Genomic DNA, 72089 nt, shown 5'->3' on the forward strand with positions numbered 1-72089 from the left:
ATGATTTGCAGGTGGGACCTGGAAAAGAGCTTTCCAGGAGAGGCTTCAGCAAGTGTGCAGGCATTGCTGGTAGGGAATAGGAAGCTGGCAAACGTCTGTGAACAGAGAAATGATATGGTGAGAGTTGTGGTCAGGGGAGAGTAATCTGCAGGAAGTATGTGTAGTGTATGGGAGGGTGGAAAGACGAGTTGCAGGAGGGGACATCCTGCAGGTCCCTGGAACTGTGGAGCTGGAGCTTGGAAACAGGTCAGGGGTGGTGATAAAGGTCTGGGAATCTGGGAGTAATCATCTTCCTTTTAGTATTCAAGCTGGAGAAGCCCCAAGGAGAGCAGAGGACCAGGGTAGGTCCTGGATGCCGGAGGCCGGTGGCATTGGAGTGGACAACTAAACTAAACATCCCGCCCAACTCTGGTACCTGAAAAGATCACCCAGCACAAGGTAAGGCCCATGGGGAAGCAGGAAGCCAAGGTGTTGAGAACCGTTCATAATAGTGCTTTCCAGGGCACGTTAGGGCTGAAATAGAAGCAGGGATTAAATAAAATATATTTAAACTTGAGTGTATTTAGACCTTTTTCAATAGCCATCTTTCTTGGCCTAAAGAAACTCGAAAGGGAGCCCCAGCTTTAAATACATTATCATGGCCTATGTTCTTTTTAAAAGGGTGTTTCAAGTTACTTTGTTTTCCTGAAAGCTGTGGCGGCTATCTCTGTCTCATACCTTTTAGGCAGCACACGGGCAGGAATCTGGAGAGCCCAATGATGTTATTATTTCAAGTTCACCCTGTGTTTACCGGCTCTAAAGGTAGGGAAAGGTCTGGGTGTCCATGGGAGGCCGCACCAGCGAGGAACTTGGCACAATTCTCCAGGTGGCAGGGAGAGCGGGCAAAGCAAAGAAAGCCTGAGTATGAATAGCGCCCCCGTGGGAAGCAAGAGTTAAGGCTGCCACGACCCGGCTTTTCTCGTAGATCCAGGAAAGCTGGGTTACTGGGGCTGGCGACACCCCTGCTGGGAGCTAGAGGTGCTTGAAGGAGTCTGGTCCTCTCTGCGTTCCTAGTTTCCCCTGCTCTCCTCCTCCGGGCCCAATCGCTCAGGAGCAATCTCTTCTCACCGCAATTCCTGGGTCTAGCAGTGGGCCTTGTGTCGGGGTCTTGACGGGGCTGACGCTGGAGAGCCCATCGCTGGAAGCAGAAGAGCCCTGGCAATCCTGCGAAGCCGCCGGAGCGCGTCTCGGCGGGGCGCCCCCTGCTTTCCTGGCCGCCTTGTGACCGGCACCTGGTGGGTTGCCTGCGGAGGGAGAGCCAAGAGGGGAAGCAGGTGGGTGTGGAACCTGGTCGAGGCAGCAGGGAGCATCGGGAGTGCAGGAGGAGAGGGAAGCGCAGTCGAGGTGTGGGCGGTGCCTGCCGCAGCTGCGCCCTGAGCTGGGGGGCGCTGTCCCGGTCCAGAGCACAGCTCCCGCGCAGCCTGGCCAAGCCCAGGCATACGCTGCGGTGCCCAGGCGGCCGCACAGCCCCTCCACACAGGCCCACCGCCCACTTCGAGAGCCACGAGCTCCCAGGAAGGGGAGAAGGAGAAGAAAGCATTGGCTACTTCAGCCCGTGGATGCCCTGAGCACAGGAGGAGGCGGAGCGCTAGGTGGGGTGGCGGCCGGAGAGTGTGCACGCAGGGCCGGCGCCCCCGAGCGCCACGCCTAGCCTCCTGTGCCCAGCCTCTCCCCGCCTCCACCACAGCCACACACCTACCAAGCACCCACCGCCCTCCGCCCCCGCCGGCCGCTCTCTCATCTGGGGGCAGCGCTAGAGAGCGGTAACTCCGGGCTGGCACACCGAGCTCAGCCACGCTCGATTTTTCCCGGTTCGATCCCAATGCTCTCTTGCTGGGCAGCGGTGGCAGTGGCAGCAGGGGGAGGGGGACCATCCTGGGGAAGAGGGTGAAGATCGATGAAGATTATCGTTCTTCTTAAGGGTTCATTAGCTGACTCCCGCTGCCTCTCCTTTGAGCCTTCGTAGTGGATACTGTGAACCAGAGTCAGGGATGTAAAGGGAGGAGGGAAGACGCCGGCAGCTCCAGCCAGCCTGGGAGACCCTCCTCTCCGTGGAGGGGAGGGGGATTTCCAGCAACACATCATTGGTGAAGGGGATCGTCGCAGGGCGAGGAGCCCCCGAGGGAGCGGGGAATCCCACAGCCCTTTGTGGTGCCCGTACCCGCGCCTGTGCCGCCTGCTGAGCGGGTCTGAGGGAGCTAGGTAAGTGGAAAGGGGGTGGGGGTGCCATTACTGCTTCCCAGAGGGGTCTTCCTTTAATAATGAATCATCGCGGGCAGCCTAGCCAGAAATGAGTTGCCAAAGGAATTGGAAACTGCTGTATGGTGCCCAGTGGACTTGCACACAAAGCTCACTTAGCCCTGAGAAGTGTGTTAATGTAAGGCTCTGTCCCCGAGAGGAAGGCGCTCAAGGGTTAGCCCCTGAGAAGCTTCAGAGCAGTCTGCTTAGGAAAGGATGGGAAATGTTATTTCTAGATGAGCTCTGTTGCCTTCTGTTCATTTGTTGGTAAATGCCACACTCACATGCACACACTTGTGGGACCGGATTTAGGGAGTGCGATGTCTCTGATTTACGAACAGCCCTCAGAACACAGTTATGCGTGCATTTGATTCTTCAAGCGATGCACCGTCTGCATTCTGTAGCAGGGCTCCTGGGAGAGAGACAGAGTCTCTAAGGAAAGAGCCCATGGCTGTTTCCAGCACACTGGGCTATGGGACTAGGGAATACAGTCCCGAATGGCACCAACCATTTGCCTCATCATTTGCTTCCAGTGCTTAATGACCATTTTCAAAATAATGTACTGCCATCCATTTTCTCAAGTTATGAGCACTTTATGTATTCATTCATAAAAATAGTGTGCAATATGCACAAACATGCCATTTATACATCCTCTGTGACTACACAAGTATTACAATAATAGATACAAGATTACACTGGAAAATTTTGGGTGTACAGATGTACCCTGGGTTAATTTTATGCAGGTTCAACATGACTTCTAATCAAGTTATTCAAAAATGTCAGTATCTTAAATAGCATTTCACATTTCTGTTTTTGCAGTGATTGGTTTTTGGATTTTGCTGTGCATATGATTTTTTAGTCTCAGCTCAAAGGAAAAGTAAGAATTTGTTGTTGTTTTAAAATATGTAGTATTGTGTGGGGCAGAAGTCTCATGGTATTTTTACTAATAAACATCAATGGAGATATTACATTTCACAAGACAAGAGATAGGTAAATTCCAGTTAAGATCTAAAATCTAACTTGTCAGTACTGAGAAACTTAAAGGAAAGATTTTGAAAAAGAGGGTAACATTTAAAAGAATTATATAAAATAAAGTTTTACTTTACCTCACTTTTTAGAAAGGTGTGTGTATGTGTTTGTGTGTGTATCTACAAATATAAAGTTGTCTAAAGCTCACTTGTAATATGTGAATAAGATCTATAGACATCTAGACTAAAGAGTTCTTGGTTCTTAAATTAACCAAAACTTAAACAGTTCAGTAATTTGGCACATTGTGCATGTGTAATGTCTTGATTGCTACTAGAGGAGATGATGTTTAATGTAGGGCATGTAAAATGTGATTACTTGTGTGGGTCCATGGGTTTTCTGAAAATTTGAGGGTCCAATGCATAACTAACTTTTCCCACACTAAATTAAAATTATCCTCTCCACCTAAAAGAGTTAATATGCCTTCCCAAAGTAAATACTATGATCCTCTCTCTCTAACTGTCAGGATTAGACCAATTGTTCATCACCAACAGAATTCTGTATAATGTCCTCTTTTGCCTTTCTTGGCTCCCTTCAGACTCTTGGAGAAAGGAGTCACTTGGCAGTTGTCTTTGATTCTTCTTCCTTTTCACCATCACCTTTCCCTCTTGTTAGTGTTCCCAAATCTCCCTTAAACATACACTGACTCCAGAAGATAACTTCCTTGCGTGTCACTTTGAGAATGTTAGTGTCTCTTTTCTTTTTCTCCTGTTTTTCTAGAATCAATCGAAACATCACTTGAAATAATTTCCAATTTCACAGTTCTCCAAATCCTACAGTTCACCTTTTTAAGAATAGTGTACTGAATATTTAGAAAGGATTAGTGAAAATTATTATCTACCCAATCCTTTCTGTTTGGCTCTTAAAGTTTCATTCTGGATGCCTTGGAGCAACTGTGAACATGAACTCACCCTTCTAATTTCTAGTATGGTAACAAAAGTGAGACTGCTAGAAAAGCGAAATGACAGGTTATGCCTTCAGGCACATTTTTTAGCCACTTAAAAGAATACCTCTACAGTTTTTTTGCATACCTGCTTGTGTATCTGTGGAAAATCTTGGTTGAACATTGAAAGATTTTTTTTCTTGAATTTATATCTGGCATTTTGAAGTGGTATTTTAGAGAGATTGGCATACATGCATATATATTATAAAAGTAGACCAAATTACTGGTAAAATTTAGGAAACCTACAAGATATATTTCATTCTGACCTCATATATTTTTTTCTACATGAATTATAAGGAATTAATTAGTTCCTTGAATTCTGCTATCCTTTAGAGACTAATTCCTAGGGAACATCCTTAAGGTTCACAGGACAACTTCTCATGTACATTTGATGGTAAATATATAAGGTTGAGACATTCTATTTACCTCAGAATGAAATATTATTTGAGCTTCACTTTGTCAGGAGGATTTTGCATACAATCACGATGCCTCTGTTTTCATAAGGGCTTCAGAGAAGTGGAGAGTACACATGCTTTGTATGCAATTTCTTTTTTAAGTTTAGAATATTTTTAAGGTGGGAATTTTTGGCTTTGTTATTCTTGAAATAATAAAATCAACTTTATGTAGCAACATAGTTTTCAATTTTTTAGTCTTTTACTACAAATATCTTTGTAATCTAGATCTGTGGCCCATTTTTGTTCATTGCTTATTTCCTACTTGTGCTTCTTTACTGCAAGCCCAGGCTGTTAAGCAGGTCAAGTGTGCAAGGCCAGGGGCCCCTTGGTAAGCCAAACCCTACTGTATTGTCTCTAAGGGAAGAGTGCCTGTTCCTGTAGGTTAAGCTGTACCTATCTATACTGTCTGATTTAATGTCATATATCCACTCATTCATAAATTCATTTATTACTCATTAGTATGTAAAAGAGAAGATGGCTTGATTACACTGTAACAAATGCAAAACAGGTAGAAGACATAGTTCCTGTCCCACAAGGATTTTTTACATTATAGAGAGTAAAACTTGAATAACTATTTAAAGAATCACATACATAGTTCAAAATCTGAGATCTCTTGCATATGGAAGTGCATTTAACAATGTCATACTTCATAAGTTAATTAAGGCAGATTCATGAAGAGGATCATGGAAATTCACCACAGTCTATGCATTGGGGCATTATTATAAAACAATAATAATGATAACTTATTAAAATTTAAATTAAAACATTATAAGTATTTGTTATATTTTAATATATTTATGTAAATAAGATTAATTAATTATTATTATTATTGCCAGGAGATGTTTTAAGTGTTTTACAAATATCAAATATTTTAATTCTCACAACCACTCTATGAGGCATCTATCACTAATAGTCTTTATTACATAGATATGAAGAGTGAAGTACAAAGACTTTTTTTGTCTAAAGTCACATAGGAAATAGATGGTACAGTCAAGCTTGAACTCACACTCAGGTATTCTGGCTCCACTTCACCATTATGATATTAAGAAGTATTAATAAGTGTGATCCCAGGCAGAATAAGAAAAGATGTGTGCAGTTTTTATATTTATTTGGAGCTATATCTTCCCATTAAAAGATACCGTAGTTATTATTACAGGGGATACTTGGAAAAGATCAAAAGTAAGGGACTTCATTTTAAATAGGAGCTAACCCCTACACTTTCAACATGAATTTTAAATAAGAAGGTAGTTTAGTTAGAGGCTGATTTTTAAAAGATAGGTGAGCTTTTATCAGAATGCTAAAGTCTTAGTAAGTACTACCCTTATAGAGACCACAGAGAATAAGGATGGCTGAGACTGATTAGTTTCTAATGATAGTTGATTTTATTTTCATTTTATTTTTATTTTTCCATTTTTTGTTATTCTATTACAGTTATCCCAGTTTCCCCCCCTTTGCCCTCCTACACTCATCCCCCTGCCCCCTGCTCCCCCAGTCATTCTCACACTGTGGCCCATGTCCATGAGTCATTCATACATGATCTTTGTCTAGTCCCTTCTCCTTTCCACCATTATCCACCTTCACTGGTCACTTTCAGTCTGTTTCTTGTTTCCATGCCTGTGGTTCTATTTGGTTCATTAGTTTATTTTGTTCATTAGATTCCTCTTATAGATGAGATCATATGGTATTTGTCTTTTACCGACTGGCTTATTTCTCTTAGCATAATATTCTGCAGTTCCATACATGCTGTTGCAAATGGTAGAAGTTCCTTCTTCTTTCTGCTGCATAGTATTCCACTGTGTAAGTGTACCACAGTTTTTTGATCCACTCATCCACTGATGGGCACATAGGCTGTTTCCAGCACTTGGCTATTGTAAATAGCGCTGCTATGAACATAGGGGTGCATAGGTTCTTTTGAATTGGTGATTCAGGATTCTTTGGGTATATTCCCAGCAATGGAATCGCTGGGTCAAAAGGCAATTTCATTTTTAGTTTTTTAAGGAAATTCCATACTGTTTTCCACTGTGGCTGCACCAATCCTCTCCAGCACTTGTTCGTTGATTTATTAATGATGGCCATTCTGACCAGCATGAGGTTAAATTAAAAAAAATTTTTTTGAGACTTACTTTCAATAGAGGATAGTATTAAAAAAACTTTTAAAATTTATTATTTTTAGAATTATATCCTCATATACAAAAATAAAATTATTAGTTTTGCAATATAATTTTCTTTTACCCATGTCCTCATTTTTTCCTCTGTAAAAATGTATCCCCAATACATTAACAGAAATTGGAATAGTCACTTAACAGATTTACTTTCTAATGTATTTTCTAAAATGCATTTATTTTATTAAGTGACAAATAACTATAACAAAGTCATGGAAGCATAAATCAAATAATTATTGAGATTTTCATCAAGAAGCCAAGTTCTTTGTAAAGGGCCACTATTTTTTTTATTCTCATGTGAAAAATACCATCTGGATTAAATTTAAAAGATAAAATGTCCAAATAGTACCTGCAGGATGCTTTATAATCAAATATTTAGATACAGTCTCACAGTAGATGACTTTTTTTTTTTCACAGACACTAATAGATCTCATAGGCTCAGTCACATTGTATAGAAAGTTCTCAACCTACAATTGGCTTGCAGCATAAAAGCTGATGTTAAAGGCTTGTTTTCTTGGAACTTGTAATACATTTATAGAAACAGTATTTTAAAAGATGTTTAGATCACCAGACCAATCCAAAAATGCCCTTTTAATCAATAATATACCCAGTACTATTAGTACTATTTCAGTACTATTAGTACTGAAAACACAAACATTATTTTTAGCAATATTCCTGGGGAATAATTTGATTTAAATGATACTTATTACCTGCTTCTTCTATGCTGGGTACAGAGGTGACCACAGTACTGTCTGGGTCCACAAGGAGAAGAGGAAATTGAGAGAGTTTAGACATAACTGACTCTGACATTAGGTAGAATGGAAAAAGCTTTATAATATTGGTACAGGCAAAATGTTGAATAATTGATTCAGAGTTCTATCATGACAGGCAGGGTCTGCATATCTCTTCAAGTTTTTTATTTATTATTTCATCCTCAAGGTACCTACTTCACTCCTTCTCTGTGTCAAACCCTTAGCTAGATGTCTGGGACATAATTCTGAGTAAGACATCATGCACTCACAGCCTACACACATAGACACATAAATCATAACAAGATGTTGTAAATGCTATTGGAGAAGCAGAAAAACAATTCAATTGAGTAGTTGCCTAACAGCAACAGCACATGAGAAAAAAATTGGTTTCTTTGAGTTCCTAGGTATATTCAGTCATAATTCTCTACTCAGTCAGACCCAATGACTCCTTTTTATAAGCAGTATTTGGTAATATCCCTTTTACTTTTCGGAAATGACTTTTGTAGATAATATAACCTATGTAAATATGTAATGTTTTGAAGATTAATATAAATTTTCTCTATCTGTAATAAAGAAAGAAAGGAGAGCAGCTTATGAAAACTATAGGCATATCAATATGTGTACATTTGACTATAGCTGCACTAAAAGAAGTAATAAAGTAGTCAGATGCTTGCTACTAAATATGTGTAAATTTGGATTTAAGAGAAACTATTTAACTGAATATTGGAGACACTTTTGTATATTTGGCATTCTGTTACAAAAACAAAGTAAATACATTTGTTGAGTGTGAGTGTGTTGTGTTAATGAATCAGTTATCATGAGCAGTTTTATAGTTGACTTTCCAAAATGGTGAGCAAATCTTGGTGAACCTCTAAGTATGGTAGTTATATTCCTAGAAAATTCGTATGTACAACAGGGTTAGGATCGAGTCACAGATAATAATAAGCTTTTCATTTACATATTTGTTTGATGAGAAGTGTAAAAATTGGGAGGACACAGAATTTCTACCCACATTGTAGAGTTTCTTGCATTCCTGGGCCTTCCCTTCCAAACACTTAACAATTTTAGAAAACTCACTCATTGATTATGGTTATATCCTCCCATTGGAGGAAGCCAATCTAATTCTAATGCATAATTGGGCTATTTTGAAAGAGCAGAACTCTTAAGTTTTTAGTAAGGACACAGATTTAGAGGCTGACTAAATAATAAAATAAACAGCAACAAAATTAAACCACGTAGATCGCTAAACATCAGAAATATCCTAATAGTAGGCCTAATATGTGAGGCTGGCTAATCTGATTATAGCTATTAAAGAGTTTTATTTTCCATGTGGGAGTGACAGATGAGACTTCACAGATGAAGTGATACCTAAGATAATTTTTAAGAGGGTAGTGCATATTCTCCAGGCTAAAAATGAGGCAGAGGGATGGTATCCTAGGCAGAGGGAACAGCATCTGCAAAGCAGTGTCATACAATACAAAGGCTTGGTGGGTAGTTAGGGAAGTGAAGGTAGATCAGACTGAAGAAGGTTGGGGATGAAATGTGAAACATGATGTATGCAATACTGAGTAATTTGGAGTTTATCCTGTAAGCTGTGTGTGTGTAGGGGGATCAACTGGATATGGCCTCTTTTTGTCCAGAAACCTTTATACTAAAGGACAGGTTATTGCCCTCCTATCATACAATGATGACCAGATATAGAATAATTGCATTCAAAATTCCCATTTGGAAAAGGGAATAATGAAGACAGAGCAGTTGTTGGCCCATAACATGGAAAAAATCCGGACTTCCGGGCAAGATGGAGGCTTAGACGGACACGCTCGGTCTCCCTCTACAACTAGAGAGGAATACAACTACTTCAAAACAAAAGATAACTAGAAATTCCAGAAAATAAAACTACACGGAAGCCCAACGTATGACGTTATAAACCAGCGGTGCCCTTTGGGCAGGTAGGAAGAGCGAAAGTGGGTGGTGCTGTTTGCGGTCGCACCAGGGACAGCGGCAGGGAGAACAACCCAGCAGCAGGGAGAACAATCCCGGCTGCAGTCGAACCCCCAGCAGCTTGCAACCCCAATGCTGGGGAAAGCAGCCACCACATCGCCTTGAACAGTGAGGCCCAGAGGGCGGGAGGACGGATCCGAGTCTCCTAGCGGAATAACTGTGTGAATCCATCTTGGACCCCCGCCCCCACACAAAGCGCCACAGCACTGCGAAATAGGTTGCGGATAGGCGCCGGTCGCTGGGTTGTGACGACAAAGCACCACTGCGCAGCGAGAAAGGTTGCGGGAACGGCGCTGGTCCCTGGGTTGTGACGACAAAGGGCCACAGCGCAGCGAAAAAGGTTGCGGATTGCTGCCGGTCACTGGGTCGTGACAAGTATACAGGCACTGCCCCCTATAGCCGGCCCAAGAAAACAAAAACGCATCTGTCAAGATGAGGCAGACAACTATAGAAATCCCTGTGGCGCAGCTCACCAGGCAACAGATGAAGAATCTGACAGATGAACAAATAAGAAACCTGTCAGAGGCTCAGTTCAGGGCCATTGTTATCAGGTGGCTTACAGAATTAACAAAAGATCTGGAAAAAGATGAGAAAGAATCGAAAAACACTCATAATGAAAGGAACAAAACCACATATGAGACAGATGGTGAGGAAAAAAAATCCAGAGTTCATATCAACAAACCAGAACATAGAGAAGGAACAAACAGTCAACCAGTGCAGAGAGAGGAAATGGGAAGCAAGGATGAGAGGATCAGAAACCTCTGGGACAACTATAAAAGGTCCAACATAAGAATCATTGGTTTGCGAGAGGGTGAAGAAGATGAACTAGAAATTGAAAAATTAAGTGAAAATATAATAAAGCAGAACTTCCCAAACTTGGGGAAGGAAATAGACTTACAGGTCCAAGAAGCACAGAGAGTTCCAAAAAAACTGGACCCAGGGAGAACCACTCCAAGACACATTATAATCAAAATGTCAAAAGTTAAAGAGAGAATCTTAAAAGCAGCAAGAGAGAAGAAAAGAATCATGTACAAACGGGTCCCAATTAGACTGTCAGCTGACTTCTCAAGGGAGACCCTGCAGGCAAGAAGGGACTGGCAAGAAATATTCAAAGTAATGAAAAGCAAAAACCTACAACCACGAATACTCTATCCAGCGAAGCTGTCATTCAGAATAGAAGGGCAGAGAAAGTGTTTCCAGGGCAAAATAAAACTGAAAGAGTTCATTAGATCCAAACCACTGTTATATGAGATGTTAAAGGGACTGGTTTAGAAAAAGGAGGATCAAAACTATGAAATCTAAAATGAAAACTGCATCACAAGAAACAACAACAGAAGCTAGGGAATTGAAACAAAGGCAAACTAAACAGGCAACGAGAGTGGAAAAAGAATTTAGGTATGGGGAACATATTGGGGGGAGGTCAACAGGGAGGGGGAACGGGGAGAGGGAGGGAGATGATATAGGAATTAGGGATCATGGTAGGAGGGAATGGAATAGACAGAGAGAGGTTGAGAAGAACTATATGTACAACTAATGGACATGGTCTAAAAGGGGTGGACAACTGGAGGGAGGGGGGCCACCGGGTGGAGGGGAGCAGAGGGAAGGGAAATTGGGACAAATGTAACATTATAATCAATAAAACACATTAAAAAGAAAAAGAAAAGAAAAAATCCTACGAGACATTGCTAAAGATCTTTTGCTCTGATAGTGTGGGATATTTTTTATTAGACTCTGGTTTTGCTGTCTTGGAAGAACCCCTTTGTTCATTGTTCTTGATAGACTTGGCCCCCATCTGGGAGCTTCTTTCTTGTCCATTACTCTCCATGGCCACATCCCAAGTGGGTATTGGGAAGTACCTCCTTTGTGGGAGTTATATAACTTTCCCAGCCCACTTCTTGCTGGTCCAAGTTTGGATGCCTAAAGGTTGTTTATAGTCACTGTTCTCTCCCCCCACTTAAGCTAAGCTCCCAATTTCTTTGAAAATACAATTCCCTCAAAAATTTTTGTAGGTTTCTTATCTATTTGCTGTCAGTTATACTACTCACTACTATTCTTAATTCTTGGGCCTGCTTCATTTCTTTGCTTATGTCTCAACCACCCGTGTCTCAAGTTGTTATTTTGTGATTGTCTGAAACAACAGGCTTGCATAGTAGGGTAACTTCGTTAATCAGATTTTTGCACAAGGTGGAGTCACTTGATCTAACTGGGAAGTCTTAATGAACATCTGCTATTCAAAGCTTTTTGAAATGTTATTCCTTACCATTAGAGACTCTTAAGCAGTGAATTGTTCCAGCTTTATAGTCTTACCTTTCTAGTTTCACTATTCATCCTTATTTCTGTTCTCAAAGTAGCAAACTCTTTCCTGAGCTCCATCCATTATCTTGTAATACCTTGATTTAGGCAGTGATGAGCAACCATCACACACTAGGGTTCTGGCTCTTGCCAGCCATTTCCCCTAGAGCTATAGCTCTGACCTTTAAGTTATTGCTGTTTTTCCAAGGCATAATAGGGTTCCAGGTCTCTGGTCTTTTACATCTGTTTCCTTGCCAATGGCCAACACTGCATATTTAGATTTTTGTAAAGTCAGCACCCAGTTCAAGGTATCAATTTCAGAATAAGTTAGGATGATGATAGCTGCTGTAATAAACTAAACATATGGCTTAGAATATTTCTCACTCACATAACAATCAGATGGAGAGAGAGAAGGAGAGGTATGTGTAGAGAGAAAGGGAATGAAAAGACACAGCTACTTAACATCTTGGCTCAGAAGTGATGACAGCAACACTTCTGCATATATTTCATTGATGAAAACTAGTCAAATGCCCAACATAGATGCAGGTTGGAGGGGGTTGGTACTGGGAGATGTCATCCTTGGTTTAAGGATGAAGCATACATGTAGATAGATATTCAGCCATCCCTGTTGCAGTCATCTTCCTCTAGAATATATTAGGGAAAAAAATGTTTGGATTCCATTTACTGGCTGGTTTATCTGGGCTGTGATGGCATCTACCTGCCTCAGTCCTGTCTTCTCTTTGGATCTCCACCAGACTTCCCGGACTGCTACACGTCTGCTTCATTCTTTGAGAATCACTAGTAGCTTTTGATTGTAACAGACTCTGGCTAAGTGCTCTGGGATAAAGGATGATAATTATACCATAGGCCAGAAACTAATTCTAATTGAGTGTTAGATGTCACTGTTCCTAGAAATAAATTTTCCATTTTTCACTGTAATGGTTTGCTCACTGGCTCAAATGTCCTTGGGGGTCCAGGCATACGCTAGGCTCCTCTCTTTCTCTAGATTCTTCTTCACATCCCTTCAACTAGGATTTTCTCTCTATTCTTTTCAAGGTGCCAATGGACTTGGTATACAAGCACACAAGGGAACTTGCGAATAATAGCCAAACAGTCCATTATGTTCTTTTCCGAAACAAAACAGCAGTTATTTTGCTAAGAGCACCTAATGCTTTCTCATATGTAGTCCAAGTGGCTAGAAATTGTAGCCAGTTTTTTTTAAATTAAAAAAAAATACATGCAAATATTTGTTAAGCATTTTCATATGTAAAGCACTCTTCTTGGTCACCAGGTTAAACAGAATTGGTCTTGACCCTCACAGGACTTACAATATCTCTGAAAGCAAATGTAGAAACTCAGTGGCCAAGTGCAGTGAGTCAGCCCTAGGCCCAGACAATCGATGATTTTTTTGAACTATTTGGAAAGGAAAGGTCATGGACAAAGTCAAGGCTGCTAGAAGTGACAGAGTAAGGGGCAGCATGTGGGCTGTGGTGTGCTAAATTGGGGGTGTTGGGGCATTATGCTTCTGGTCACCTGGGGCTTTTTTTTTTTTTTTTCAGACTTCAGGACTCAAGCCATTTGGGTTATTTTCCCACTTTCTCCTTTTATTTTCTAACAGTGGGTACTCAGCGATGTCAGGAAAAGCTGGTCCTAAGTGGAGATCAGCCAGGTAGGCAAATGTGGCATCTTGGTAGAATGGAGATGGGGCAGATGGTAGTTTAAGGAGGTGGAGGCAGGAAGTTAGATCTTAGGAGTATTGGATGGAAATCCTGGCTAAATATGAGCAAGGAAGTCTGGGATCAGGCAGTATTTGGGGATTTAGACAGAAAGGGGCAGGTGGCACAGGCAGAATTAGGATGATCCAGCTTCATAAGCTGAAATGCTGTGTTTTTTTGGAACTTAGAGTTTTGGAAGGTATCTATCCTCAGTAGTTAGCAAGATCCAGAGCAGTTTAGACACAGGTGTCTGTTTTAAGGAATCCTGCATGATGGTAACATTATCAACACAAGAATTCAGGCATGGGGGACAGACCCCTTCCCTGTGCAAGCACCAAACTACCAACACTACTTTCTGGACTTCCACAAATGCTTACTAACTGGACTCTTAGCTGCTGTTCTTGTTCTTTTAGTCCATTTGCCTTTTTCTTTTTTTTTAATAAAAGGCAGATCAGATCATGTTCCTTATCTACCCTGAAATGACTTCTCACTTTTCTTAGAATAAGGCCTAAATCTTTACCTTGAGGGTTACCATATTTCTTTTTATTTTCCAAAGCATCACTAGTGTAAGTTTTTCATAACAGGCTCTTGTCAGTCTGGTCCTGCCCATCTCAGGAACACTTGCCCTTCATTTTCTGCTATGATTTCTGGCTTTCTCTTAGGTACCTAAGGTTCACTTGCCATTAGGCCTCTGCACACACACAATTGATTGAGATACACTCTCTTCCCAGTTTTACCTACTTAACTTAATCATGTCTCTGATGTCAGGTCAATGGTCACTTACTCAAAGAAGCCTTCTTAGGCATGTCGAATAGGGTGGGTCTCTCCATTATTCTCATCCCTTTTAGCACCCTGCATTCTCCCTTGCAGCACTTAACCCCAATTCTAACTTTAAATTGTAATTACTTATTTACTATCATTTTCCTATGTTAGAATGTGAGCTCAGTAAAGGCAGGGACTGTCCTTCTTACTCACTACTCTACCCACAGCATATCCACAACTTGATGCACATAGCTGATGTTCATTGTGGAATCAGTGAGTGAAGGAATGGAGCTGGGAACTGTCAGGTTCTAGGTCATAACGCAGCACCTGCAGTGCAGTTACCAAGAACAGCTGCTGGGGTGGGGCAGAGGAAGACCAGAGCAGGTTTCCCCAATGCTGGAGTGCCAGGCCATGGCCCTGAACTATTTATACTCACACACTCTTTGCATCCCTCTTGACAAGGGCCAGGGTGGTTCTAGATTCTGTGATGAAGCAGAGTTTATAAATGGAGGCCCAGGGGCTACCACTGGTCAGAATGGAAGAAGCTGGTGGAATGATATACAGACAAAGCATAACATGGTGCATCCAGTAGAATTTTTCTCCCATATCCCTGTTTCAGAATAGAATCCAGCCTCCCAACTTCACAGAAAGGTTGTCTAGACCCATGCTTTCCAATAGAACTTAATGTAATGATGACAACTTTCTGTGTATGTGCTTCCCAATGCAGTAGTCACTAGCATCATAAGCTGTTGGACTTGTGATACTGAGGAATTAAATTTTAAATTTGATTCAAATTTAAATAGCCATCTGTGGCTAGTGAGTTGCAATACCAGAGAGTGCAGGCCTGGGCTATTATTAGCATGAATTACTTTAGGAGGCCATGTGTTTCAAAAGCAGTATGGTGTAAACTCTACAAGTGTCCATTTACAACCAGTGTTTGCCTCCAGTTAACCATACATAAGCATGTAAGCCATCTCTGGAGTCCAAGGCCTATTTTGACTCTGATGAGTATCTATCTCCCAGGAACATCCAAGTGAAGAGATCTGTATGTACTGTGTCTTGTTTCTATCCATAGGAATTATTCTTTATTGAAGGCATTTCTTTCTTTATGAGAATTGTATAAAATGTAAAATATTATACAAATGTAGAACATTATCTTTGCAAGTATTTGTGTAATGTGACCTTAAATGCTTTCCCATGCCCACTTTTCCCAAACAGGATTTTTTTTTCTTTCTTTTCTTTTTTTTTTGTCCTCTCTCCTCTTCTCTCTCACCTTCTTCCTCTATTCTTGTTTCTTTTCTAACCTCTAAAATGCCATGAGCCCAACACTGTGTCCTTTAACAAGTTCCCATTTTTATTCATATTGATTTTTTGGTGCTTATTTACAAAAGCTGTTTTATCAGAGCAGACCATTAATAAAAACAAAAAAGAAATCTCTGAAATGATGATAGCTCTTGACCTGCCAACTGATACATTTTTGAAAATTTATCAGATATAATAATTTCAATATTTGTGTAAACAATGTAAAGTGAGGTATTATACTGTTTTTTAAATAGTTATCACTAAGAAAACATTATAGTTGCTTTTAAACCTTTGAAAGTTCCCCCACGTCTGGACCTCCTAAATTACTTGTCCTGCTTTTCACAAATGAAAGCCTTTCTATCCAGTAAGATAATACCAGAATGAGAAAGTGGTGTTTAGAAGGCAAAATTCTGAATTATAGCATTAAAGTAACATTTGAAAGAATATGGTTCATCTTTAGTCTTTTTCTCTGGTCTGTATAGTTTAGAACAAATGTGTCTCGGGGCTTTCATGCTAAATGTCTCCAGTTCATAAAAATCACAATTATTAATCAGACTATCATTAAATTTTAATTTACTTTTGAGATGAATGTCACTTTAAATTTGGAATCCTAGTTTTTTCTAAATCTAAGGAGAGTATTTTCATTAGGCTTTGTAGAAAGAGTGCACATAGAAAGCTTAGAAACTATTAAGAAGCTACTTTTTAACCTTGGCTTTGGCTTCATTCAAGCCCAGCAAAATACATAGTTTGTAATCAATATACAGCTGAAGCAGAGCATTATAGTGGGATTTTTTTGCCAATTTATTTAAACTTAAATGTTCCTTGTAGCTAGTGGGTGACACATTGGACAATGCAACTCTAAACTCTTTAGACATTATTTATGCAACTAATACATTAAAACATAAATTTATCATGTTGAAGTTTAAGAGACAAATACATCGATTATGAAAATACTTAATCAGGTTCTAAATATTTATAAAAATTAAATGCTTACATATTGTATTTGAAAATGAGCTTTGTATATCTTAAAATCAGGGAAAAGACATAAAAAATTACCAAAGTTATTATGACTTATTTTTATACTTATTATTAAATGCATTACAGAGGTATTTATTATGTGAATTTAAGTTTATGGCTTTATTAACATTGTTGTTGCTGTTGTTGTTATTATTATTATTATATTTTCATTACTAGCTTAGAATTTTATCTTGAACTTCCGTAGGGTATAGGTTCTGAATTATCAAACCACTGCTTTTTAAATTGAGATACTGAATTATTAGCTTTTGGAGTCTGGTTGTAATTTTTAAACTTAAGATGACATGCTCTGGCCTGGGTCAGTTTTAATTGAAATAAGCCTGCTATGTGAACGGGGCTTTCTAAGCTCACTATATACCTTTTTATATTGGCTTTAGTTTTTGGGACTTGTGTTTCTCTGAATGGTATGTTCTTTGAGGTCCCTTTAGATTACATTATATACATTGTCCTGAAATTGATGGATTTTGACCTCCTTTACAAGCATTGTTAGAAAATTTTACATAATATTTATCAACACCTTGTTTTACTTTATAAGGCCATTGACGTTTCCTCTCCCAGGAGAAAAAGGACAAAGCCTGTATAAAAACATCTCCCTTTTAGTATTTTTGACCAGTCCATCACCATGGAACCCAGCTACTCTGTACATGATCAGCGAGGCTGATTAACTTTGGCTTATCTTTCCACCTAATTATTGGATATGACCACTAGTGATGAATCTTTCCTGTTTTGGAATAGTTGCTGCCACTAATGGGACTGATTGACTTACTCCAATTTCTTGTATCCACTCTACTTACACTGGTTAAGAACAATACATTTGCATATGTTATATATTTAATAGAACAAAACACTCACATATATTAACATTTCTCTCCATATTAAAATTAATACAAAACAATTCTATTTTGTTAGGATCACTTTGCTTCTGTAGTTTTATGTAAAATTTCTCTGTTTAAAATAACATGATGGATATTTAATCGCTCAATTTATACTAATTGACTAGCTCTTCTTTGCTATTGGATATTCAAGTAGCTGCAAGTTGGCAATGAGAGTAAGCTGTCCCTTTAGTCCTCTCAATGTAATAATATATGTTGAAAGTGTCCTTACTTTTTTTTAATTATAATTTACTCAGGATTAGTTCCCTTGTTCTTTTTGATGCAAAGGGGTATGCATGAATATTGATGATGAGCAAACACTTTGAGTTGAGTTACTTATAATGACAGATATACAGGTAAAAAAAATCAAATGTTCAAACAGAGTGGACAACTTGACGTAAGTTATTTGTGTATATATATGTGTATGCACACACACACACACACACACACACACACACAAATACCCTTCTTAAATTGTTAAAAATTATAGGTCATACCTCTCCGGAGTTGGGTTTTGGTGAGTTCCTTATAAAGTATTTTTAAAATTCTCAGACAGAGTTGGAGACAGATCAGAATGTCTTGGGTTCTGATTTAGGACTGATTCTTTCCCCCTAGGAGACTGCTCTGAGGCCATAACTGAGGGTAGGAATTAAGTCAGCCCTCACTCAGAACAACCTCAATCAGTTTAGAAACCCAAGGGATTATCAAACCACTCCATAGTTAGAAGGGAAAAAAATATGGTGTCACAGGGACAGTCCAAGTCTGGGGTTACTCTGAGCTCATACAATCTGTGTGTCTGCCATGATTGTTCTGTAATTTAAGAAATTTTCAAAATAACTGGTATGCCTATGACTGAATTTTAGTATGAAATTTAAGTAAATCAGTAGATAGTCTTGGAATCTTAGAAATCATGGAAATCAGCTACTTCAATCTCCTTATTTTCTTAGATATTAAGTTATTGTGGCATCATAATACATAGTGAGCAATTTGCTAACATGTTTAAGAGTTAGAAGAAAAATAAGCAACAATGTACTTTAATTAGATTTAAAAGTTTTCTGATTAAAGTGTTTTTGGGCTGCTAGAGTTAAAGCTTTCCATATGATATTTCAAGCCACTTTAATTCAAATAAAAGTCAGATGAACATAACCAGTGTACTATATTCATAAAAAACACATTTTGAAATTTTGCTACACAGTGAAAGCTAAGGGTGAACATTCATTATCATTACCATCTTACATCTAATAAGACAAATTTAACATAATAATCTAAAATTATAAGACTGTTATCCCTCATCTATGCAGCCATATTTTATAGGAATTTTATAAGATTTGGAGTATTGTGTTTGATATGTAGTAAGTGCCCAATAAATATTTGTGAACAAATTAACGAAACAATTTATTTAATTCATTAGTTAAGACCTCAAAGAGATTTTAACATTCCAAATGGTGGCAAAGGCTGTAGCTCTTGTAAATGAAGATTATATTTACAAAGCTCTCAAATTAAGGCGTCTGCATCATTTACTGGTATTTTATACTTCTCTCTTCTTTTACATGAGGTAGAATGCTTTACTTAGGTACACAAATCCAAAAATCTCTATAATATTCTTTGTGGTATTTCTATAGGTTCCTTGAGAGTAAGGGCAACTTTACCCAATTTTGTATCCTCTGCCTCAATGTACCGTATAATCATAGCCTAGTAATGCATTGTTTCAGAAGGAAGGGAGGGAATGAGAAAGGAATAATGACTATAAATCAGTAGGTGTTATTTATAGTTCATGATCTTTTTCCATTCTGGCCGTTATTGGAATAGTAGAAGCTACAGACTGTGGTGCAGTCAGGAATCATTAATAATTAGGTTCAACTCTTCAGTATTTATAAGTTTCATTGTGTTTGAGATATAGGTGTCCCCTCACTCTCTGAAAGTAGAGCCTTCCTATGAAACCTTTTGTCATTTGAAATGGTGTGAAGTGAAAGAAAAATCACCTTAAGACACAACTTGCTAACAAATGCACAAAATAAATGAGATAAAGGACAGCTGCTCACAGACACTTCAGAGCTCCAGCAGCTTGTGAAGCACAGTTTCAAAAAGCAGGAGATATCTGTAGTTTGATTGCTCTTGCTTCACACTTTTTACCTCTTACATCGTTTTAATTTTATATTTATTTATTTATGTATTTTTTAATTAAATTTAATTTTATTGTTTTTCTATTACAGTTGTCCCATTTTCCCCCCATGTCTTCCCCACATCCAGCCCACTCCTTCTCCCACAGTCATTCCCCACCTCGTTGTCCAAGTCCATGGGTTATTTATAGTAGTTATTTTACTAGAACCTTCCCCTATTTACCCCTTCTCTCCCCACCTCCCATTAACTGTTTTTCTGTTCCTTGTTCAATTTTGTCAATTTGTTTGTGTTGTTCATTAGTCTTCCGTATTAGGTGATATCATATGGTATTTTTCTTTCATTGCCTGGTTTATTTCACTAAGCATAATTCTCTCTAGTTCCATCCATGTTGTCGCAAATGGTAGGAGTTCCTTCTTTCTTTCTTCTGCATAGTATTCCATTGTGTAAATGTACCACAGTTTTTTAATCCATTCATTTACAGATGGGCACTTAGGCTGTTTCCAGCACTTGGCTATTGTAAACAGCGCTGCTATGAACATGGGGGCGCATAGGTTCTTTGGAACTGGGGTTTCAGGATTCTTCAGGTATAGTCCTAACAGTGGAATCGCTGGTTCAAAAGGCAGTTCCATTTTTAGTTTCTTGAGGTAATTCCATACTGTTTTCCATAGTGGCTGCACCAGTCTGCATTCCCACCAACAGTGCACTGGGGTTCTTATTTCTCCACATCCTCACCAGCACTTGTTGTTTCTTAATTTGTTGATAATGGCCATTCTGACTGGTGTAAAGTGGTATCTCATTGTGGTTTTTATTTGCATCTCTCTGATGGCTAGTGATGTGGAGCATTCTTTCATATGTCTGTGTATCATCCTCAGAGAAGTGTTTGTTCAGGTCCTTTGCCCATTTTTAAACTGGGCTGTTTGTCTTCTTGGTGTTGAGATGTGTAAGTTCTTTATATATTTCAGAGATTGATCCCTCGTCTGAGGTATCATTGGCAAATATGCTTTCCCATATGCTTGATTCCCTTTTCATCTTGCTGATGTTTTCTTTTGCTGAGCAGTAACTCTTTAGTTTGATGTAGTCCCATTTGTTTATTCTTTCCTTTATTTCCCTTGCCTTAGGAGATGTATTGGTGAAAATATTGCTACATGGGATATCTGAAAATTTCCTGCCTATGTTTTCCTCTAGGACTTTTATGGTGCCACGGCTTACATTTAAGTCTTTGATCCATCTTGAGTTTATTCTGGTGTGTGGTGTAAGTTGGTGGTCTAGTTTCATTTTTTTGCACGTCCTTGTCCAGTTCTCCCAACACCATTTGTTGAAGAGACTCTTTTCACTCCATTTTATATTTCTTCCCCATTTGTCAAATATTAGTTGACCATTCAGACCTGGGTTTATTTCTGGGCTCTTCATTCTGTTCCATTGATCTATATGTCTGTTCTTATGCCAGTACCAGGCTGCCTTGATCACAGTGGCTTGGTAGTATAGTTTGATGTCAGGTATTGTAGTTCCTCCTACTGTGTTCTTCTGTCTCAAGATTGCTGTGGCTATTTGGGGTCTTTTTTGGTTCCATATAAATTTTTGAAGTATTTGTTCTAGGTCTGTGAAATATGTCACTGGTATTTTAATAGGGATTGCATTGAATCTGTAAATTGCTTTGAGTAGTATGGACATTTTAATGATGTTGATTCTTCCCATCCACGAATTTGGTATTTGCTTCCATTCATTTATATCTTCCCTAATTTCTTTTTTCAGAGATATGTAGTTTTCTGAGTATAGGTCTTTTATCTTTTTGGTTAAGTTTATTTCTAGATACTTTATTTTTCTTGTTGCTATAGTAAATGGGATTTTGATTTTTTAGTTTCTATCTCTGACATTTTATTGTTGGTGTACAGAAATGCCTTTAATTTCTGAATATTGACTTTGTACCCAGTTATTTTGCCAAATTTACTGATGATGTCAAGTAGTTTATTAGTGGAGTCTATACGGTTTTCTATGTACACTATCATGTCATCTGCAAATAATGACACTTTTACCTCCTCTTTTCCAATTTGGATGCCTTTTATTTCTTTTTCTTGTCTGATTGCTGTAGCTAGAACCTCCAACACTATGCTCAATAGAAGTGGAGAGAATGGACATCCTTCCTTGTTCCTGATCTCAGGGGGGATGCTTTAGTTTTTGTCTATGGAGTATGATGTTGGCATAAGGTTTCTCATATATAGCCTTTGTTATGTTGAGGTATGCTCCCTCTATTCCCATTTTGCTGAGATTTCTCTCCATAAATGGGTGTTGTACTTTATCAAATGCTTTTTCAGCATCTATGGATATGATCATGTGGTTTTTGCCTTTCAATTTGTTTATGTGGTGTATTACATTTATTGATTTACAAATATTAAACCATCCTTGCATCCCTGGGATGAATCCCACTTGATTGTGGTGTACGATCTTTTTAATGTGTTGCTGGATCCTGTTTGCCAATATTTTCTTGAGGATTATAGTATCTATGTTCATCAGCGATATTGGCCTTTAGTTTTCTTTCTTTGTTATGTCTTGACCTGGTTTTGGAATTAAGGTAATACTGGCTTCATAGAAAGAGTTTGGGAGTTTTCTCTATTCTTGGATTTTTTGGAATAGCTTGAGAAGGGTAGGCATTAGTTCTTTCCTAAATGTTTTGTAAAATTCACCTGTGAAGCCATCCAGTCCAGGGCTTTTGTGTGCTGGGAGATTTTTTATTACTGTTTCAATTTCACTCTTTGTTATTGGTCTGTCCAGGCTTTCTACTTCTTCTTGATTCAGTTTTGGAAGGTTATATGTTTCTAGAAATTTGTCCATTTCATCTAGGTTGTTATGTTTCTTGCCATACAGTTGTTTGTGGTAATTTCTTACAATTCTTTGTATTTCTTTGATATTGGTCATGATTTATCAACATTTATTTGGGTCTTCTCTCTTTTTATCTTGATGAGCCTGACTAAAGACTATCAATTTTGTTTATCTTTTCAAAGAACCAACTCCTACTTTTGTTGATCTTTTGAATTTTTTGTTAAGTCTCTATGTCATTTAATTCTGCTCTGATCTTGATGTTTTCCTTCTTTCTACTCGCGCTAGGCTTTGTTTGTTGTTGTTGTTTTAGTTCTTGCAGCTGTAGGGTTAGGTTTTTTACTTGAGATTCTTCTATCCTTTTCAGGTATGCCTGTATTGCTATGAACTTTCCTCTCAGGACTGATTTTTCTGTATCCTGTAGATTTTGGGTTGTTGTGTGTTCATTTACCATTAGTTTCCAAAAACTTCTTGACTTCTTTCTTGATGTCATTGTTAAACTATTCATTATTTAATATCATGTTATTCATTCTCCATGAGTTTGAATTTCTTTGAGTTTTTTCCTTGAAGTTGATTTCTAGTTTCAAGGCATTGTGGTCCGAGAAGATGCTTGATATAATTTCAAAGTTCTTGAATTTGTTGAGGCTTGTTTTGTGTCCTATCATGTGGTCTATCTTTGAAAATGTTCCATGTGCACTTGAAAACAATCTATATTTTGCTTCTTTGGGGAGAAAAGTTTCATATATATCAGTTAAGTCCATTTGATCTTGACTGTTGTTCTATGTCTCAATATCCTTGCTGTTTCTTTGCTCTGAAGATCTGTCTATTATGGATAATGGAGTGTTAAAGTCCCCTACTATGAGTGTGTTGCTGTTGATATCCTTCTTGTAGTTTTCTAGTATTTTTCTTATATATTTGGGTGCTCCTGTGTTGGGTGCATATATGTTTACCAGGGTTATATCTTCTTGATGGATTGTTCACTTGTTATGAAATGCCCTTCTTTGTCTTTTCTTATGGCCTTTGCTGTGAAATCTGTTTTGTCTGATATAAGTATTGCTACCCCAGCTTTTTCTTAGGTCCATTTGCCTGGAATACTTTTTTCCTATCCCTTTGCTTTTAGTCTGTGTAAATCTTTTGTTTTGAGGTGTGTCTCTTGTAGACAGCATATATGTGAGTCATATTTTCATATTCATTCTGCTACCCTATATCTTTTGATTGGAGCATTTAATCCATTTGCATTTAAGTTTATTATTGACAGGTATTTATTCATTTCCCTTTATACCTGTGTTCCTCTCCCTCTCTCTTTTTCTTAAAGCATTCCCTTTAGTATGTCTTGCAATGTTGGTTTGGTGGAGATGACTTCTTTTAGTCTTCCTTTGTCTGGGAAACTCCTTATCTCACCTTCCATTTGAAAGAGAGCCTTACTGGGTAGAGTAGTCTTGGTTGTGGGTCTTTGTTTTTCATTGCTTGAAATATTTTTTGCTATTCCCTTCTGGCTTGTATTGTTTCTGTTGAGACATCAATTGATAGCCTTATCGGAGCTCCCTTGTTGTTATTTGATGTTTTTTTCTTGCTGTCTTTAGGATTCTATCTTTGTCTTTAAATGTTGCCATTTTAATATTTATGTGCCTTGGAGTGGGCCTTTTAGGGTTCATCTTCATTGGGACCCTCTGTGCTTCCTTGACTTGTATGACTTTTTCTATCATCAAGTTTGGAAAATTTTCTGTTATTACTTCTTCAATCAGGTTTTCTATCCCGTTCTCCTCTTCTTCTCCTTGTTGTATCCCTATGATTTTAATGTTGTTTTGTCTCATGTTGTCCTGAAGTTCTCTTAAACCCTCTTCATTCTTTTTCAGTCATTTTTCATTTTGTTGTATTGTCCGGGAATTTTTTTCTACATTGCCCTCTAACTCACTGATCTGATCCTCTGCTTTGTTTAGCCTGCTTGTGATTGATTCCACTGTGTTCTTCAGTTCAGAAATTGTATTCTTCATTTCTTTCTGGTTCTTATTGATAGTTTCTATGTCCTTTTTTATGCTGGTGTAGTTCTCAGTAAGTTCCTTGTGGCTTCCCTGGAGTTCTTTGTAGTTTCCCTGGAGTTCTTTGTAGTTCCCCTGTAGTTTGTTGTAGTTTTCTCTGAGTTCGTCAGGTTCATTTAGCTTCCTTATAACCATTTTTTGACTTCCATGTCTGATAGTTTGCTTGCCTCTGTTTCATATCTCTCTCTCTGGGGATTTCTCTTTTCCTTTTTTGGGGAGGTTTTTTCTGTGTCTACCCATGTTGTATGCTTATTGTTTGTTTTTGTTTCTTAGATTTGTTTGCTTTGATTTCATGCTTTTATGGTATGAGATTTTGTGGGATTTTGTGGTGCAGTCGCTTTGATCTCTTGAGCTTGATGCTCTTGGGATGCCCTTTATATCATTTGTTTAAGCTGTATGCTTATATTTCAGTTACTGTCTGGTGGAAAGTTCCCTCTAGCTTGTTGCTTGAGAGTCACTCTGCCCAGCTTGTCTTGAGTTCTTTTGTGGAGATGCTGTTAAAACATAAACACACAACCCAGGCAAGAAACTCACACCCTCAAAAATATCCCCCCCACACAATCACACTATTAGTAGCAAATGAGCCAGTATTAATATAGATATAAAGAGGGTAAGACTATTATACTATATGAAAAATTGATAAGAGTTGTTTTAACTCATAGAGAGATGATTTTTGAGAAGGAAGACAGTAGAATAATAGTAGTAGCAAGTAGTGTCAATGCCATGTGAGAGAGTAATTAATATTTACATTGTATCTTGAAAAAGGGAGGGAAGAGTGCAGAATGAAGTGACAAAGTGGAAATGTATAGTTGTCGTCGGCAGCCGTCCGTCTCGAGAGACGATGGTGTAGCTTTTTAAGAGTCTATCTGCACTGCCGAGAATGGTTGTGCAGTCCGACTCGGGAGTGACACGGTATCTGTCTCCTCCCGTGTTGAATCGACATCTTGCGATGACGCTGGAGTGTCCTCTCCAGTGAAGCTGAAGCTACAGAGCCTCGAGAGACGATGGTGTAGCTTCTTAAGAGTTTATCTGCACCGCCGAGAATGGCCGTGCAGTCCGACTCGGGAGTGACACGGTATCTGTCTCCTCCCGTGTTGAATCGACATCTTACGATGACGCTGGAGTGTCCTCTCCAGTGAAGCTGAAGTTACAGAGCCTGGACAGGGTGATATGGAGGGTCTGCTGTTGCCCATGCATCAGACCCGCCCTCTCTTCGCAGCTGAAGGGTCCAAGGGAAAGACGGAGTCAATACAGCTTGGCTTCAGGTGCGCCGCAGGAGTTGCCGGTGTTGACTACAACGTCGAACCGCCTTAGGGACTCCGGCTCCGGATTTTCTGTCGGGGTTTACTCCCTTAGCCTTTCCCCTGAAGAGGTATGCCGCAAGGCAGCAGAGGTTTTTTGGAATCAGAGTTTTCCTTCTCTGATGTGAAATGTATAGTATTAGGTTTATATAACAGTTATATGCTGTATATTTAGTGCAAGAGGGAGGATAAACAAAACAGATAAATAAAAAATATTAAAGAAGAAGTATAGGAGGGAGAGAAGGTATAAAACAGATTAAAGAAATATTTTTTTCTTCTGTACAACCTTTGGGCACTGTCCTTTTTCTGGATCTGCCCCTGGTCAAAATTCCATGGACTTCAAAATGTTCTTTTCTGGCTGTCTGGCTGTGAAGAGATCTAGCTGGATTCTGAAACTGCTATTCTCTCACTTGTGGGCTTGCTGCAGCTCCCTTCTGTGAGCTGCACTGAGTTGGGTTTCTCCCCACTTGTCCTTCGGCACCCTCCAGCACTCCTCAGGATTGTCTATCAGTGCTGTTCTGGTGGCAAGGCAGTGCTCAAGCCCCTAGTCCCTGCCAAGCCTTGGGTCCTGTCTCTGCTCCTTCTCCAAAAAAGTTGCTGTGTTGCCTCCAAGCTGCAGCACCTGCTTGCATCCCTGGCTGCCAGTGCCTTATTGTGCACCTGTGCATACTGTTTGCCTAACTGGGGTCCCTAGTGAGTCTGCATTTCCGCTGCAGCTTTCCTGTATGGGCCCTTCTCAGCAGTTCAGTTCTGCTTTTTTATTTGGTGGAGCTGTGATGCGAGTACCGAGGGTGCAGGATTGTCAGCCCAGGGTTGCCATCCCAGGGAGTCCCCACCTAGATTCAGTTCATACAGTTTTTCGCAGTCTGGGCTGTTCACTGTCTTCACACGCCTCCAGCTTTTTCAATGAAACCTTCTCATTGACTCCCTCCAGGACTTTGCTGCTCTGAGCTCCTGTTGCAGGGAGAAGTTTCTAAACAGATCCTGGCTAATGAGCCGGTCTGTAGATGCCACTTTCCAGTGCGTGGCAGCAGAGGCATCAGGCTAAGAGGCCCAGCAACTCCACTTGGAGAGCGCAGGGCCAAGGTTTTTGCCCTCTTTCATGCCACTCCCACACTCTTGTCCCTGTTCAAGCTATCTGAAATCCACACTCACTCACTCCTCTCTGTGTTTGTACTCCAAGTTCTTCCATGATAGGAGCAAGCAGACAACACTGCTGCCTACTCCACTGCCGTCTTCTTCCTCCGAGTCTAGTTTTATATTTATTTTTGGTTGCCGTGAGGTGGCAAGGGGTAGTGGAAAGAACATGGTTTCAGGAAGAAGAGATGCAGTCTCTAGCCCTGATGCTGAATGAACCATGGGAAGATCATTTGAATCTACCAGTGTTGTCCTTCCAAATACTGTATATTTTATAGTTTCGACATTTAAAAAAATACAATTTAAAGCATCTCTTTTTACTATAAATCTTCAATACTGAGACTAGTAGCATTATTTAGTCATATACTAAAATTTGTTCATTTAATTTAAAAAAACTAGAATTGCCAAAACAGTTTACAACCCTACCTTCTCTACCATAGGAAATGATAACCTTTCGTATATTTTATGCATGCCACTCAGGCCAAGGAATAGATGTAATGGTTCAGGAATTACAGTACTTCCTCACTTACTGTGGGTATTATGTTCTAGATCCCCTGCAATAGGTGAAAATCTGTGAAGTAGGAACCTTACATTTATTTTAGTATTTATATATATATTTTAAGGCTTTATAAACCGTTCCCACACACCTATAAACTGTTCCCAGTCCCTGATTAACCTTTCCCACACTTTTATAAACACTACTTATGTTCTTAAACATATTCTACACTATTAAACCTGTGTAATTTTAACAACATACATATACAGTACCGCAAAATCCCACGATATAGCAAAAAATATATTATATTATATTATATTAAAATATAATATTTTAAAAAATCCCGCGATACAGTGAGGCCACGATAGGTGAACCGCGATATAGAGAGGGACTACTGTATTGAGATTCATCCTTTCCTTCTTTGGAATGCTAAAAAGATTGCTAAAATGATTGCTTAATATTGGTCCCATATTTCCACTTATTTATCATTCTGAGGCTAGAATCCTGCCATTCAGGGAAAACTGCCAACTTCATAGGAGGTTAAGAATATGGTCTTTAAATTAAGATAATGTTGGATTGGATTGTGGAACAAGCACTTCCTAGTTGTGTCACTTTGAGCAAGGAACTCAACTTTCTGAACCTCAGTTTCTTTATCTGTAAATCAAAGGCAAAGTACTGACCCCAAGGGGGTTGAGAATTAATGAGAATTCTCATTATGCAGATTAAATGGGTAAGTCCAGTGGCTGTATGCTGTACTGATCACTCATTATGTGGTAGATGGTGAAAATGATAATTATTAACAAAATTCACAAAGATCATAACATTGGCTCTCCTTTAGATATAACTCCAAAATATCCCTACCTTCTAGGAAATATAATTTCTACTTATGGACATTTTGATCTTAAGCTGAGATAAAATCCAGATCGCAAATCTGAATCACATAGAAATGACTTATGTTACACTGACATGTTCTTTTATTAGAATCCTGACTACAGAAGGCTTGTAGAGCTGACAAAGAGTGCTTCAGATATCACCATCTCTAAATCTGAAAGAATTAGTCCTTTCCTTGAAGAAAAAAAAAAAAACACAGTACTAAAGAAGAACCAAAAATAAAAGGGGGGGGAACATCTGTAATTTCTCCATCCTTAAGATAGCTACTTCTTTCAATAAAAACAATAGCTCTTCTTTATTTCCAAATATTTTCACCCTTGGTCCAAAGTAACATTCCCTATTATACTATTGTAATAATAATTTTTATGATTCTTTCATTTGTTTTTCAAATTATTTATTTCAAGACTGTATCATCTGGTACAAGTCACATGAATTTGGGGCTTCAGTCAGTCCATCTGTGGTCCCTAATTTTCACATTTTTATTTTAGAAAATGTTGATGGAATGCACTCAGCTCATTTTCCTCATCAAATGATTTGATATTTGCTTATCAAATTGTGCTAAATTATATTATTAGCAGTAAATTTTAACATTCTAAGATTCATCTTATCCATCTGCCTTAATGTTCTTACCATTAATTATTTATCATCATTGTAGTTTTCTAGCATTTTACCAAACAGAGACACATGGTAGATTAAGAAGGGGGCAGAGATGAGGGGAAGAATATTTATAAAGTGCCATATACAGATGTATGCTTAATAAATGTTGTTTAATGATCCTCATTGATGAGAGAGTGGATGAAAAACAGTGTTTATGAGGGACATGGAATTGGATGTCTATAGTTGAGTGAACCTCTTCCAAGTTCTCCTTAATGCACCAAAAACTGTCAGGAATACAATTACCTGTGACATATTCTGATTTTTAAAATTAGTTCCATTAATGAAGGAACCCATTGATTTGTTAGAAACTGTTTTGTGTGTGTGTGTATGTGTGTGTGTGTGTGTGTGTGTGTGATGCTAGAATCTAGAAACCAGTTTTTAAAATATGCTTAGTCAGGAGAGGTACCAATAGATATGGCTATGCTTAGTATCTTGGGGTGAATTTTGACAGTAGTCTGCTTTCAGTCTGAAAACGTGGCTACCTACTTATTGTGATTTGAATGCAATGGGAAAAATTTCTGCCCTTCACCTTAAGTTATTTTCCCACCCAAATACTGCTCTGTAGGGTCATTCCTTTGATAACTTTATATTTGGATTCACTAACTTTGGTAGTTTTTATTACTTTATTCTTTTATTGGTAGAAATTTTATCATATTGATTTTTCTGGCTTGAATATTTTTCCTAGGAGTGAGTGGAAGCTGAGAAATAGAAATTCACTTTTGTCCAATTTTAAATGTAAGAAATTTACTGGAGTGAACTTTTTCCTGTTTGTTATCTGTCCAGGGAAATGTGTAGATGTAAGATATTCACACAGAAATCTTATTGAACCTTAAAATTTCAGTGATAGAAGACAGTTCGGAGGCAATCTTGTCAATATCGCAACAGGGGAAAAGTTGCTTCTGTGCCTACCTTGTCAGGTGGTTATCTGGGGTCAGCAAGAACATTAACGGGCCCAGTAGTGTTTTGAGGCAGCATATTCCATCTTGGGTCTCTAAGTAATTATTGGAGAGAATTATTTATCACTTCTTCCCTGCATAGTTCCAGAAAATGTAGCTTTTATTTTGAACCCAGGCCTTGTTAAAATAGGCAAATCAGAGCCAGCAGAACTAAGCAAATTGGAAATCACCACTATAAACTGATATTTGATGGTGTTAACCAAACCATTTAACCAAGAAAAGGAATAATAGTGCTATGAAATTCATTATTCACTCACCCATTTGTTCTTTTGGGTAATCCACAAACATTTCTTAAGCACTTGTATACTAAATATGCAAGTATGGACAGGCTCATCACTTTCAAAAACTCACAGCCAAGAAAGTATTTTGAGTTAAAGCTCACATGCACCTCCTTCATCTCCATTATAGCTTTTATCATACTTAGTTGCTTATATGTTTGTATATAGAATGTCTACCTACCTGCACTAGAAGGAAAGCTTCCTTATGTCAGAGACTGTGCCTCCAGCAAAGTAAAGCCTCATAAATATTTGCAGAATGAATAAGTAGAAAAGAATTCTAAGCGAACAGTTATGCTACACTGAGAAAAGCACTGTAATAGATAGAACAGACTTCTAGCCCATTGTGGCAGAAGAGATTAATTCTCTAGACAAGATATTTGTTCTTGACCTTGAGTAATGAGTAAGAGTTTATCAGATGGAGAATGTGGAAAAGAACATTTTATACATGAAAGTCATGTTGGATTTTGGAAGTGGCATGTAATGTGAGGTAGATGGAATAGAGGAAAATAATTTCTAAATAAAATATAAATGTGATCACTTACTTTTTCATTCAACTAATACTTATTGTGTGTCTAGTATATACCAGGCACTTGGAATAAAATAATGAATAAGAGGAAATGTGGTCTGTGCCCTCCAGGAACTTAAAGTCTAGTGGGGAGTTTGGATATTAATCAAAATACTCATCTCCAAAAGTATAAAACTACTGTTGTGACAAGTGCTTCAAGTAAAAGGCATGTGATACTATGAGTATATAAATTCTTAAAATGGGAGGATTATTTTATTATCAAGGAAATCAAGGGGCTTTCCAAGATGTGATCCTTGAATTGTTATCAGCAGGTAAAGAGGGGTGAAAATAGGTGTGAAGATTCCCTGTGGTGGAGAGAGACTGGCACATGCAGAGAAAGTAAAAGGTAAAACAGAGAGAGTGAGAGGGAGCAAGGTATGTGATAGAACTGCAGAGGTAAGTAGAGGACAGACCTTGCAGTCTTTGGACCATGTCTTTATCCTGAGAGTGGGTAGTGTGGGAGCGTCTTCTACAGGAGATGGCCCTAATCTTGCTGGTGTTGGGGCTGCAGCATGCAGAACTGACTGGAGGGGTCAGGAACAGAAGGAGGGAGCTACCATAAAAACCAATACTAGGGAAGCAGAGGTCATGAGAGAGATTCTATGATGTGCACCTCTCTTCAGAAAATGGTCAAGTTGCCTGCCTGCAGCCATTGCCCTTTAAAGAAACAAACAGTATATAGGAGATAATGTAGCTTAACTTATGTAGTTGGAATCAATATTTTAACATGGGGGTACACAAAGAAATAAAAACTTAAAAAAAATTTGACTAGAAGGTGAAAAGCAAAGAATAATAATGGGGTGTAATGGAAAGAGACTTCTATGGGCATCTGTAGATCTTGTTCTAGCTCAAGTTCAGCAACTACCAGAGGTCAGCAAAGTCATGTGACCTCAGTTCTCAAAGCTGTAAATAAGGAAATTGGACCAGATCAGATCCCAGCTCTCTTCTGCCATGATCTGTGATTCTACTCTTCAAACATGGGGCTATGTAAAGAGTAGTATAATGTTTAAGTCATAGAGATTAATCTCAAATCAGACTCAGTATTTGAGCTTTTAAAAAGCCAAGTTGCCTCTAATGTGTTGATTATGGGGAAATAAGGGGCTGGAATGCAATTGGAAAGTATATTTTTACTGTTAAATGGAACACAAGTGAGAAACATCCCTTGTCAAGAATCTTACCACTGAACATTCCAGACCAATCATTTCATGATTGAAAAGCTAATTTTATTGGAAGAAATCCAACCAAATGTTCAAATCATATCCAAACTTCATGAACATTTTTTACTAAGTTTCTCAGAGGCCTAATCTAACCAATGCCATAAGACACCCAGAAGAATATGAAATTTAAGTCAGTTGCACAAATAGAAGATTGTATTATCCACACAGAACACCAGGTAGCAAGCAAAGCTTATGATTTTCTTTTTTTAAATCAGGATATTACAGGGAAGCCTGGCCTTGTTTCTCATCCTTTCCAGTGGCACAAATGGTTTCTTTCTTGTCTGCCTTTTTTATTTTTCTCATCACCTTTCATCTTTATTTACCCTCTTCACTCCACTGTGACACTGGGAAAGCTTTTGCAAAAGAAGACATTTAAAAGAACACATCTTTCACCCCAATGTAAAGGGCACGTTTACCTTCATAATAGAAACTTTCCACCAGCTGAATGACTCAATGCTCATATAAGAGTTTGAACCTTTTTGTGTGTGTTTTAAAACAGACTTAAAATTTTCAGTGACAACTATGCTGGGTTTGTAAAAGGTCTAAGATGCATTATAACATCAGTATTACATTTTTTAGAGCACAGAAGGATTTTTTGGTTGGTTATGTCTTATAAAGGTCATTTTTCTAAGGCAAACTGAGTGTTTTAACAGTAATTATAGCAAACACATATATAGGATCTGATTCTTTAAATAGTTTTCTATTCCGATGAGTAAAAATCATGTGTCTAAATAAAATAGTTTATAAATTTGGTTGTTTGGAGACATCTATAATATTGACAGATACTCATATTACATATTCTACTTATTACTATCTTATCCTCTTCTTGCTGCAACACAATGCTTCCTTTGACCACCAAAAGCAAAGCTTTTAGGATTTTCTTTGAGTGTATCTAAAAAAAGCATCGGTTATATCAAGGATAAAAGTCCTGGATTTTTTAAAACTACATACAGAGTAAGCAGCTGGGCTAAAATTGAGGAACAGATTGATATTAGCAGCCGTTGATTGCAGAAAAATACCACCTTCCACCTTTCTGAAGACAGAATAATATTTTAGTCATCACTAGAACTTGACATATTAAAAACAATAAATAATATGAAATTCATTAATATTTTTAATTGAATTTGTCAGGGTGGAATTGTATAATAAAATTATATAGGTTTCAGGTGTACAATTCTATAATACATCATCTTTATACTGTATTGTGTGTTCACCACCCCAAGCCAAGTCTCTTTCCATCACCATTGATTCCTTCTTTACCCTCTCCCATCTCCCCTTTCTATCTGGAAATCACCATGCTGTTCTGGCCAGGTAGTAAAGAAATTCAGCAGGTTTGTTGAATTTCTTAGGATAGCTAAAAGTTTCCAAAGCCTTACTTTAAAATACTACTTATCTTCCTCAAATAAATTTGCTTTGTTTTTCACTTGTCTTAATTTTATAGTTCTTCATTAATAAATTCTGGAGATGCTTTTTAAGATTTAAGTGAGTATTAACTTTTTTTTTTCAAAGCATTGATTATATTTCCAACTAACAGTTACATTGCCTTACTTTTCACGTATCTACTGCAAGGAATCTTTGTGGCTCTCTGAAACAAAAATAGTTGATAGAAAAAAAGATGCATTTACTACTTAAAACCATACATGAAAATTTAAGAAAACACACTGAGTGACTTAGACTTAAAGGTCTCAGAGATGTTTGTTTGCAAAATGCCTGCTCTGCGTGTACTAGCAACAGAGAAACGAAATGTTAAACATCACTTAGGTCTTTAAAAAGATCAACTTTTCATCTTCACAGGATCATACATGAGACTTATCCTATCTTGCCACACTAATGAAGTGTCAAGTATATGACATAATGGTAGTATTTTTGAGACTACATTGCCCCTCCTCCCACTCCCTTCAAACCTGCAGCCTCAAGCTGTAATTACGATGCCATGATCAGAAAGTTGTGTTTTGTCAGGTTTGGCCCTGAATGGGTGGCAGCATAATTTCACACTGCTGGTAGGAGCGTGGTGCAGCTGTGCAAACCCAGAATGTTGTTGTTTTTTTTTTAATAGGCTAGGCCTCTTTTATTTTATTTTTTTTTAAATTTTATTTTTTGGTTATTCAATTACAGTTGTCCCATTTTTCCCCCATTGTTGCCCCCTCCCAGCCCATCCCTTCTCCCACAATTATATCCCTCCCCGTTGTCCATGTCCATGAGTCATTCAGAATGTTTGTTATTGTTTATTGTTTAAGGAATCGCTTTTTTCTCTAACGGCCTAATGGAGGAATGTTTATATATTTGCACTGGTCCACTGACTATTGCAAGCTTGACTTTCATTTCAATTGATCGAGTGAGGTAAAATAAACCAACAAACTGCCCAAATAAAAGAGTCACTGAGATTTTGCCCTTGACATAAAAATGTGTGTTCTGTTTATAACTGGCTATTTACTTATATAAATTCTACAAGGTGCATAACATCTACATAGTGAATTATTATTTTTTGTATTATACTTAGAGATTAAATTGAATTACATGATTAATTCTTATGGGGTTTCACTTATAAAACTATATGTGAGAAAATATAGCATCATACCCAATTTTATTACTAAAATTAAAAACATAAATTTTGCAAGCTCTGAAGAGTGGCAAGACATGACACCTAACCCAGCAGGAACTGACAAATTTGTTGTTGGAAGTAAAATCAGTATGACAGAAAAGAATATAGATTAACAATAAAAGGTTAAAATATAGAAAAGTAACTAAACACAAAGTAAAGTAAATGAAACTTTTATGATACTTTGAAAGTAGTCTATTTCAAGCCTTGATAAATATCAAAGGGTTCTTGAAATGAAATATGAAAACCACCTTTTCATAAGAAACTAGACATGAAAGGATGTTTTCATGGACTCTGAGATGGTATGATGTTCATTTCTGTCTAAATGAGGGTAGTGATTAGAGGGGAAGAGTGGTCGTCGGCAGCTGTCCGTCTCGAGAGACGATGGTGTAGCTTCTTAAGAGTCTATCTGCACCGCCGAGAATGGCTGTGCAGTCCAACTCGGGAGTGACACGGTATCTGTCTCCTCCCGTGTTGAATCGACATCTTGTGATGACGCTGGAGTGTCCTCTCCAGTGAAGCTGAAGCTACAGAGCCTGGACAGGGTGATATGGAGGGTCTGCTGTTGCCCATGCAGCAGACCCCCCCTCTCTTCGCAGCTGAAGGGTCCAAGGGAAAGACGAAGTCAATACAGCTTGGCTTCAGGTGCGCCGCAGGAGTTGCCGGTGTTGACTACAACATCGAACCGCCTTAGGGACTCCGGCTCCGGATTTTCTGTCGGGGTTTACTCCCTTAGCCTTTCCCCTGAAGAGGTATGCCGCAAGGCAGCGGAGGTTTTTTGGAGTCAGAGTTTTCCTTCTCTGATGTGCCCTGACTGGAAGATCGAACCAGCGACACTTAGCTCGCAGGCCGACACTCAATCCACTGAGCCAAACCAGCCAGGGCAGGAAGAGTGGTAAAGGCCACAGAATCATAAGGAAGAAAACATTCAGCAGATGTCATAGCAAAGCAAAGAACAGCAGGCCTGGAAATGCTGTTGTTTAATGGGTGAGGGAACTGAAGTTCAGTCACAAAGGAGGCAGGGATGCAGAGTTCAGTCCACCTAGACCTGGGGTCCTGAGCCTCAGATCATGGCTTGCTTTTACAACCTCTCATGAAAAGACAACTCAGTTTAGATGGTTCTCTCTTCTCCTGGAGAGAGACATGGTATTTTCAACTCAGGAAGTTTCCATAACAAGGATATAGGGAACTTGACAAAGTATGTACAAGTTTGAAAATACAGAGTTTAGTTTTGTAGTTGGTTAAGAGGCTTTGAGGTTAGAAAGATATAGGAAACAGGAGAGGAATGGAGGAAAGATAAGCAGTGTGTGTGAAAATTGAGACAGCACAAAGTGGGAGAGAAAACCCACAGAGGAAAGGAGAGAAGGGAGAAGAATGACAGGCAGTCAGGCAGAAGGGCCCAGTGAGTTTCAAAGGTACTACTGATTGGTCTTATGCTGTGCACTGTTCACAGCTCTTCAACTGTTCGAGAACTTATGCCTTTGAGCCACCACTTCTTGTCAGGTAACCAGGAGAACATTCTGCCAAGGTTGAATAAACAATTTTTAGCTTCAGTAACAATAATCAGAGCACATCATCATTAGGTCTTAAGAAAATCAAATCAACAGGCCACATTCTTCTATTCTGAGATCCTCTACCCTTGCTCTGAAGAAAGGGCATTGAATTTCAGTCTGTCTTTTATTGTGGGATTTGTAATCAACACTGGATTTCTTATAATAGAAAGTTCTTGATCAGTAAAGAAGATATTTTGAAATTTAACTCTTATGACCTTTCCTCAGTTGAGACACACTCTACAGAAAGGAAAATCTACTGTAAGTAGTGAGCATGAAATTATTTAAGCGAAAGGGTGACCTGCCGGTGACTATGACATAGCATTTGTGCTTTTAGTAATGACTTACAAGAAAGCTAGTCACAATAAGCCCTTGAGCACAAACATGAGATGCTTGTGTTATATTTGAGTTTGTTCTCACTTTTTTTGGAAAAGCTCTCATCTGATATTATAATCAACTCAAAAACCATTTATGTTCTCCACATCAGTATAAGATGTAATATTCCAGAAGGAGTAAATTCATTTTATGTTTATTTGTAGCCAAGTTAAAAATGGATTAGCTTTCCTGCTTGCTGTTCATGGGGACTGTCCACATAATCTTCATGGATTGCTGAGATGCTAATTGCCACTTACAACTAAGTTATTTAATGGTGAAGAGACATTCAGCTTCATCACTGGAATTGCCACATCTCTATATTTTCATCAGTTTTGCCTGACTGTAATATTGCTTCTCAATTTTGTATATATATAGCATTGTTACCTGAATACATGGGGATCAGTGGCATCAGAAACACATGATATGAAGTGCCTGTTATTTGTAGGCACAGTGCTCAGTAAAGAAAAGGTGGGAACAACAATTCTTGGCCTCAGAGGTTTATGATCCACTTGAAAAGATAGAACATATGCATAAGAAAAAAATTTAATGCTAACATTTATTTACTAGACACTGGTATAGCTTCTAATCTTAGTTTCCTTTCAGTGATTAGAAACCAAACTTAAGGGAGAAAGCATTTTCTTATTCTACTCAAATATACCTGTATGTGGTGAGCACTGCACATAAACTATCTCATTTAATTGTCATAACTGCCTGTGAAGTAGATGCTATTATCCTCATTTTCTAGACTTAGAAATTGAGGTTCAGAGAATTTAACTTAGTCATTGTAACTCTATTTTATAAAAATAGACATCTCTGTCTACGATAAAGTGTGAATGTGTATGCTTAAGATATTTCTGTGACTATTTAGTTGAAAAAAATCCCAATTCAAGTGCATTTATTGGCCATATTTGAAGTACTTCTTATATAGTCCATCTGTATTTTTCTCATAAATTTGACTTACATTCATCTGAGAGGATACTTGGTTTCCAGATGGAGAAGTAATTTTAACTTACAAGAACAGAGAAACCAGAGACATGCATGTATCTTAAAAGAGAGTTCTAATAATAAGGACATCTTAAATTTAAAACCTTTTTCCCTTTAGTATAAGCCATTGACTTTGTGAAACATGGTGTTTTCATTAAAAGTGGTGTTTTGGATGAATTGCTTGAAGCTCCGAATTTCTTTTAAAAATACCTATAAGGGGGAAGATCACATAAGAAGGGGAAGATTACATATGAAGGTGCTTGCTGCTGTAGATCAGAATAAGTAACACTAGATCAAAAAGAGGGAATATTAGGGCAGTAACATCTTAAAGAATTAGTACAAGGAGAAAAGAGCTATGAAGCAAAAAATACACACATACACACACATTCTGACATCCTATATCCACACAGACATATTAAACATATATGCTTTTTAGGGAAGTTATCCAAATAATTCCATTTATGTGTTTTTCTTGCCACATACATTAGCCCTACTAGATCTTGTGTCAGCTGTGTTCTGGAAAACAGAGAATTGATTCATTATGTAATATTTATTAAACCTTCACAATATGTAAGCACTGTGCTCAGTGATAAGGATATAATAAGAGGAAATAGTCTTTGTCTTTAAGAGCTCCTAGCATCCTGTGAGTATGGGGTTATTGCAGTAGCATGATGAAATAGAAGAGACATTCACAGAGAGTTTCTAGTGGAGGGATATCATGGAGGGCTTTCTGGAGGAGGTGATGTCTGAATTGAGGCTGGAAGAGCAAGCAACAGATAGTCAAAAGAAAGGTCAGAAGCTTGAGACAATTATGTGTGTAGCCTGGGGTGGCTGGCATATAGTGCCCAGGGAAGATGAGTGGTGAGGGTGGAGAGGTAGGTCTGATCTAGTAGGGCTAAGTGGACTTTGCACCACCAGTATTGATGAGCCTTTGTAGGACTTAATGCATGGCAAGATCAAGTTTGTATCTTAAAGGATCATTTTGGTAGCTGTGTGGACAATGAATGGGCTTTAGGTAGACAAAACATGGGTTTAGGATCCAGCTCAGAGGCTGCTGTAAAAATGCATGTGAGAGAGGGTTTGAACCATCATCATGGTTCAAGGGTAACAGGAATTGGTCAAAGGTGGTGAAGGGTTTATGCATGTTTAGGAGATACTGTTGGTTAACACCTGGTACTGATTTGGATGTGGATGGATGAATGGATCAGGATTTCTCAGTTTTATCTTGGTTGGCTGGGTATGGTGGTGTGGAGGGCCATGTCTGCTGTGGAAAAGGAACAGAAACTGGTGTGGCCAGTTGGAGGTGTCAGTTTAGTTTAAGGTGTCTGATTTATCTAGGAAGAGGTTATCAGCACATGCATATTTTGGTCTAGAGATTAAAAAAGAGGTCTCTGGTGACAAATTTGGGAATTGTCAACCTATAGGTTCATTAAATTGAATATACAGCCTGTTCTGGATAGTACATTGTGTTGTCTTTTCCTTTTGTCTTGCATCTTAGAACAAATATTTAGATCCCCATAAATGCACAATATTAATATTATACTTCCTGGTTGTGCATGAATAATAGAGCAATCCCATAGATGAGGAAATGCTTTGGGAAAAATGCGAGTAACCAGATGGTTGTGTTTTCTTTTTTTTTTCCCAGTGTGGCCGTGGAAATGCCTGCCTCAGAGGGATGTCAGTTTAGCTGACCTTCCTGCGGCTCCTTCTGTGGAAGACCCTGGCTCCGCAGCTGTCTTCAGTTCAAAATGGCAGAAAAGGCTGCCCCAGGCTTAAACAGAAAGGTTTCAAGGTCAACACTCTCTCTTCCACCAGAACCCGTCGACATCATGCGGAGCAAAACGTGCTCACGGCGAGTTAAAATCAACGTGGGGGGCCTGAACCATGAGGTCCTATGGAGAACGTTGGACCGTCTGCCCAGGACACGCTTGGGGAAGCTGCGGGACTGCAACACGCACGAGAGCCTCCTGGAGGTGTGCGATGACTACAATCTGAACGAAAATGAGTACTTCTTCGATCGGCATCCAGGCGCCTTCACTTCCATTTTAAATTTCTACCGGACAGGGAAACTCCACATGATGGAAGAAATGTGTGCTCTGTCTTTCGGTCAGGAGCTTGATTACTGGGGCATTGATGAGATCTACCTGGAGTCCTGTTGCCAAGCCAGGTATCACCAAAAGAAAGAACAAATGAATGAAGAACTGAGGCGCGAGGCAGAGACCATGCGAGAGCGGGAGGGAGAAGAGTTCGATAACACCTGCTGCCCTGAGAAAAGGAAGAAGCTATGGGACTTGCTGGAGAAACCCAACTCCTCCGTGGCTGCAAAGGTAAGAAAAGCGTGGCATTGCTTTCCTGTGTGTGGTCAGGAAAAGTGTTGCCTACATTGGAGGCAGAGAAGTTACTAGCTCAGATCCATCAGGCATGGAGTCTTGCAGAGGGCTGGAGCCTGGGCTCCATCCTGAATGAAGGCAAGGTGTTGTCTTTGAAAGTAAGGGAGGTGCCTCCTGGTTTGGTTCTCTAGAGGTGCAGGGAAGGAGAGGGCCATGTAGCACAGAGGGCTGGTGGCCCGTCATAGGAGCAAGGGGATGCCTTATTAAGCTGTGTAGAGCATGAGCCAATGTCTAAATGCACCCATTGACTTCTCTTTGTGAGGACTACTTTGACAATGTTTCTGACTGTTGGGGTACAATTGTGTCCACAGTTGAGGTATTATCATATCTAAGAGTTCATAAAGTGCTTGCCTAAAATGAAGGTATTAAATTCTTAAGTTTCAATTGTGCCTGCATATATCCAAATCTCAGAATAACTTGTTTTGCTGGTGATTTCAGTATTTACTTCAACTGCATCATTCTGTTTATCTAATTTTATTTGGAGCTTTAGGAGTTAGCTCAAACAGATTTTCATCCCACATATTTAATTCTATATTGAAATATAAATAAAAAGTAAAAAGTCATCTTTAGCTGAGATATATAGTATTGATATTTTGTACATATTATATGAAAATGAAATATAAAGAGTGTGTCATTATATGAATTCTTTAAATTGCAATTCCTTCCATTATTCATTCTTACAAATAGTAAAGATTACAGAACTATAATATGCCATACATGCCTTTGACTAGAGATTAAGATTTCACATAATAACCTGTGTCATAAAAATAATGGAAATAGGCAATCATAAAACTTCTTGTTCAATATGTCTGGTTTTGCATCTTCTTGATTTTAAAAGCATTTTACTTTCTGGCCAGGATGTGGAACTAAATGAAATAAACTGTATTTCTGTTATACCAAATGAGAAAATGTGCATTTTGCAGCAAATAAAATATTTTAATTAGGTCTTTTTGTAGTTATGAGTAATTTGTTACCCTGTGTTTTACCTGTAAGAAAAAGATGAGCTACATTTGTGAGTTTGATTTGAAGGTTACTGCTCTTTCCAATGTCAAGTGTTATATATTTGAGTTGCTTCTAAAAATATGGAGTGAATTTTGAAGATGAATGAAATTAGCTCTGTATTTAAAGGAATATCTTAGGTGTTAAATTAATCTTTTTAAGCCTTTAGGCAATTGAGAGATAAATCATTATTCCAACAAGTGTACCAGAGGGAGTTAGCCAAATATGTGAAAATTAAGCAGCTAAATCAAAGAAAACTTGGAAGGTTAATGTGGTTTATTTGCTTATAACAGCATTATTAACACATATCTAAATTTAAGTACTGTTATAGAAAAAATTTTAAATATATACATATTTTTTTCTAAAGAATTTCTAGTAAGGATGTACTAGAGTCAATAACTTGATTTCCCATATGAGGGAGTTCATTTAATCTATAGAGTTTAGAAGAAATAGCTACCTCTTGATGTCTAAGAAAGTTATGTTGATGGGTTATTACAGTATATTATTATATAACTTTATACATCAGACAGATGATTTAAACTGCCTTCAAATTACATATGCACAGATAAGATATGTACCTACAAACTATACCCAGCAGTTGACACTGGGTTGGAAAATTTTATGTAGTTATAAATAATACATTTGTTTCCAAATTATTAATTCAGATAAGCAAATCTTTGCTAAGCTAAGTAGAGCCTTTACTAAATTTTCATAAAGGATTTGTTATTTGTTCATTTGAGAATCTGAATTTTCCTCTCTGTTTGAATGGTGGATTATTATGGAAATTATTTACATTTGATTATATAGTAGTTTAGTGAAAATACTGTTCATTTGTCTGAGGTTTGAAACCTTTTAAAAACAGCTCTGTATGGTGTGTTCTATAATCCACTACCTTTTCTTCTATTCTCTCAAGTCCTATGAGTTGGTATTTCTCCAGAATGATTCTTGGTAATGGGGGAGCTAACGCTAGGTTTGTGCGAGTAGTATTTTTACAATTTAGGAACAATTGGAATAATTGTTTTATTAAAGCTGCAGTGGGATGATATTCTAGCCCTCCCTATTGTTATTATGGTCACATCAGAATCCTGCTTACACTGTGAAGCTTTTATGCTGGAATGCTTGTAGTCTATGTTCTTTTTAAATCTGTTTAGGAGGAGAATATTGGTTATTTTGCCTTTTCAATTATTGCTCATTCAGTTTGGTAGTTCAGTTGAACATATATAAAATGTTCTCTGCGCACTACAAACATTAAAGTACACATGTAGAAAGACATTCCCTTCTCTCCAGAATTTAAAAATATTCTCTTAGCTTAAACAGGGATTTTATATCCTTGAAAATATTTTTTTCTCTTTTGGTTTTTCTGTATTTTATAATTCAGCTCTGATATCTCTGTAATGAAGTTTAAAAGTTATGAGATTACTTGCCAGATCCCTAGCATAGAAAGAATTACTTCATTTTCATGGAATGAATACTCAGTAATCAATTAAGTAATAATTCTTCAGCCATGCTGTGTGCATCCACTATTATAAACGAAGTTATTGCAAGGCTCATTGGCCTGTCACACTTTGTCTTTGGGTATCATCTTGACAATAACAATTTGGCTATTACAAAACATGCTTCTTGATGTCACTTCTATTGATGTAACTTTCTGGTATATTAGTAACTGAAAAAAAATGCCAAATCAGAGTTAAAAGTTTGGTATATTTGAAATGTCTATATTTAACAAAATAAAATTTTTACTCATGCACAAAATACTATGAAATCAGATTGTATTTTTTTACAAGAGAATGACAGGGCTACAATAGAAATTGTTATTTTATAATTTTCTGTGGTTTGGTATGATCTGATAATGCGAAATGAGTTTATATCTGTATGATAGATTTTGATCCTCAGTCTTGTGTGACTGTGTATGTACTGTATGTATACCCTCATGTAGAGGTAATGTGCAGAGTTTACATTCTGACTGGCATGGATTTCTGGGTTACCATGACACAGCATTGCTGGCTCTGGTGTATCTTTAATGGGAATGTGCAAGGGAAGGAGATGGGCTTACCTGGCTGCCAGTTTCCTAGGCAGTGAGCTAGAATTTGACTCAATCTTATACGTCTTCCAGCCTAGGGAAATTTAGTCAGCCTCTGGACCAGAAATATTTCTGTCTCTTTTTTTGGCCTGTGCCCAAAGAATGGTAGCAGTTATTTGTCTTTAAATATTGCCCACAGTGATGTCAGTGTTTGAAAGCATGTGAGGGGCTGAGCATCATGGCATGTGATATAATCAGCTTGTGCAAAGAAAAAATCACCAGGAAGGGCACAGTCACCTGAGAGCTGAAAGGACTTGGACTCCTTTGTATCCTACGGCACCCTCACTCTGGATCTCTGAAGAAGGTCAAGGACAAAGGAAGTCAGCTGGGTCTTCAAGCAAACCCAGTTAGGAACTCAGGCACATAAACAGACATGGTGTTCAGGACAGTGCCAGCCAAGAGGTCCATGCCAAGTGTCAGGTCAGGAAGCTAGACTATAAGCAGCCCTTATTGGATCAGAATCATTTGAGGCAAAATCTGAAGACACTTCTGTTCATCTGAACCAGTACAGTGAGAGCCACCCAGTACCTGTGGGCTAGAATCCAGGGCTCAGTGGGGGGCGGGTGGGGGGGGCACTGCTTATCATCTGCTTCCCTCTCCTCGATTTCCTTGTTTATCCACAGCTACCACTTATTTACCTAGGGACTCCTCTTCTTTTTCCCCATTCTCTCTTCCTCCATCCATCCCTGTCCCCTCCCTTGCTCAGGAGAGGGAAAAAGATTGATAGAGAATTATTTCTCAACCTTTATTCATTAATGGCCCTCTAAAAAGAAAAGTTAAATTTAAATTCTCCCTAAGGAGAGAAACTAAATACTAAGGAATAAGATTTTTTCAGGTGAGGTGGAGTTTGAAAGGCTACCAATTATTGTAATATCTAAGATTTTTTTCACCCCTCCCCACAAGAACCGGTTCACTTTCCTTGGCAGCAACATTCTATGGAAGATGCATAGAGTGGGGGGAAGGGATGGCCGTTTCTCATAACCTGGCTCATTACCTCTACACACCCACATGAGCATCACCAGTGGCAAGGTGCAGTGCAGCACCTAAAGCAAGCATGGGAAGATGACCAAGGGCCAGAGACCTTAGTCATCCTTGGATCAAGTGGGATGCTGGTGGTGGCAGATACACAGACTCTGTCCCTGAACTCCAGCTCTCTGTAGAGCCAGAGGTCAGCGCTGTGAGTTTCCAGGGGATGGTGCCTGCTTGGGTGCCCAACTGAGAACCACACTTCTTTTTCTAACTAAATTAGTGTGTGCCTTTCCAGTCACTGAAATAGTAAAATGAATATGAAGCCAAATAAAACAAGAACTCCTGTGAGCTCACCAATGGGAAAAGAACGCAGAACATTCTCAGTTCTATTTATAGTTGAGGATCAGTTATTCTAATGCTTTGAATGAAAAAAGAAAGGTATTGCAATAGACCTGTAAGTTATTTCCTTTTAGTTCAAGAACAGAACTTTCACATGTTGTGCATATGTATGTCTACACACACATAGTGAAGCAAACACTGCTTTCCAATTTGGCTTTCTGATGACTTTCTTTGTGACGAACAATAACAGTAACCATTAAAACTATATGTGGGCTCCCAAAAATGAGCTGATGTGGTGTTGAGCGCTCACCGATGTCTCCCCACATCGAGGCACCTCTGAGCTGAGCAGTACCCCAGCTCTTGTCTGGGATTGCCAGTGGCCTACTTAGTGCGCCAGTCATACGGTTTCTGTGCTGTTTACTGTTTTCCCTTCTTGCTCTTTCCTTTCTACATCCCAGCTGTACAGGTCAAGTTGTGCTCTCCCCATAACATGAAATATGGATGACATAATAGTCCAGGGATATTCACTGGGCATAGCTTAAAAGGACTGGGCCAGTCTGTGGAGGTTTATTTAGCTTGGAGATGTTTTCTTTTTCCTTTTTAAAATATATAATCTATGCAGACCAACTGGTTGAAAGCCTGGAAGAAAGTAAATATAAAAAATAAAACATAAGATAGAAAACATTGGATTTTGATTAAAATTCCTCAAATATTCTATTCTTTAGCTCCTGTGGTCCTTTTTCTAGATCCGTGCTTCTCTGCTTTCCCCGAAATGTGCCCTGAAAATGCACCACTCTGTGCACTTGGCCTCATTTGATCAGGAAAAGAAAGGTGAGGAAAGAGGAAGAAACTGATGAAAAATTCACCTAGCACGTCCTTGTACGTAGGGTGCCATACATCCTGAATTTAATGAGGATGCCCAGGTTAATGCCTTTTGTCCCAGGCTAATTATTAACATCATCACCTTTCACTTTTAGAAAGTGTCCCAACTTTGATGATAAACTATATGATCACCTTAAATGTGAAAAAAAAAAAAAAAAAGAATCTATCCAAGAATCATGCACTTTTACTTTCCTCTTTGCTTCTTGGTTACATTTGAAAAGGGTCAGTCTTAATTTTCAAGTGATATTTTCCATCTCTGTTGAAAAATCATTGGTTTCCATCAATATTAAAAGAAGACATTCAAAATCCTTTCATGCTTGATTTTTAGATCTCAGTAAGTTATTATCATTTTCAAAGTAATAAAAAACTAAGGAGTTCTTCCTCCATTATCTAATGTTATCACAAAACAGAGTACTTTGGCAATATCTGGCACACTGCTTGGGTTATTAACAGATTTGTTTATTTCAAGTGAGAAAGTTGATAAAGTGTATGATGTATTATTTTAGGTAAACATAAGTATTATGAAGGAATGGTCACAATATTTAACACTCTCTACTTTGGAAAACACTGGAAGGGTTTGAAGGATGTTTTAGATTGTGTTCTTATCATTATCTCCCATTTTAACAAAAGAAGAAAACCAAATACTTTCCAAATTCTAAGAGTTTATAAGAAAATTCCCATGGTGTGTATATGCCTTGACCTTAGTGGCTTCCTTGGTAGCATTTATGTTATGGAACTTTGTCCTGAAAATTTCATCTAATGTTTGCATGAAAGTATAGTCTTGTAACTGCTTTGATTATTCAGGGAGAAGGTTCATTGTTGCCTTATCCATATTTATTTATATTGTTACTATTTAACTTTCCCCCAACATGTTAGAGAGTATTAGTACACCCTTCTAACTATAGCATTTTAATGTGGTATAGGTGTAGCAGTTAGTTGTATTGGAACTGAAATTGAGAAGATGCTATTTTGTTTTTTTTTTGTTTTTCTTTAAGTATATTTTATTGATTATATTGTACAATAGTTCCAATTTTTTCCCCTTTGCTCCCCTCCACCCAGCACCCGCCTCCCCCAACAAACTCCCCCCCCAAGTTCATGCCCATGGGTTATACATACAAGCTCTCCTGCCTCACCCTTTCATATATTTTCCTTCTTCTTTTTCAAAAATTAATTAATTAATTAATTAATTATTTTAACAATAAAAAATAACAATCCCTCCCACTCAGACTTAAGACCCTTTATAATCTTATAAAGGACAATGGGCGAAGGTCTCGAGCTCCTCTAGCTGCTTCAAGGTGGACATGGTCGTCGTCCTACGTACCCTTGGGTCCAGAAATCCCTAATAAGAGTGGGGGTGTGGAGGGGAGGGTGGCCTTCACGCATGGGGAAGGATCGTGTAGACTCCAGGTCAGCTGGCTGTCCCCAGACAATGGCATTCTTGACTTAACAGACTGGCATCCTTGTTGTATTCTGGAGGCAACAGATTTGGCAACAGGCTTAAAGGACATCATTCAATCCATAACCACTGGATGACAAAAGACAGGTATTAATTTTTCAATGTCCCACATTAGGGAAAAGAAGAGCTTCTTTGGAGGAAGGTGTGCCAGGTACATCTTACCTGTCCAAAACCCTTTTGCCCATTATACTTAGTTTTGACTGAGGGAAATATTTTAGGTTTCCCCCCTCTCAGACCTCTGGGCTCTTTCTGTCCAAGCCTTTAGGACAGAAAAGAGAAACCAGTTTTAAAGTGAAGCCCACAGACCACCCCATTCTTCACCAACCCAGCCACTTAGTTCAGCCAAATTATTGAGTCTCAGGAGGCCTTAGTTCAGTCAAACCACTGAGTCTCAGGAGGCAGAGCTGCGGACAGGATTAAGTGAGGCCTATACGTACAGACAATCACTCAGGTAATGAGATTGTAGGCTTATGCCCTTTGAAAACAGAAAACACATGTTAATTTATGTAACATAACCCACATACAAGTCTCTAAATCTATAGGACTGTCTTACGGGAAAGACATCCAGTTGCAAGGCACTTGACATTCTTCTTGCCTGTAAATTAAACACCCTTGATAATGCCACAGACATAGTTAAACTTTCAAATGAAAACAAATTTTAAATGAAAAGAAACCTTAAAGATGGTTAGCTGCACTACTTTACAGTCCACCACTGAGCATTGTGATTTTCCTTGAATCGTGATTTTTCTCCCTAAGATTACCCTCCTTGTCATTAAAGGGACTGCATTAAGTCCATTTTTAATTTGTCCTATTCATTTGCATAAACACAACAAGAGCAGAAAATGATCACTTATGATCTTTAGTTCCGTTTTGCTGGAACTACATAAGGAACATTTAGGGTGACCTTCAGTCTGCCCTTCAAGGCCCAGAAGCAGAACCACATATCTGGCATTCAGCCTTGCCTGTAAACACCTGTCTTTTCCAAGTCCTTCTGGTTTTCCATTGTGCCTTAAGGTCCCATCTAGCCATCTTTCAGGAAAACAATCTTCATTCCTTCCCTGGAAAGATTGCTGTGGACCACACATCCACCCAAGGTACCAGGCCTTTTATCTCGTGGACTTTTATTACCTTTGAAAGTCAATCCCAGTTCCTCAGGGCTTTTTGATAACAACCAAAGCCCAAGCATGTGTCCTTCAGGCATGACATTCTAGTCAAAGTCTTAGTTAAATAAAAACAAACCTCTATTAACAACTGGTCTTATTAGTTTTATCCAAAGAAACCTATGTCATTACTTACTTCTCTAGAATGCCAAACTCTGGAGGGATCAGATAGGGAGAAAAATATACAGTGTGAAGGAAAATCCTTGTCTTCTAATATTCACTGAACTTGCATTTCTATTCTTTATATTTTTATTTTTCCCCCCACTAAAAATTTTTCTGTTTGTCTTTCCATTACAGTTGTCTCACTTTTTTCCCCCTCTTGCTTCCCTGCACCCTGTCCCTCCCTTCTCCCACATTCAGTCCTTACCCAGTTGTCCATGTCCATGGGTCACTTATACATGTTCTTTGACTAGACCCTTCCCCTTCTTACCCCCTTCTCTCTCTCCCATCTCCCCCTTTGTTACTGTTAGTTTATTCCTTGTTTACATACCTCTGGTTCAATTTTGCTCATTTGTTTGTGTTGTTCATTAGTTTCCTGTAATAGGTGATAGCATAAGGTATTTTCTTTCATTGCCTGGCTTATTTCTCTAAGCATAATTCTCTCTAGTTCCATCCATGTTGTTGCAAATGGTAGAAGTTTCTTCTTTCTTTCAGTACTTATTCATTGTCATTTTCCCCCTTTGTACTCGTGTTCCTCTCTGTTTCTTCATCTTCTTAAAGCAGACCCTTTAGCATCTCTTGCAATACTGGTTTGGTGGAGATGTATTCTTTTAGCCTTCTATTGCCTTGGAAACCCCTTATTTCACCTTCCATTTTGAATGAGAGCCTTGCTGGGTAGAGTATTCTTGGTCGTAGGCCTTTGTTTTTCATTGCTTGGAATATTTTTTGCCATTCCCTTCTGGCTTATAGTGTTTCTGCTGAGAAATCTGATGATAGCCTTATTGGAGCTCCCTTGTATGTTATTAGTTGATTCTCTCTTGCTGCTTTTAGGATTCTCTCTTTGTCTTTGAACGTTGGCATTTTAATTATGATGTGTCTTGAAATGGGCCTGTAGGGGTTCATCTTCATTGGGACCCTCTGTGCTTTCTGGACTTGTGTGACTCTTTCTCTCCTCATGTTAGGGAAGTTTTCTGTCATTAGTTTTTCAAAGAGGTTTTCTATCCCTTGCTCTTCTTCTTCTCCTTCTGGAATTTCTATGATACAGATATTATTACGTTTCTTGTTGTCCTGCAGCTGTCTTAGAGCCTCTTCAGTCTTGTTCAGTCTTTTTTCATTTTGTTGCACTGTCTGGGAGTTTTTGTCTAAGTTGTCCTCCAGCTCACTGATCTGATCTTCTGCTTCCTCTAGCCTGCTTTTAATTCCTTCTACTGTGTTCTTCAATTCAGAGATCGTATTCTTCATTTCCTCCTGGCTCTTGATAGCGTCTATGTCCTTTTTCATGCTGGTGTAATTCTCAGTAAGTTCCTTGTATTTTTTCTGGAGTTCCTTGTAGTTTCCGCTGAGCTCATTGAGCTTCTCCATAATCCATGTTTTGAATTCCATATCTGATAGTTTGCTCTCCTCTATTTCATTTAGCACTCTTGGGGATTCTACCTTTCCTTTCGATGGGGGGTTGTTTCTCTTTCTCCCCATTTTTGTGACTCCTATTGTTTGTTTGTGCTTCTTAGAATGATCTGCACTTCCTGGATCTGCCCCTGATGATGTCAGATCCTGTACCAGTCTGGGCCTAGGCAGCCTGTTGGAGACTTCCAGGGGTCTACTGCCTTTGTCTGTCTTTAGTTGTTAATCTATTCAATCTGTGATTAGCCTTCAGGTTTAAAGACCGTGGGTGTGGCAGCTTAATTCCTGTAGGCAGGGCTTTTTCTTCCCCTCAGACTGACTTCACTTGGGGTGGGGGGAATGGTCTGCCTGCAGCACTGGGGATGAGTCAGCACTGGGACCCGGTCAGCTGCTTCCCCAGTTCTCCCCCCAAAGCCACCACACCAAACTCTCCCCAAGCGTCTCCAGTCCTCTCTGCCTTCCCTCTGCTTGAGCCCAGGGTAAGTGGGGGCCAAAATATTTTCATATGTGATCCGCTTAAGAGCTCCTTTTCTCCAGCTGTTTCTCTCCAGCTAGCAAGAAACCCTGTGGCTTTTCGCTTTTCTCAGCTGGATATTATTTTACTTACCACTCTGTTGCTGTAGGCTGGAAAGCTCCGCTGGGGGTTTAGACCCTGCCCTTCTCAGGGGGAACCGCTGGCTGCTGAGCTGTTTCTCAGTCCCTTCAGCTGCCACCCATGTGAGCCCAGCCAGCCCTTCCGCGTCTCCGCACTCCCTACCAGTCACGTTGTGATGTAGCAGCCTTTCCTGTCTCTCCGTGGTTATAAGACTTCTCTCCAGCTAGTGTTCAGTTGGTTATTCCAGATGATTTCTCCAAAATTAAGTTGTAAATCCAGACTAGTTCTGGGAGGAGGTTAGTGTAGCTTCCACTTACTCTTCTGCCATCTTGTTTCTCTCCTCATGTATACATTTTAAAGAACAAAAATAAAAGTTCTTGCAAAATCAAAATATCTGATATTTAAAATTGAGATTAGCACTTAAAAATCATCCTGATTAAGAACATGCATTTCTAAGTTTAATGTATTCTATAATATTTAATGCATCTTACAGAGATATATAACATGACAGGATATTAAAAGACTGAATGGATTGTAGAGAGGCCGATACACAAACTAGATGGAAAAATAGACTAATAAATAGGATAGAGAGAAAGAGAGATTGGATAGATGATAGCTAGATGGTAAATGAGTAGATTGATGGATAGATAAATTGATATGTAAAAGATGAAAAAGAAATATGAATAGAAAAATAAAGAGGAAACTGCGGATATTACCCCATAAATAGGACACAAGTGCCTTTTTTGGTGGAGGAGGGAAACAGGCTGTGAGCATTGTTAATGCTGAAGCAAATAGGAAGACAAGTAAAAAGAATAGAATTACATAAAATCTGAATTTTGCAGGCAAGACTTGTGGTCCCCCAGTAAGCAGAGTCCTTTGGAAAAGAAGGAGGTATGTATAGTCAGCTTTTCAGATGACCATTCAGTAATGAACACATATTTATAGAGCTCCAAGCTCTGTTGTAGATGCTGGGGATCAAACCTTGAAAAGAATAGACACAACCTAGTGCCACCATGGGATTTACATTTTAGAGGGAGGACAGTTAAACAAAATAATTAATAACTATATAACATATTAAAAAATGATCAATGATATGGAGAAAAATCAAGCAAGAGACAGGGTTAGGTAGTGCCTGGGGGCTGGTTTCCATTTTAAATGGGCTTTCCATGGAAGGCTTCACAGAAAAGTTAGTTTTTGAGCAAATTTCTGAAGGTATAAAGGTGCCCTGTGAGTGCCTGGAGAGAGGCTTTCAGGTAGTGGTGGAAGCATGACTGGCAGGCATGGCTCTCAAGTTGAGTGATGTTCGCCTTCAGGGAACATTTGGCAATGTCAGGAGTTTTCTGTGTTCAGCTCTTGGGAAGGGGTGCTGCTTTCTTCTAGTGGGTGGAGGCCAGAGATGCTGCTGACGTCCTACAGTGCACAGAACAGTCCTCCTGACAAAGAACTGTCGAAGTCCAAAACATCAGTAGTGCCAAAGGGGAGGAAGCCCTGGTCTACTGAAGGAGGCTGCAGTGCAGTGAATGTGGGGGGCACAGAAGGGGCATCCTGATCCTCGGGGTCCTTGTTACCTCTTAGCAGGACTTGCAGCTTTTCTCTGGGAGAGAATGGGAACCAGGGGAGAGCTCTGAGCTCTGGCGATCTGACTCAGTGCAACAGGCTCACCTGAGCTCCTGTGCTGAAATAGTCTTTAGCAAGAGGAAGTGATAAAGTTGGAGACCATTGTAATAAATCTGGAGAGAGACTGAATCACAGGCTATACTAAAATTGTATAGGACAAATTAGTAGTTATTTAACAAAATATTTGGAAGATTTACTTCTGTGCCTTTCATCTTAAAACTGGGGGTTATGGGTACATTTCAATTGCTACCCATTTTTGTAAAGTTATAGAGAAAATTTGCTCTCTGTCAAAATTTTAGTTTCAACAGTTAATAGAATATCACAGGAAAAAACTCCAAAACCTCTTTTGTAAGTATAAACCAGTTAAAGAATGCTAGTTGTGGTAGATTTGTCTTCAGCAATCCTTATAATTAATTAACTTGTTAGGTGCTGTCTTAAAAAACAAAGACAAAAAACAAGAGTATTTAGAAATAAAATAAAACCTGCTACAGAAAACTCCAGATACTTTTTTAAGGAACATCTATAAAGGATTGTTAAAAAAAAAAATCAGTCATTGAAGATAGTCAAGTACAGGTTAAAAAATAAAAGCAAATTCAGATATAGACAAACATGAGGGACTCCATGAATGCAGGAAAATTCCTATCTGTGGACCTTATTTGACTCTGGTTCTTAGAGTGAGGCTCTGAGCTGACATACCTAGGGGCCTTCTCCCACTTTGCCCCCAGCACTAATTTGATTCAAATGGAGGATACATTTGTTTTCCTTTTACCTTTATTATAAATAAATAGAATATATATTTATGTAAATATGTATAGTTATAATACTTCACTAATTACAAGTAACAGTACTAATTTACAGGAAGTGAGAAAAAATTTTTTTAAGTTAAACTAAATTGAGGCTATCTTACGAAGGACCACCACTTACAATATAAGCCACCCCTATTCCCTACAAGGGAAGACAGACCATCTTTCAGGAGAGCCACAGCAAGCATCTGTGTAATTTTGATTTCACAATGAATCAAGTGAAATATCGCTGTTTCTACTGTATGAAAAAGGCATGGTCTTTTACATTTAGTGCTTCAAATTATGGAACACACATGGGTGTTTGCTTTGTGGTCACTGACTCTTGACAAAAACTGCCATTGGGAGCTGCAGCTTGGAGTTGTTAAAGGTACAATAGCTGCTGCCCCTTCTCTCTGCCCATCTTTCTTAACCCCTACTCTGTATTATTAGAAGGGGTGAGATGATGATGAGGAGCCTCTGCAGCTTTACCTTGAAATCATAGCTCTGGCACTCTAGGACTTGTGGGGTCTTCATGGGAGTAAGCACCTCATGCCTTTTGCTCCTCATCTGGAGCACAGGGTGTCACAGTCATGCTCACGGGGTGTTGCTGAGGCTGAATGGCTCCATTCGTGGCACATGGCTTTGCAGAATACCTGGCAGAAACTAAGCACTCGGTAAGGGGGTTTGTTGTTGTCATTGTTAGTTTGAGTCCCTGGCCAAGTGGGGTACAGTCAAGCTTTGTAATCAACTCCCATGTAATAGGGAGAAAAGTTACAAATGATACCCTAGGAATGGTGCATAATATTTAAGTCGATAAGGTTTTAAATAATCATCATGCATTTAGTTATGTGTTTTCTTAATTGAGTCTTCAGTCAATTTGTGATCATATCCCTAGTTAGATTTTGAACTGAACTCCGTGAGGGCTGAACCTCCTGTTTCATATTCATCTCTCTCTGTAATACTCAATTTAGGGTATAGTGAAGCATATGATCAATGCTTTTTTTTTTTTTAATAGACAACAAATTATGTCAATGAAGAAAAACAAAAAAATAAGATTTTTATATATAAATGATTAGGATAGAATATGATTTCTTATAACAGAGATTTACTGGTTTTTTTCTGAGCAGGTTGGGAAAATAACCTGTTTCAGCCAAATAAGCTGACATTTGTTTGAATTTGTCATTTGATATTTATTAAATCTATATTTTTTAAAAAGAAAGGAAACTGACAGTTTGAAAAGGTAGTAGTTTGAAGCATTTTAAAGGATATGGCATTTCTATCTAGTCATATCTCTTAACCCACCAGTATACCTGAAAAGTGACTTATTGATGTTTCTCTGTGTGGAGCACAAGAGCTGTCCACACTGCCAGATGCCTTAGGCTTAACAGATGAACTCCTACATTCCTGTCTCCTCCTTCTCACTGCAGAACAGAAAAACTAAAAAAATTAGCTGCTTAGAAATAGCATCCCTATGTTCATTGCAGTGTTATTCACAGTGGCCAAGACATGGAAACAACCTAAGCATCCTTCGACAGATGATTGGATGGAGAAGATGTGGTGCATATATACAATATATACTGCTCATCCATGAGAAAAGACAAAATACTGCCATTTATGACAATATGGTGGACCTTAAGAATATCACGCTAAGCCAAATAAGTCAGAAAAAATCAAGAATCATATGATTTCACTCTTGTGGGATATAAAACTAAAAGCAAAACAAACAAAAACTCATAGACACAGACAAACAGTATAGTGGTTACTGAGGGAAAGGAGTTGGGGAGTTGGGAAAGGGGGTCAAATATATGGTGATGGAAGGAGATTTGACTTTAGGTGATGGGTACACAATGCAATATACAAATGGTGTATCATAGAATTGTACACTTGAAACCTATGTAATTTTATTAACCAATGCCACCCCAATAAATGTAGTTATTTATTTATTACTTATTACTTTGAGAGAGAGAGAGAGAGAGAGAGAGAGAGAGAGAGAGAGAGATCACTTTGTTGTTACACTTATTGATGCATTCTTTGTTTTTTTCTTGTATGTGCCCGGACTTGGGATTGAACCTGTAATTTTGGCATATTGAGATGACACTCTAACCAACTGAGCTACCTAGCTGGGGTCCACATCAATAAATTTAACTCAAAAAAAAAAAAAAAAAGAAAAGAAAAGAAAAGAAAAATACGTGGGACTAGTTACTAATGCAGAACCCATTGCTGTGGTTCTAGTCTACTTTGAAAGACCATCTCTGGGGAATGGCACTATTCCATTGGTAGCTGCTTTCTTATTGTTGAGGTTCTGGATGGAGTTACAGGTGGTACACAAATTAGGGTTTCTCTTTCTGTACATAAGTTCTAAGGTAATTTAACTAGTTCTTCAAAAAGATAATAAAATTTTATCAAATGCTAGTGTTTTTGAAATAAATGTGTTGAGTCTTTTGTGATTCTTGAACTCAGTTAAAAAGCATTCATAGAAAAAACTAAGCAAATTAAGGGGCATAATGACATGATAATGCAGAAATACAAGCTGTCTGGGAAAGACACAAGCAGTAATTGTCTATCATGTTCTCTTATTTCAGCCATACAATAATCCTATGACTTGGATCCTCTTACTCTGACTTTTGAAATGGAAAAACTAATCTCAAAGAGTTTAAGAAACAGAACTGGAGGCATTTCCAAACTTCAAATCCTGGTTTGAGTGACACATGCTGTCAAGACATATAAATGATCACTGAACAAAGAGGCAGACTACAGTCGACAGTCTAATCATGTCACATTTATTAAAAGTCTCCTTGACTCCTGGGACTAGGGTCACTTCTAGTGGTCATTTGTTTAATTTTCTAGCCATCAAGAATTACCACCCTTATACTCTACAGAATAGGTAACAAGTATTATCCTCTCAAAGGTTGTTGGTACTCTCACTCCTTACTATAATATGACCTGTGGAAAGCAAAGATAAAATATGAAATTTTCTGCTTGACTAAGGGCTATAGTGCATTGCTTTGAAGAAAGAAATAGTTCTTTATTTCTTGAATTTACTCAGTATGTACAGACTGAAAAGGGAAGAAATAACAAATCTTGATTTTGTAACCTTGAAAACAGCTCGTCAGCACAACTTCAGCTTTGTATTTTCTAGATTCACATTGCTTTTCACACTGAGTGACAGCCCATGTGAGGGACCTATCTACCCCCAGAGACTGAGAGCTTCTTGAAGACAGGGTTTATATCTTTTCATGTATTATTTCCAGCTCCTGCTAAAGTGGCAAGAATATGGTAGGTTCTTGATAAAGGTTGGTTCAGTGGAAGAATGAATGAATGTATTATGTCTAATACACTTATATAGCATTTAGTATAAATATTGAAAGTATAAACTCAGATGAAACTATTTTGAAGTCATTTTACATTTGCTAAAATTGTTACAATACCTTATTACACTAGGAAGAATAAGACTGAGTATTATTTTTTAATAAACATGTGTATATAAACTAGAGCAGAAGTTAACTTTATTAAAATGATTCATTTAACACCCAAAAGAGACCCTGGCTGGTGTAGCTCAGTTGTTTGGAGCATCATCCTATAGACTGGAAGGTCTTGGGTTCAATTCCTGGTCAGACCACCTGCCTGGGTTGTGGGTTCAGTCCCCTGTCCCCTGTTGAGGTGCATCCAAGAGGCAACTGATTGATGTTTCTCTCTTACATCGATGTTTCTCTCCCTTTCTCTCTCCCTCTCTGCCCCCACCTCTAAAATCAATACTATGTCCTTAGGTGAGGATAAAAACAAAAATTAAAACCTAAAAGAGAATGTATTTTTAAATCCATCCACATTGAAGAAAAAGGTCAACATTATGCTTTATGTGACTGTTTTCCTGGTTGTTGGATTAGAACAGAAATGCTGCTGTGAAACATAGTGACATCTTTCAAACCTGAAAGATCTTCCTTGTAAATTTTCATAACAAAACACTTACAGTTTATGGCTTTAAGTTTCTAAGTTTTCTTCCAGCCTTAGGTTTCTGAGATTTTCAGGTTCATCAAGTATTAACTTGGACCACAGGACCAATGATAACAGAACACTTATTCTGCTCTAGGCACTAAGTTAAGCACTTGAACGGAGTAAGTCACGTAGTCTTTACAACAAGCCCATGACATTGGTATTTTTTTAAACTTTATTTTATAGGTGAGGGGACAGAGGCACAGGCAAAGTAAGAAACATGCTCCAACTCACATAGCAGGTAAATGGTTAAACTGAGGTCTGAACCCATGGTCTGATTCCTGATTCTGAGCACTGACTCACTGTGTGCACTGCCCTACTTGTGGTCAGTGGCAAAACATAAAGAAAACATACCCACAAGGAGAGGGCAATAATCACTAGAAAGAAATGGTAGCTAAATGGGGGGATCAGCCAGGGCCAGCACCCTCAGTTTATTGCCTACAGATGGCAGCAAGATTAGGAGACCTTGGATATATGAGTGGACAGTGCTCCTTCCTCAGAATGTATGGAGAGGATCGTGGTAAATATATCAATGAGTTTGATTCCGAAGGTTTATATGCAGTTTTGGACTGTGTATATGTCTGTCATCTCCTTTGAGTCAAAATTTGTGGTATGATAAGTCCTGGAATGTAATGTACAGCATGTGACTATAATTAATACTGTATTGCAAGTGGCTAAGGAAATAGATCTTAAAGAATTTTCATTACAAGAAAAAAAATTAGCAACTGTGTGCAGTGATGGATGTTAACTAGTCTTAATGTGGTGATCATTTCACAATATATACAAATATAGAACCATTATGTTGTTTACTTGAAACTAATATAATGTTATATGTCAATTATATCTAAATTTTTAAAAAGTTTGTGGTATGGAGAGACTTCTGAAATATATGTTTTTAGCTTTTCAATATATGCTTTCCTTTTAGTTTAATATGTAATTTAATACTATGGTTTTCAATAGGGGAAACCTCTCTCTCTAAGAAAGCAATGTTGGGGGAAGAGGTTGTTTCAATGACTTCTGGCTCTGTTGGCACTGAGTAGGTAAGGGCTGGGATCCTCAAGCCTCTGCTATATACACAGCCATCCCACATGAGGTAGAACTGACAGAGCTGGAAAACTTGTCTAATTATCTGGACATAGAACCTAACTCTGTTGGCACATTTTTAAACCCAGTTTAAAAAAATATCTATTGAGTTTAGAGAGAGAGGGTGAGAAAGAGGGAGGGAGGGAGAAGAGAGAGAGAGAGAGAGAGAGAGAGAGAGAGAGAGAGAGAGTGAGAGAGAGAGAGAGAGAGTGAGAGAGAGAGAGAGAGAGTGAGAGAGAGAGAGAGAAAGAAAACCATGTGGAAGAGAAACATCAATTGGTAGTCTCCTGCATGTGCCCTGACCAGGGACTTAACCTGCAATTCAGGCATGTGCCCTAACTGGGAATTGAACCTACAGCCATTTGGTGTATGGGACAATACTCCAAACAACTGGGCCACACTGGCCAGGGAAAACCTAGTTTTAATAAATGTTGACAATGGGGAGGGATATGATTGTGGGAGAAGCGGTGGGCTGGGTGGGGGGGGGGAGCAATGGGGGAAAAATGGGACAAGTGTAATTGAAAAACCAAAAAATAAAAGAAAAAATAAATAAATGTTGAACTTTTCAGAAACACAACTGAAGTGTAAATCTAAAGATGACTGTACTTTCTTTTGCTCTGAATTTTACAGGAGATGTTCAACATTTCTTCAGTCCCTAATAACACAGATTTGCAGATACTGCTTTGATGGTGATTATTCAACTAAAGGCAGGAATGTGATGGTTTCATTCTAGTTGTCCAGCCTGAGGATTTATGTTATAGAAACACAGATTACTTTGTTATAAATTAGTTTCCTTGTATCTCTTGTAGAGTACAGTTGGGTTCTTAGAATGACTTTTTTAAGTGAATGTGTAGGTAAGTTAAATTACCCATGAGTTTTATTTCAGTATTGTAAATGAGGGCACACAAAATAATGTTTCTCAAAGGAGGTCTTATGAGTGATAGAACTGAGAATCTTTGGATTAAATTCTATTATGAGCCACAACTACCCAGAGTCATTAATTTTACTCTTCAAAATTTTATAGCAATTTTAACGCTAGGTAATTTAATCACCTGAAAATTATCTCCTTTTTGAGTATCATGTGGTACAATTCCAACAGAGTTAGGCTCTATGTTCAGATAATTGAGAATCTGCTTTGTAATTTGTCTGTGTTTCACTAAATCCAAAAACAATACAAGAACAGAGGTGTCTTCCTGAGATGGTTTTCATTTCCTGCTGCTTTCATTTCTCTAGCTCTTCTCTGAAACATTGGGGTCAGAATGGAACTAATCCCATTTAGAAAAAGGGAAAAGTTATTTCTCTTAAAAGAAAAGCTCAAAAGCTCATTTTTTTCATGGTAACCAGCATATCATGTGACATGCATACCACATGGCCCATGAAATATGAATTCTTTCAGAAATCAGTTTCTACTAGAGCATAATGAGTTTCACATTTGTGTAGCAAGGATGAGAAAAAGGTGACACTTCAGATTGACTTGGGTCAAACAATTCCTTTGATATCTTGTGGCATTTTTCTTGCAGTTTGCTAGAGATAATAACATTAGCTTTTCATTTTTTAAAAAAAGCTTAAAAGTGAACCATCCACTATGGATACAAGATAAATTCATTTTTTATCAAGTCCTACAAATGGCATGTTTCTATTTCCTGTAAATGTTAAGATCAAGAAAAACCTTGAGGTTTCATCTTCCATCTGGTTTTCAGGATGTATATTTTGTAGTTACCTACATACTCAAGTGAAACCAAAAACAAACGTTAAAAATCGCAGGTGAGTATAACTTGCCTATCACCATGGCTCTTGAATTATGGTAGCTAAAACCTTTGGTTCTGATTTAAAGTTAGGATGTTTGCCAAAGGACTAATAAAGAAAAGGGAGAGGTATTTGTCACATCTTGGGAGTGGTAAAATAAAAATGTTTCACACAAACTTTTGAATAATATCATTTACCTTTTTACTTGAAAACACCTTTTATTCAGTTATCTCTTTTCTGTTCACTTCTACAATCTCTTCTAACCATTGTACTTCTAAGTGCGTTTTCCTAGTGTGGGAAAACTTTATATTCAGTAGATCTAGTTTGGTAGGTGTTCAGAGACTGAGTAGGTCCTGAGGCTCTGGGTGGTTTTAGATCTAATGACTCACATATGCACAGAATTTTAGGGCCAGATACTCATCCGTTTCTTTCAGAGCATCCAATAGGGGCATTAGTAGTTTGGGAACCCAAAGATTTCTTTACCTAAATCAACCTAAAATATCTTCATAGTCTAGAACTGAGCTAGAAGTTGCTGGACATGTAGAACAAGACTTTAGGAGCTTGCTCAGAAGTGTAATATGTTTGTTACCTACTATGGAAGTTGAAATTATTCTAGTAACCATAATTTTAAAAAGTGTAGAATCCCAACATATGTATAGTCATTAGTGAAAAGTCAGCAGTTATGTTTCTGTTTCTTAATCCAATTCCTCCTTCTCAAGTTTCTCTGTTTGCATCGATTTGAATTCACAAGACTTTAAAGAGAAGATACAAGAAAGGTAAGATTCTTATATGCAGTGGAAAAAATTCACTAATGGGTAATCAGACCTGACAAGCAATGGATTAATCATAGTCATATTCTATTCAACTTTGGGCTCCTTCTAGGTAGCATGGATCTTAGTAGATACTCAGTAGATGTTTGGTGAAATAAAATTATTTTTGTTATTATTTCATGTAAAGATTAGTCTATTATAATGTTAGCCTTTAAATTATAAGACTAGTATCACTGAGAATAATCTTACATAAACTTATGTAACTAAGAACTAGATAATCTCTTACGATGAATATTTAGCTACATCAAAGTATACATCTTAGAACTTAAAGCATAAGAAATTTACATTTTGGCTTAAGAGATTCAAATTATAATTGAATTATGCTATGTCCATCTGCTCAAGTACTGGATATATTTAGAGGCTAGTGAGACAAAGTGAAAAATTCAATGGATTATTCATCTGTCTCATACTCTGGTATATAGAAGTCTTCTGATTTTTAAATTTTACCCAAAAGTCATCTTTCCTTTTTTCATGGTAAGGAAATTATGACATGCATACTTGGGTCAAGGATGACTTTTTTTTTGGACTGCCGGCCAAGATGGAGGCATAGACAGACACGCTGCATCTCCCTCCACAACTAAAAAGGAATACAACTTCCTCAAAACTAGAAACCACCAGAAGTTACAGAAAATCAAACTGCATGGAAGTTCAGCAAACAAAGCTATAATGAAGAAAAACTCATCCAGACAGGTAGGAGGGGTGAAGCCGGGGTGGAGAGGACGTGATGTGGTGGCAGCAGTGGCAGCAACAACAGGCTGGTGGGAAGCACCGTCCCACATTTTAAAAGTCAGGAGGGACACCTGGGGAGCGTTCCCAGCTCCTCACCAGACCTCGAAGCTCATGTTCCCAGCACCGGGGAAAATGAAGTCTCATTGCTTCTGACTGTGCACACCAGTGGGGGTTGGGGTGGAGGCAGAAACTGCTGATCTGAGCAGATTCCATTTGTTTAAAGGGCCCCCATGGTCCTAGAACATCTGCAGACCCACCCACTCTGGGAATGATGGCCAGGGCAGCAGCTAGAGGGGTGCCAGCCCAGTGCGGAAGTGGGAGAGGTGCCTGGAAAAGGGGCAAGTGCTGGGCAGGCAGCATTGTTCCCTCTTGTACTTCTCCTCCACATAAAGCACCACAGTGTGGTGAAACAGGTCACCCTGTACTGACAAATCCCTAAGGCTCTGCCCCTTACAATGTAACAGGAGTGACAGCTCTACCTGGGACACAGAGGCAAACAAACACAGGACCCTGTCAGAATGAGACAGAGAAGTATGGCCCAAAAGGGGAAACAGATCAAGGTTCCAGTGGGAGAACTAAGCGACAAGGAGATAGCCAACCTAACAGATGAGGAGATAGACAACCTAAAATACACAGAATTCAAAACACTGGTGATTCAGATGCTCACAGGCTTGACAGATATGCTTGAGTATGGCACACACATAAGAGAAGTGAAGGCTATGCTAAGTGAAACAAAGGAGAATCCACACAAAGCAATGGTGAAGGAAAGGAAACCAGGGTTCAAATCAATGATTTGGAACATAAGGAAGAAAAAACAGTCAACCAGTGCAGAATGAGGAAGCAAGAATTGAAAAAAATGAGGAAAACTTCCCAAATTTTGTGAAAGAGATGGACATACAGGTTCGGGAAGCACAGAGAGTCCCACGCGGGCTGGACCCAGAGGGGACCACACCAGGATGCATCATGATTGAGATGCCAAAGGTGAAAGATAAAGAGAGAGTCCTGGGGGCAGCAAGAGAGAGGCGGAGAGTTGTCTACAGGGGGGTGCCTATAGGACTATCAGCTGATTTCTCAGAGCACGCTTTACAGACAGGAAGGGACTGGCAAGCAGTATTCAATGTGATGAAAAACAACCTACAACCAAGATTACTCTATACACCAAAGATATCATTTGGAATGGAAGGGCAGATGAAATGCTTCCCAGACAAGGTGAAGCTAAAGGAATTCATTATCACCAAGCCATTATTATATGAAATGTCAAAGGGACTTACTTAAGAAAAAGAAGATCAAAACTATGAACACTAAAATGACAACAAACTTACAACTATCAACAACTGAATCTAAAAAAATAAAAACAAAATCCAACTAAGCAAACCAGAATAGAAACAGAATCATAGATATGGGGATCACTTGGAGGGTTATCAGCTGGGAGAGGGGAGGTGGAGAAATGGGGGAAATGGTGCCTGGACTAAGAAGCATAATCAGTTGGTACAAAACAGAGAGGGCGATGTTGAGAATAATATAGGAAAGGGTGAAGCCAAAGAACTTATATGAATGACCCATGGACATGAACTAAGGAGGTTGGGATTGCTGGAGGGAAGGCAGGTACTGGGTAGAGGGGAGCAAAAAGGAAAAAATTAGGACTACTGTAACAACATAATCAATAAAATGTACTTTTTAAAAAAGGAAAACAATGAATTTTTTTTCTTATTCACTTTAAAGGAGAGAAAATGTAGTTAATAGTAAAGTGAGTGCTTGCACTATGCTGAATTTGAGAATGACCTCTTTTTCTTACACTAATATTGCAATATATATGTGTATACATACAGACACATATGTAGTGGAGGCTGAGAGGAAGGGAGAGAGAGATTGATTGATTGTTTTATTTTATTTTAGTTCTTCCTAAGGTTGTGGTTGTTGTTAGGATTGTTCACAGATATTTCTTTCAAGTGATTTCTGTCTGTATAACTAGCATTGGGTGAGGAAATGTGAACATTGAAGTGCGTGTCACTTCTGGGCAGACACCATGTAATTTGCACATTTCCTTTTTCCTGTCTTGGTGAATATGAAAGAGTGTATTGAGTTGGGTCTCACATCACCCAGGGTCTCTCAGTGACTGATAAGCAGAACACTCTGAAGGTCCATGTAAGTCCCATGCAATGAGACTTCTGTATTAAGCTTCTGAGATTATGGTGGTTTATTAAGCTTCTGAGGTTTTCTTGGTTTTGTTTTGTTTTTGTTATAGTGGCATAACTTAACATACTGAGGAAAAACCTTAAATATCCACAAAGGCCATTTTTTCTTGTATTCTTGAAGGAAAATGCAAGCTTGTGTCTATTAATAAACATGTATAAGAATCTGATGGAACAAAAATAAAAGGAGTTTTGAATTTGAGCTACTCTGAAATTTATAGATTTTTATTTTAGGCTTCTTTATAAAGTTGTCAGAAGAGAAGACAACATGTAAAAGGAAGTTTTCTTTGATTGCAGAGTATTTGATATGCTTGATAGTTAGTGGTTGTAATTTAAATTAATAAATGACAACTATATTTAGTATTCACGGTTATCAACATCTTTTAAAGTTTGTATAATATTTACATTTAGAAAGGTAGGTATGCTGAGCCCTGAATATCTATGGCAGGGGAAGTACTTTAAAGTGCAAACCACTGAAAGAAATATGACTTATGGAATGACAACAGTTTCATTAAATTCTTTAAGTGCATCCTCAAGGTAAACTGGGATGTATAGGCACATTACTTTAAGATATGTACCATATATATATATATATCGTCGTCGGCAGCCGTCCGTCTCGAGAGACGATGGTGTAGCTTCTTAAGAGTCTATCTGCACCGCCGAGAATGGCTGTGCAGTCCGACTCAGGAGTGACACGGTATCTGTCTCCTCCCGTGTTGAATCGACATCTTGCGATGACGCTGAAGCTACAGAGCCTGGGCAGGGTGATATGGAGGGTCTGCTGTTGCCCATGCAGCAGACCCCCCCTCTCTTCGCAGCTGAAGGGTCCAAGGGAAAGACGGAGTCAATACAGCTTGGCTTCAGGTGCGCCGCAGGAGTTGCCGGTGTTGACTACAACGTCAAACTGCCTTAGGGACTCCGGCTCCGGATTTTCTGTCGGGGTTTACTCCCTTAGTCTTTCCCCTGAAGAGGTATGCCGCAAGGCAGCGGAGGTTTTTTGGAGTCAGAGTTTTCCTTCTCTGATGTACCCTGACTGGAAGATCGAACCAGCGACACTTAGCTCGCAGGCCGACGCTCAATCCACTGAGCTAAACCAGCCAGGGCCAGATATATATATATATATATATATATATATATATATATATATATATATATAATCTGTGGAAAGGTAAAAAAAATGGGCTCTGAGGTACTTAGTGACTAAAAAAAGATGTTAAAAATTAAATTCAATGAGAGAAAAGATAGGCTTTAAAAGAATGTGTCACTTCTAAGGTGGGTATTAGTAAAACTAAGGTAGCTGCTTTCTGCTTCTATTTTCTGTTTTAATTCCTGGACCACTGCAGGGAAATAGTTGAGAACTGATGTGGGGTCGGGACTATGCTCTGACAACTTTGTCATCTCGATGTTCCTTGAGGAGATGGTATCAGCTGTGGGACCACGGGGGTTAGGGACCACTTCAGGTCAGAGTAAATTTCCAATAACCTCTTCCTGATCTGGAGCCATAATAGTCTATCAAGGCTGAACTGATTGTGTGGTGATCAATTGTGAAGACATCTAAAATGATCAAATCTGCTGGGTTATGGTTAATTTTATAAATATTGAATGAGCTACAGTCTGCCAAATGGCTTTGCTCTGATTATTGGGTTTATAGGAAGCAAATGGAAACTTGTTCTTTTTTTTTTCAGATTGAAAGGAAAAGGAAACCTCTGTGTACAATGTTAGTTAATACAAATCTTTCACTAAGTTTTAATGAAAGTTGTTTCACTTATATCTACTCAAAAGTAATTAATTGGACAAGATAGTATGAAAAATGATAAAATTAGCCTAAATTTTAAGGAATTCAGGATTTAGGGAAATTATAATCTAGTTATATACTTAATACTGGTATTGCATATGACTCAGCTCCACTGATACTTATGATAGCCTGCAAAAAATTTGAAAGTTGAAATAAAAAGATAAAATAATTTTCTTAAAATTAAATATTTAAGGTGTTTTCAATTTGAAAGAAGTTCAAAATTTAAGTTTATCACAAGAAGGTAAGCCGTTTGGTCCCCCTGGTCCCACCATCATTCAAATGCATATATCCTCTGGTCCAGAGTACTAGGAATACATTTTCCAAACCACATATAATCAGGCAGAAAAAAATTTTAAACTGCTTTGGTTTATGATGAATAGTATTGGATGTATGGCTGGTATATTTTGATGGTTATAGAAATAAGAAAGTATAGTAATTGCGTTTGGTGGTTGTAGCACAGAATTTTCTTTTGGTAATGACCAGTATTTCTAGATGAATACATCAGTAGAACATCTGTAGATTTCACCAAGCTATATTATACTCTAATACTGCAGTATTTTTCTTTACCTGAACATCACTGACTCAGCAAGTTCAACTGAGGTAACACAAATAGTAAAGAAGACAGGTAGTAATCTGCCCTGCATGTTACTTATAAAAGAGTTCACTCAGTCAATTTACTTATATTATTATTTTTTTAATCTTCACTGAAGGATATTTTTTTAATTGCCGAGAGAGAGAGAGAGAGAGAGAGAGAGAGAAAGAGAAAGAGAGAGAGAGAGAGAGAGAGAGAGAGAGAGAGAGAGAAATACATTAATATGAGAGAGAAACATTGATTGGTTACCTCCTATATGTGCCCAACGAGGGATCCAGCTACAACCTATACATGTGCCCTGACCAGGAATTGAATTCACAACCTTTTGGTTTATGGGACAGTGCTCCAACCAACTGAGCCACACTGGGCAGGGCTACTTACTCTTTTTAAAAATAAAAACAATTAAAGTATTTGAATAAATAGTCATAAATATTATACAAGGCTAGAAACAGCAAATCAGAAGTTAGAAAAAAGTTTCCTCATTTCATTCACATTAGTCAGAAATGATGGTTGACAAACACCTGGACCATGGAGGAGACAGAAAAACCATGAAAACCTTAGCAATCTGGGGTCATTTAGTGGAAGAGAGTTGTTTGTCGTAGCTCAGAAGCTCCTGAGGGGGCTGCTATTTTACAGAACAGTGATTCAGTGTCATCCTCTCACTGCCCTGGGTAAATACCACCCCTCTTCCCATTAGCATCAACTCCAGACTCCCTAAGGCAACATTCCTGTGTAGGCCCAGCTTGCCCCGCCCACCATCATTGCCCTCCTGCTCTGGCCCTTGACTCCTTTACTGGGTAGTTCTCAAATGGATCATGTGCTCCTTATATCTCTGGGTCTTCAGCCTTCTTCTTCCTGAAGTCCTTCTTGCTAACTTTTGCTCATACTCAGATTCTCACCTATATGTCATTCAGTCTGAGAAGCCTTCACTGGCCTCCCAGAGAGAGTGCAGTGTCCTTGCTGTGTTGTGTACCATAGCATCCTATATTTCCAGTGTCTGGCCCATTTCACATTACACTGGGATTGATTGTTTAACAGTCTCGAGTAGGAGTTGGTCAACAATGGCCTGTGGGCCAAATTCAGCTCCTGTCTGTTTCTGTAAATTAGGTTTTGTTGGAACACAGCCATGCTATGTCTGTTTCCTTTTGCCTTGTGATAGTAGAATTGAGTAATTGAGACAGAGTCTCTGTGTCCCACAAAACCAAAACTATTTGCTATCAGGGATTTTTCAGAAAGTTTGTTGACTCCCGGTCTCAAGAATAAGCAACCTATCTACCTTACTCACCACTGAATCTCTAATATTTGGCACCTGGATAATATTACATATATAGTTGCCTCGAAGTCATTGCTAATAAGCTCCAGAAATTCCATTCTATTTATATTTTACAGTTACCTTATTTCAAAGAGGATTTTCAGTTGTATTTTGCTTTGTGCTCTGCAAACTCAATTTATAAAGATAAGGAAGCAGTCCAAGACATAGATTATTAAAAATAACACAAAGTGTTACGTATCTGCTCCTGTTGGGCTAAGGAACTCATCTGCTCTTGCCATTAACTGTACATGCTTTTTGGAATTTTCCAAATATCACATACATGATGTCAAAGTGTGATGCCAGAATCAGTGTGTAATTTGTCTCCTGAGGATTTTCTGCTGATATTATTGCCTGTGCCATCGGCCTTAATGTTCCAGGAACACTTTGATGCAGCCAAAGTTTCCATTCACATTTCCTGAAGCTGGCATCTTTTCCTTTTTATCAATGACAATATTAAGCCACTTCATACAAAACACAGAAGTCTAAACTCTTTTTACTTTTTATTTTTTAAGTTAAAACATTAACATGTTGCTGAGCACCATAAGAAAGTTTTGTGAACATTTTTTAAAAACAAAAATATCTTGAAATTACTCAAAGAAAATATCTGCCCATGCAATATAGATATTGGCTTTGCAGTCTTGCTTGAAATCTATCCCAGCTCCTTGAATGTTAAACCTAACAGAGAGACTACTTTCTTCATCAAATCACTGTTAGACAAAGCATTAACTATATTGGACAAAAAGGTAGAGCTCAGCCCTAACAATATGGTTAGATTGTTTGTTCTGGCCTCATATGAGAAGATTAAGTTGTCCTGGATACAGAATTCTAGAATTCATTTCTGACTTTTTCAGCCAGTAGGACCCAACCCATGAACACCAAAAAACAAAACAAACAAGACACACACACACACACACAAACACACACACACAACCCAAAGATAATATGTTCTAGGCACAACAGATCTTTTATTTTGGTTTTAAAACTCTATTACTGACTATAAAGAAAAAGTGTCAGCAAATTTGTTAATTATTTTATATATGTTTTAGTTGTAATATTATTAAGTGTATTTTATTTAATGTTTCTTAATCATAATTTTATTTCTCAATAAGATTTAATGTACTTGTATTTCACATTTTGTGTCAATTACATTGACCTTATATTTACCAGCAAGCAATTGTCCTTAATCAGCATTTTTTTTACACAAAATGACCCAAAGATAAAACTTTGAAAATTAAGCCTTTAATGTACATTCCAGTGGAAGGTATTGGAAATACTGTCATTAGACTTCTATCATTAGCATTTTGCCTCCTGTGACTTAGAGAAAGGGAAAATCGTGAGACACATTATTTGGAAATGGAAGCAAAATTGAAGGCATAGACCTTTTAATGTAAAGGGAGTTCTGATTATGAACTTTATTGCCTTCTTTTTAGTGGTGATATCTATATGACACATTAAACTTCTGTAGGTTGAAAATATAACCATGTTTGTGTGGACCTGAAGGTTAAACTTTCCGTTGACAGCTGGACAGTGATTGGACTCATCGTAACTTGATTGATGACTTAACTTCCACTGCTAAGTATTTAAGGGCAATACTTAGACATCATGCTACTGAATACTGGAAACAGGACTATTATATTAGCAAGGTAAATCTTAACTCTTGAAATAGATGCTGATGTGCTTGTTGACTTGAGTAGCTGAAAATGCCTGTTCAATGCACGATGCTGTAACACAGAAATAGTTCTGTTCATTCTGTGTGTGTGGGCAGAAGTGCTGGGAAAGGTTTGTTATCATTCCTGAAATGCAAAGTGTTCTCTTTAGCTTAGAAGCTCTGTCTTTGTACTAATAGCTGATATTAGGCAGCTCCAGCCATTTGTAAAACTATCATGAGACAATGAACCTCGGCATTCAATTCTCAAAACATCTTTATCAGAAACCAAGTAATCTGTCATGACTGTACCAAACTAACTTTGGGGAGGTGGCCTTTATTTTGTCCCTACCCCACTTCTTTCAGGTTGCGTAACACAAGAAGTAGAATTTTTAAAAATTGATACCCACTACTGAATCACTACTAGAATATGTGCTACCCTACTGAATTTTAATTAAGGGATGAATGTGCATTTTGAGTTACTTCAATTTCTGTCACCCTTATCAATATTTCTTCATTTTGCTTTACATAACATCTGTGTAAGATAATTAAATGAATCATGCTACCTCATTCTTTGGGTGGGTTCCAGCTATCTTTTCCAAATTACCCTCAAATATAGTGGCTTCAGGAATAATCATTTTACTATGACTCACAATTTTGTGGGTTGGAAGTTCAGGCAGGGCATGGCTTGATGTTTCTTCATTGTCAGGTAACATCAACTGAGGTCAACTGGTAAGATTCAGTTGGGGGCTGGCTGGTCATTCATTGCCCATAAGTCTGGCACCATTGTGGGAGCAGCTGGAAGGCAGGCCTCATAGAGGCTTCTCTTCTTTACCATGTAGTTTCTGAGTCTTTCCATATTATCTCCCTAGTAGGATAATTGGAGTTCTTATACGGCAACTCAGGCTTCCAAGAGTGAGCCTTCTAAGAGACCCAAGTGGAAGCACAAAGCTTCTAGTGACCTTCCAGAGCCCCAGACCATCATGGAACCCACCAAGGAAAGGAGACAAAATTATTGCCTTTCTGTAGGTGAAAAGAGTATCAAAGAGTTCATTGGCATCTTTAATCTGCCACAGATGGGTTAGTCAACTGAGTTTCCTCTGAGGTTAAGTATACCAAACAAAGCCAGCATGCTAGCCACTGACTATAATTCCGCATCTCCTACAAACCTGATGTATATCCCATCCTTCCCTTATTCTTACAGTCAGTCAAATGATTATCTTGAATTTTGCCTATCAAATTTGGCTTCTGGGTATCATTTCTATAACTTCCTAACTGGTTTCCTGACTTGACTGTGTCCTTGCCACCATTACCAAAAGCACACATGTCATGTGTCACTTCTCATTCATGGCTCAGGGTGCTCTATAAGGCAGAGTCCAAGTGCCTTAGACTGACACAAAGACCCTCCATCATTTAGGCCCACTCTTCTTTTCAACCAGAGTACCCACCATTCCCTGTCCAGCTGTTCCCTACCTTAGCTTCCCCTGCCTTATTCTATTGTATGCTGGCCATGCTGTTTCCCAAAAGCAGCAAGCCCTGCCTGACTATGTACCTTACTTAACAGTTCTGTTCTCCTCAAATATTATTTCTTATTCTCATATCAGCCTAAAAGTGGATGTTCTATTCATCTTTTAAGGTTCCATTCCAATATCACAGGTCCTGCACTCCCAGAACACTGCCAATTTGGCAATGTTGACACGCCTTTGCTGATACTCATTTCTGTGTGTGGAGCACAGTGGTCACAAGCACAGATGCTGTGCCAGAGGGAGTCTAGTTTTACAACTGACTCACTGTGCTGGGTTCAGTATTGTCCTCTCAAAATCCACATCCTTCCAGAACCTCAAACTGTGGCCTTATTAGGAAATAGGGTTGTTGCAGATATAATTAGTTAAGATGCCATCATACTGGTGTAGGATGGGCCCTTAATCCAGTATGACCAGTGTCCTTATAAGAAGAGAAGATGTAGAGATAGACATGCACAAGGAAGAAAATATGAAGAGATGCAGTGAGAACCCCCTGTGACAATGGAGGCAGTGACAAGACAAGGACCACCAAGGATGGTGGCAGCATCAGAAATTAAGAGAACAGATTTTTCTCTAGAGTGTGGCCCTACCAACACCTTGATTTTGGACTTCTAGCATCTAGAAATATGAGAGAATCAATATTTGTTGCTTTAAGCCACCTGTTTTTTGGTACTTTGTTAGGGCACCCTAGGAGTTAATACAGTAGATCTAAGACCTTAGGCAAGTTACTTCCCCTGTCTGTACCTCAGTTTTCTCATCTTAAAATGGCCATAATAACTTACCTTACCTAATAGAGGTTTTGTGTGAATTAAATGAGTCAAGATGTAATAACTGTTTAAAACATCACCTGAACACAGTAAGTTCTCCAGTCTATAAGCTGTTTTGAACGTTTCTGTGTACATCTGCCATGGGATTGGAGATCATGTCCTGTTTGGTTTTAATACCTTACTTTGAGAAGTCCTGTGACATAGCAGAGAAAACAAAAACAGTCTGAGTTCAAGTTCAGGATGTGATATTTAAGAGCCACTGTGTGATTTTGAGCTTTAGGCTCCTCAATTATAAAATATAGCAAATAATAGCAATTTTGCAGGGTCGTTGTAGAAATAAAAATTCATATATGCCTTACACATAAATAGGTCCTTAGAAAATGGGAGAAGTTATGTACTTTTTCTCAAATCACCCAACAAAGAGCCATGAACACACTAATTACTCAACAATGCTTTTCAATTGAATGTATTAAGTAATCCCTTAGTGCTTGTTTAAATGAACATTTTTGGCAATTCTGTATTTTTCCTCAAAGTATTTTTGTAGTTTTAAGTTTGCGTTCTTTCACTTAAATTCCAAATGTCATCCCTATTAGGGATTGGAATGCTGAGTAGAAGCACATGATTTTTTAAAAAACTGTATCTTTCATTATTTTATGAACTAGCCATCAATCACACTTCCTTGTTTTATGAAGGGGAAGAAAATGACTTTAACTTTCTAGACAAGCTTTTTGTAACTGCATCTTGATGCCAAATAGGTTTTCTCTTATTCTCATAACTCAGCAGTCTTGCTTAGAATGTTTTATTTCTCTCTGTTGTGTTGTCCCTTTTGAGACAGCCAGTCGATCTATGTGTGGTTCACCATGTGCATGCCTCTCAAATATGCAATGGAAAGTCTTTGAGGCACAAGGCTAGGAGATGAAGGTTAATTAATAGAAGGAGGCTATACAAAGTTGCTTGGGAGAAATGTCAGGAAGAAATATATCACCTTTTCGCACTGCTACTGTGTTTGTTAGCAAGACTGACACAGCACAGTGGGAATGTGCAGGTAACAGTGGTGTCCACACGGTCATCTGGCTATTAAGTAGCTGACCAGCATCTCAGCTAGAGTGGGGACTCTGCACATGACATCATTAGGGATTTTGTGGTTGTGGCAGCTTTTGATTTTGTTCTTTGGGCTCATCTGTGTTATCACTGCAAGTTGGAGATGTGAAGACTTTTTAACTTTGGGGAAAACTATTGCACAGCCTTAGAGACCTTTATTAGGAAAAGAAGAGAACAGGATTTACAGAGAGCCATGTAGCCTTATTAGGACAGCTTTCTTAGTCATTGATAAAGAAAGGAACATCTTTGAGCAGTTAGATGTTGTGTCCATACACAAAGAGAGATGTAGTTAAGTAGAGTATTTTTTAATCCTTTGAAAAATGCTTTGAGAAGATTGTGGGAAAACCCTTCATATCATACGCAAAGTAATTTACTTGCAGA

General features: G+C 38.5%; 1 protein-coding gene across 1 annotated transcript; it reads left to right on the forward strand.

Annotated features, from left to right (window-relative positions):
* The first annotated feature begins 1788 nt into the window (after positions 1 to 1788).
* On the forward strand, positions 1789 to 40413 carry LOC150004494 (potassium voltage-gated channel subfamily B member 2-like). Its single transcript, XM_090283721.1, has 2 exons — positions 1789 to 2241; positions 39220 to 40413. The coding sequence occupies exon 2, from the start codon at positions 39323 to 39325 to the stop codon at positions 39977 to 39979; it is 657 nt and encodes a 218-aa protein (XP_090139847.1). The 5' UTR covers positions 1789 to 2241; positions 39220 to 39322; the 3' UTR covers positions 39980 to 40413.
* The last annotated feature ends 31676 nt before the right edge of the window (positions 40414 to 72089 follow it).

This window comes from Furipterus horrens, unplaced genomic scaffold (assembly GCF_987537825.1).
Source record: "Furipterus horrens unplaced genomic scaffold, mFurHor1.1.pri manual_scaffold_7, whole genome shotgun sequence".
Lineage (NCBI taxonomy): Eukaryota > Metazoa > Chordata > Mammalia > Chiroptera > Furipteridae > Furipterus > Furipterus horrens.

What these genes read in the sequence shown, in the direction of transcription:
- LOC150004494 (XM_090283721.1), top strand. Translation starts at nt 39,323, where the DNA reads ATGGCAGAAAAGGCTGCCCCAGGCTTAAACAGAAAGGTTTCAAGGTCA.